Source organism: Neolamprologus brichardi, chromosome 9 (genome assembly GCF_056152115.1).
Source record: "Neolamprologus brichardi isolate AB-2024 chromosome 9, ASM5615211v1, whole genome shotgun sequence".
NCBI classification, from domain to species: domain Eukaryota; kingdom Metazoa; phylum Chordata; class Actinopteri; order Cichliformes; family Cichlidae; genus Neolamprologus; species Neolamprologus brichardi.
The window spans coordinates 17,565,401-17,637,081 of NC_142112.1; the positions used below are offsets into that span (position 1 = coordinate 17,565,401).

The window sequence follows — 71,681 nt, forward strand, 5'->3', positions numbered from 1 at the left end:
ATCATTACATGAAGGAACCTTTTAAGAAAACAAGCGCGTCCATGCTCACAGGTGTACACACGGGTGATCACACACACAAACTACACCCTTTTTGGCTCCTACCTCAAAGCACACTGTGCTGTCGATCTTACGTGCTGCACAATAATGTTTAATATTTAGTATTTACTGTCATATTCCCATATATTGTTGTGATGTTGTTTATTCTATTACTCTCGTTTTCTTCTGCTTGTTTTCTTTTTTCTTTCTCAACAGGTGATCCAGGTGATCGATATATGTATTTTTTTATTTTTTATTTTTTTTCTGCTTATTCTGTTGGTTTTTGTTTTATGCCCTTCTCCCCCGTCCCTCTTCTCAACTGTTTTTCTTTCCCTCTTTCTTTCTCCCTTTTCTTTCCCCCAGTCAAGTCTGTCCCGTATTCAGCAAGTGAAAATAAAATAAAGAATAAAAGGTGAATCAAATGGACCATTACGGCAAAGCTGGGATGGTCAATTTGGGAAAGAAAATCCGTTGGGCATCTTTCTTCGCCTTTAGACAATAATTCTGATGGCAAAAGAGCCAAACGGGACAGGTTGAAAAAAAAAAAAAAAAAAAAAAAAAAAAAAAGAAATCAAGATGGTAAGCCAATTTCTGTCTTAGCACATTTGTGGATGTCTTTTGCAGCTCCTTCAGTGAATTATGATCAGAGCGTAGCAAAACTTGGTGTGAGGAATCCGTGATAGCTAACTAGGCTTTCTTTAGCCAGCTACATTAAGTCTGGAGAATTTCTGGTTTGGTTTTGTTTGTTTAGTGGACTTTTGTGCATTTACGTAACTGCTCTTTTATATGGTTTATATGAGATTTTAGCTGAGGTTCAGAGGTTTCTGTGGATACCATAGATGTCAGGACTGTTTCTGACCCCATGTTATAACCGATTAAACATGATCTTCTCCCTTTTGCCCCCCGTACCAGGGGTGTGGGGCTGGTCCTGCCCACTTAAGATCAAAGAGGGCTATATGTGACCTGCGATGTAAAATAAGTTTGACACCATTCATGTAGAGACCTTCATGGAATGGGTTTCCATGCTTGAGCAGCTTCATCATTACATCACCAAGCACAATGCAAAGCATGGACTACAGTGGCATAAAGCAAACCACCACTGGACTCAATGCAATGGAGACGTGTTCACTGGAGTTATGACCTTTGACATATACCAGGATTTACTCATTAAGTCCATACTGGTCAGTGCTGTTTCCCTTGTATTGTAGCCTGTTGTTATCCAACTTTGATAGTTGCTTCCTGTTGTTGATGGCAGATCACTGAGGTAACAGGTGCTTTATAGTCATATAATTGAGAAGAAGACCAGCTTCCACCTTGTCTCACATGCATTACATGTCACGTTTTGCTACTATAGTACAGATACAGCAACTTAAAATGGACAGCAGATCTGTGATGGGCCCCCAGCTGGGCCTTAACCAGTCCTAGTATCTCCTATAGTAACATCACAAATGTGTTGTGACACTCACAGTGCAGCCCTTGTGCAGCTTACTTACATTTTGAACCTCACTGATCAGCCAGGAAGCCAAGGACCCTCGCATGCACTGGTTTATGACAAAAGAAGTACGCCAGATCTTTCAAGTTGTGCAAGAACAATAGAAGACCTGAATCTAATTTATCATCAAAGTGTTAAATTGGGGGGGGGGGTTGCCATCTTGGAGTTAGTATGATCTAGGTAATAGAGAATGACAGACCACGTGACTTTCGCGCATTGCATGCCGGTAACTCGTGGCAAAACAATCCAAGTACCACATCAAATTTACCCTTGAATGACGTCACATTTTCAATCTCTATTGGTGTGATCGACCCAGAATAACAGTTTATTCGAGTTCTAATTGTGTAATTAGTTTGTTTATTACGACATTTGTAATGTTATTCAACACAACATTGAAATTCTACTATTTTTAGTCATGCTCAAAAAAAAGGATCATCAGTGTATATAACCACCTCAGCTGGCAAATCATTAAAAAAAACAATTCACTTTTGGAACGCCACAAGATTTTTCCGTACTGCCAGAAAAGCTGCTATTTAGAAATGCTCACCATCACCCAGAAAGACAGTTGTTCATCTGAGATACAACAACACCTATGTTCAATTATTATTATTAATTGGTTTTATTTGAAAAGGAAAAATGCACAATATTAACATAAGTGTTGTGATTCAATGTTTTGTACCACAGTTAGCTTAAGATCATTTGCATCTGTAGGGCCTGGCAAATTACATGCAGAAGATCATAAAAGTATTACAAAAAAGTAAAACACAACACACGTGACAAATCCACACAACCATAAACACACACACACACACACACACACACACACACACACACACACACGCACACACACACACACACACACAAAACACATCATTATAGACATTTCATTTTGTTATTAAAACACTGTTGTCAGTGACCTTGAACACAGTAGCATCTAAAAACACAACCCTGTCTAGTTTCCTATCATCTATATTTATTAACCAGCGATCCCTTATATGTGCTGAGGCAGTTCTAGTATGATCTGGTCTAAAAGCACGCTTTCCTAATATGAATAATCTGAGTGAGACACGCAACCAGTTAAGCTCTGGTGGTATACATTTTGAGCCAGTATGGCCATTATTTTATTTAATAATTTGACTAAAAATATTTGAACACCACACTATAAAGAAATATACAAACATCCTAAATTCTTGTTAACCAATTCTTAAGCGTTAAAAAATAGTTTCATATTGTATTTTAAACTGGAGTTTTCCCTCCTCTTGCGACTTGCATAGACTTTAGTTGTTCAGTTGTTAAGTAAGTGTTCATTTGGCAAATTCCTATCTCTGATTTGTTGGAGAGTCTTGATCTGAAGCAGCTGAAATAAAAACAAACAAACAATAAAAAAAGCTTTAGTTTCTGTTTGGTTTGGCAGTGATGAACGATAAAGATCCATGAAATGTAGCCCACACACACTAAAAATGAGAATATCACAGAAAGATTTGTCTCACCACTCAAAGATGGCCAGTGTGATCACAAGCACTGTGATTCCTGCAGTCTGCAGTAGAGCAAAGAGACCAATACCACCTGAATGTTCAAACAAAAGATTTTAAAGTTTGCCTTCCTGAAGAATACTGTGTGAAGTAAAAAAAAGTCGAACAATCAGCAATCACAAAGATTCTTTAAGAGTGTGATAGACAAGACAACAATAATTCATAAACAGGAATGCAAAATGCCTCTTTGCATTCAGTTGAATGAATACTGGTTAACATTACCTTCAGTATTCACACGAATCTCTGGTGATGTCTGATTACCCAGATCATTAGTGGCCACACAGTAATAAACTCCTCCATCTGTTACACTGAAGCTGTAAATCTCTCCTTCAGATACTTTCACAGCTCCATCTCTGCTCTTCTTGAACCAGGTGAAGCTGCTGACTGGCGGTTTGGCTTTACTATAACAAGCTAGGTTCACCTGACTGCCTGCTGGCACTGAACCTGATGGGTTGATAAATGCTGTGGTTTCTTTGGGAAGCACTGGAAAAAAAAGGGGGGAAAATAGCTCTAACACGGATTCCTATTATCCATTATAAACATTCAATATTCCATTACTCATTGTTTACTCACAGGATCCATAAAAACACTATGATTGTCTTACATGAAACACTGAGAGTCTCTTCTGTCTCTGCTGTCTTGATGTCGTTTCCTTGGTTCACAGGATATCTGGCAGAGCAGCTGATCTTCTTTCCATCATGTGTGTCTGACAGAGTGATGGTCTGCTGGATTTTAGTTGTAAAGCTTCCATCTGTGTTTTCCTCTATTTTGTTGTGAGAGTCTTGTTGGAGATTCCAGGTGAGTTGAGGAGGGGAGTGTGGACAGGGAGTGAGAGCTGAGCAGGTTATAGTGACAGACTCCTTCTCCTTCAGATCACCTTGGATTGTAATATTGGGCCTCCAAGGAAAATCTGTGGTTTGAAATGATATATCTATATAAATAACACAGATCATCAAGTCACGAAGAGATAATTTAGCTCTTGTAAGACATGTGAACACTGAAGTCTGTGGGTATGAATATAACAGCAGCAGAAAAATCACAAACCTTTTTCCAAAAAAACAGAGAATGCTCTAGAGAATGCAAAGGAAAAACACCATGCAATGAATTGGAAGTAATCTTTACTTTAAATACTGAAGGTTTTCTAGTTTCTTCATTTCTCTAATAATCATCGTGCAATGGTATAGGCACAGGAACACTTCTGAAAACCACTTTATTTTGCTCCACCCACGCTGCCATGTTGGCTCTATCTTTTTCACCTATCTTGTGTGCTTCTTGGAAATTTGTACCACTGAAATGTTCTCCTTAGGCATCCTCTCAGTCTCCATGACAGTAATAAACAATCAGTTTAAAAATTCAGCTGTTTTTTCTCCTAGACATCTCCATACCTGCACAGGTATCTGAACCGGCCACATTTCCACTCTTCATATAGGTGCCCTACCAGTACAGACTATAATTCAGTGCTACACTCTAACCTGTTCACATGCTTAACTTTCTTTGGAGAAACATAGGTTGCACTAAATGGTCTTTTCAGCACAGTGTCTAAACAGTGCAATAACAGAATGTCTCTGTAGCAAAAAAGTGCTAAGCTGCTGCAGTTTTAGCACTTAAGCCTGTGTTGTTCTGAAACAAACCAAAAAAAAAATCCCAAGAATATTACTTTAAAGTAACTTTGTTTTCCTTTCGTCACATTAATTAAATAAAGGATGTAAATGTTTTGCAGATCATTTCATTCTATATGGAAATACAAATATATGTATATTCAGCTGTCAGTCTGGATACTCATTATGATAGTATTGTTGATTTTGGTCTCCACAGACATATATGCCAGTTCATGAAGAGCGATTATTAAAATATTGAACTATAAACTAATTAAAAAAAATCTTTACCTCTGACTGTTATTTGAAGAGGATCACAATGAGCTGTCGCCTTGAATGGTTCACTCTCTACTCTGAAGAAATATGTGTCTGTGTATGTGGTGGTTAAATTAGAAAACAGAGTGGTGCAGTCTCTCTGACTCAGGTTCCCAGTAATACTCATTGGATAGATGTTAACTGCTCCATTACTGTTGTAGATCACATTGTTTGGGTAAATGACAATTCTGGAATCCTTTTTTATCCACACTCCAACGATTTTTCTTGTGCTCTTAAACTTCTGTTCTTCTTTGAGTGTGAAGCTACATGGGATTTTCAAACAAGATCCACTCAGTGCTTCCAGCTTCTTTGGTGCAGTTATGAAGAGGTCTGCTTCATCAGGGCAGTCAGCCAAAGCATCTGTAAATACAGCATTATATTTAGCAGCAGACATTTTCCCCCTCCGTTTAACAGTGTGTGCTGATATTTTTCAATCAGGGAATGAGCAGACGGCTCCATCTATAATGGTCTTTTGGCATAATTCTAAATTAATGTAGAGTATAAATTACCCCTATAATATCTTTGAATAACTGAATAAACAGCTCACCTGGAACAAAGAAGACAATCAGTATCATGCCAACTTTCACCATGTTCATAGACAGAATCTTGTTCCCTGGGTTGGCAAAAAAAACTTGTTAATTTAATAATATAACTACACAAAAACTATAAATAAAAATACTATAATAATAAAATAATAATAAAAAACTATAATAACTCGTGTTTTCGTGACTACAAGTAAAGCACTAGTAAACACAATAATGTCTCTGTCAGTACGGTAAAAGAAAAACAACAGAATAAGTTTCAGTATCACAAAACTAAGAAATAAAAGCATAAAATATTTTCTTACCAATCGAGTTCATGTCAGGTCTTTTTTAGCAGAATTCTAATAACCCAAGTGAACTACTTTTTGTCATGTCAGAAATGAGGAAGTATAAAGATACTCACTGAGAACAAGTGTGAAACAGTCAATGTTATGCTTCCTGCTTAACATGCAAAAGAGGAAGTCAGAGTCTAAAATGACTTGTCCACCCTGCAAGACATTTTAGACTCCTTACATGCCCTTAAGTTAAACCTGGTGCAGCGGGAATTATAATTACTGCAGACCTGCTGGAGCGGCATTTGAAGATGCTGCAGCATAAAACCAAGGTGCAGAGCGCCCTGTTACAGGTTGTGACTGAATTAAAATGTATGTTGCTATCCTCTTTCGGGGCTGCCAGCAACATGCCTCCCCGCTGCTGCCTGCCCTCTTCCCCTCCTCTTCTGCCTCACGAGCACCCTGTACCTGCTCCAGACAAGTTTTCTGAAGAGCTGGACAGGAGCGGAGGATTTCTGACACAATGTGCTCTCATTTTCAGGCAGAGGCTCCGAGGAGCCTTTTTGAACAGCCTGAAATGTGAGTTGGCAATAAAGGACTTACCAAAAATAATTAGATGAATGAATTAATATGTGTATTAGGTTAGATGACCACATGCACAAGTATGGAGGAACGGAAGAAAGTCTGGGGGTTTTTGGGTGAAGTCTCCTCCCTGGAAGTGGAGACGGATGGAGAGCACGCAGGCAGACGAGGAGGAGCCCATGCAGCTGGAACAGGCCCGTCTCAGCCCATCAGCTTGTACTCATGCTGCCCCGACATCAGCCAGCGCATATTGGGAATGGCAAAGGCACCAATCGGTTTTCTATCGCCCATTTGCTGGGAGTAAGGGCGCCCTCGTTTGCGAGGTGCGCTTGCTTCTTGCGGCACAGGGAGGAGAGGGCGGGGCGGTGGGGGATTCTCTGGCTGGCTGGGGCGGCATCTAATAACCAACTCGCAAAATAAAACAAAATAAAAACAAAACAACAAACATGAAAACACGAGACATTATGATACAGACTTATAATTTGTACTGATGTTTTTTTGAAATTCTATACGCAAAAAGTGAGCTCGAAAGCCCTCGGTGCGCCTGCTTGCTGCTGTGCTGAAGTCAAAGTAAACTTTATTGTCATCTCCGCTACATACAGTCCAGTATATAGAGAGACGAGACAACGGGCCTCCAGTTACAGCAGTGCAAGTAAACAAACAACAAATATAAGAAGAGTAAGAAAATAAATATGCACTTGCGAACGAAACGACGCAAGTCGCTGGAGAACAAAAGTTTTTTCTTTCTCTCACCTTCTCTCTCGCACTTTTTTTCAGCTTCAATCCGCACGGCGAGCCTTGTGCTTAGCGCTGGGAAGAGGGGGGAGGGGCGGTAGTTACACTCACGGTAGCACAGGAACAGAGCAGGAGGGAGAGACAGAGAAGGAGCCAGGGACAACAACGTCACATTAGAAAGGTATAGTAATCATCCACAATTATTTTCAGTTGCGGATGATAAAGGATTCAGAAAGTTTTTTCATGCAGGTCCATATGACAGAGAATATGCATGTTCTTTTTGTTTTCATATTTTAATTTATATTTAATTGTGTTGTGGTTTGTAGTTTTTTGTGTTGTTTCACTTTAAATTTGTTTAAAAGGGAAAAGTTGAAAATTTAAATAGTTAAAAGTTGAAATGTAAATAGTTGTGTTTTGTATTATCTGATTTTTTGTATTACATTTTATGTGGAGTGAATAAATAAAAGTATATTTACGCTGGCCCCTAGAGACAAAGCACGTACAAACCCCGAATCACGTACAAAACACAACAGAAGTGCTCCGGGATGCTAGGCACAGTGTTGAGCTTTTGTTACCTAGTGGTAGAGTTGGATGTCTCGAGACCGGTCTTGGTCTCGAGACCGGTCTCGAGACCACTTTTACGTGGTCTTGGTCTCGTCTTGGTCTCGACGGACTTTTGTCTTGGTCTTGTCTTGGTCTCGACGGACTTTTGTCTTGGTCTCGGTCTTGGTCTCGACGGACTTTTGTCTTGGTCTTGGTCTCGCTGTCTCGGTCTTGCGCTCTCAAATCGACATAGTGTTCGGGAGATTTGGAGTCAACCATCAGCGGAGCGGGGGGTGTCTTACTGGGCTTAAGCCCGTGTCATTTTTTCAGAAGCATGGGGTTTTTTGGAGTGTAATTTGTTTGTTAGATGCCTGACTGACAACTGTATAAAACAAAAACAACACACGAAGCACAGAGCGCACCGTCGTAAATTCCCCCTGATTTTGGTATGATCCGAGCTTTGGCTCTAGGCGACTGAGCACAGCACCCATGTGAGCGAGGGGGGAGAAGCTGCTGCTTGCGAGTTTGCTGCAGAGGAGAGCTTAAGTTTGACCAGGTACCAACGGAAATCATTCGTACTGAACTAATAATGTAAATATGACGGTATATCACAAAAGATTGATATCAAACTGATCACTTGGTTGCGTTACTTACTCTTCGAGTGAATCAACAAATGGATAAATAAAAAGCCGAACGACAATGCTGATTTTTTTTTAGAGAGTCTTAGCTTACATCTCATATTTTCAGTTGTTACCCTCCACGGCTAAACAAACTCTCTAAATCGGTTTCAGTTGTGTACTGATGAACACAACAATGGACATAAGGAGCTTCTTTCAAAGAAAAAACTCAGGTAGATGTTATTTTATATATTATGCTTTGTATGTTGTTCAGTATATCTATGCAAAACAAGAGGAATTTCAATACACAGCAGTATATTCACAGTTGAAACCAGCATTTACATACACTTTAGGGAGAAAACATAAAACCTTTTTTTTACTGTTAAACATCAATTTAGAGTAAACTTTTGTTTTAGATAAATAAATGTTGTAATGTCTTTTGAATTAGTTAAATGTCAGAATAAAAAGAGGGAGCTGTCTATTTTAATCACTTTCATCAAATGTAGGAGTACATATACACTAAGTTTATTGTTAATTAAGATTAATTAAGAAAACTCCAGATGATTCCATTCTGAGCTTAAGAAGCTTCTGATTGGTTAGTAGAGTCCATGTGGGTAAATTGGTGGCACAGCTGTGGATGCATATAAGGCAAAACACAGAGCCTGTTTCTTTGAAATGGGAAAGTTTCTTTGAAAAATCAAGAGATGTCAACCAAAACACCTGGAAAAGAATTCTGGAAAAGAATTCTGGAAAAGAATTGTGGAGCTCCATAAGTGTGACTCAATTTTGAATACAATTTGGTGCCATTTACAATTAAGAAATACAGACAGTTTCTCTCTTTACTCTTAAAGTTAACAAATATGTTTTTTATATTTATCAATTTAAAAAAAGAAACATTTAGTCTGATTTGATGTTACAATTAAAAAGTGTTTGTGTTTTTACCTGAAGAGTATGTAAATATCTGGTTTCCACTGTATATTTGTGTTTGGCTTGATTGTCAGCACAAAGAGGGAGAGAGAGGAACAGAGAGGGAGAGAGACGACGAAAATGACGACAGAACAGAGATGGAACAAGAGCAGGTGAGACACACATGTTAGTCAAATGGTTGTTTGCCAAAAACTTATGAGAACATGTATCTCGTACCTATTGTATCTTTTTAGATAGCGTTTGTTACTTTTAAAATTCTATATTTATTAAGTTATGCAGGCTTGTTTGCTCAACAAGGCTAAATAATTATATAAACTTTTCAGAATCTAAATAGTGTACTTTGGTAGAATTAAAAAATAAGTGTAGTGCAGGTCTAAGATGATTTTTAGTGCTGCTATCATCTAGTTCTGATTCTGGTTCTGTCTTGGTTACTGTTGTAGTCCTGTTTTAATTCTGGATCAGTTCTGGGTCTGGTTGAATTGGGGTTTAGTCCCTGTGTCTTGATACAGGCCCGACTTTGTTCTGCCTTGCTGCTTAATTAAAAAACTTGTTTAAGGTGTCCTGCATATGTGTGTGTGTGTGTGTGTGTATATATGTATATATATATATATGTATATATATATATATATATATATATATATATATATATATATATGAAGTCATTCTTTTTTGAACAAAGCTCAAAACAGAGCCTAATAATCTTTCAGTCATTTCTACCCTCACTTAATTTCCTTTGGCTGCTCAGCTCTCACACAGTGGCTCAGCTACGCTCCAATCCCTCCATATTGTGGCCAATCACATGCAAGGATATAGGATAATATCATTATGTGAAAAACAGAGAGGGTGAGAGACGCAACAGTCAAGTGGAGCATGCGTCTGTCCTCTCAGTGAGTGAGTGAGACAGTAGACAGCGGTGAGGAGGGCTGTGCGAAAGCAAAAACGCATAAATATGCCCGAGACCCGTAAACGAAGCAGCATCTGGCTGCAGTTTAAAGACTTTTTTTGTCTCGGTCTTGGTCTTGGTCTTGGTCTCGTCTCGTCTTGGTCTCGTCTCGTCTTGGTCTCGTCTCAACTTGGTCTTGGTCTTGTCTTGGTCTCGATACCCTCTGGTCTTGGTCTTGTCTTGGTCTCGATACCCTCTGGTCTTGGTCTGGTCTTGGTCTTGTCTTGGTCTCGATACCCTCTGGTCTTGGTCTTGTCTTGGTCTCAGATTAGGCGGTCTTGACTACAAGTCTACCTAGTGGCTACACAAGCCAGGAAGTACCGACGACCGGATTTGGTGTGTGGTAGTAACAGGTAAATGAACATTTTTTTTTAAATTATTTGAATATATATAAGTGCTTGTGTATAAATACACAAACAATACACATATGCTTTCAATTGTGTAATTTAAGTGATCTAGGTAGCTCTGTTTTGGAAGTTCAGTTAACGCTAGAAATGTGTTTTGGAGTTTGTACGTGCTTTGTCTCTAGGGGCCACCGCATATATTTATATATAAACACATATAATTTTTTTTACATTAGTAATTCCTTTTGTGCATAATTTTATATTATTGTTAATAATAAATTAATTAAAGCAACAAAACAACCTGAAGAGTCGGTTGGGAGCCAAAAGAGCCGGCTCTCTAAAAAGAGACGGATATCCCATCACTATTGGATAGGTACTAATTGCTTTAAATTTCTGTTCTTCTTTGGGTGTGAAGCTACATGGGATTTGCAAACAAGATCCACTCCCTAAGAAAAAAAGGCACCAGTGAAACCATGGCAAAAAGTTAGCCCTGGTGTGTGTATTTAAGTCTTTGGTCTACATCTGCTTGTTTTCACATCCAGCTGTGTTTTGTCATGTGTGGTCCATGCTTTGAAAAACACTGAAACATACAAAGCATTATTGCCCTAATTGTACTGAAGCTTCGAAACAATCTGAAACCATCTCTACAGTGACATCAACATACCTTGATAATGCTTTTCTTTGAAACGGTGATGCAGAAAAGCCCTACACAAATCCAAACAAAACTACGTATTATACTAGACAGTCAATAAATATGATCAACATGTTTTGGAGAAATACCTGCACAAACAAGGCAAGAAAAATATTGAGGCCGTTAAAGATGGCGATGTAATGATCTTCAGTGTGCTTCAGCAAAATTTTCCCTCTGTTAATGTTTCTGTTTCTCACAGCCCTCAAACTTTGTAAAGGATAAAGGTAAAAAGGTCAAATTGATCCCATTTCATAGGATAATTCTGACCAATCGTATCAATCCATTTCATGTACACTTTTAAATTATCCTCTGCTGAGCAAATTCTGAACCATGGAGAAACTTTATACAGCTGTGTATGCTGTATCTTATAACACTGGTCTGAAGATTTACTGAGTGTGGAGTCTGGGTCATACTGAACTAGCATTACTCCTGCTGTTTATGAGATATGCGCAGCAGAAGCGTCAGTGGGAATAAAAAGGGAAAAGAAAAAAAAACTTAATTTGCCATTGTGGTGCAGGAAGCAGATAACCAGTAAAGGTGACTAAAGGGTATTGACAACACCACCTGGGGAGAGAGTTACACCCCAGGAAAGATTACTATGGCCAGTGCAAATGTTGTACTAGTTACAAAAGCCCACAGGTTCATTAATACCAAGCAGAGGTGAGGCAGGATTTGAGTGAACAAAATTCATTGCTGCGTGCAAAAAATGTATTTCAGTGTTTGCTGTTATCCCACACACACACAATAGCAGCCCCTCTCGCTCCGTTTTTGCATTTGCGCTCGCTCGCAATGTGTTGCTCGCGCTCTCAACATTTCTGCCGGTGCGCGCTCCACTCTTTCTGTACACAGTTATATTTGTGCCACAAAACCAGCCAATCGCAGACTTGGATGCAAAAAAATCTAATTGGCTGTTTTGGTCTCCAATCAGCTCGAAATGACGAAATGCAATATCCCAGAATCCATTTCGTCCAAAACTCAAACGAGGCTGTGGCGGAGGAACACAGAGTGGCAGAGTTTGAAATATTACTCTGTCTGGGTCACAAAATAAACTTTTAAGATATTTTCATGCGAGAATGATGCTGTGTAAACTTTAAATATCTGCTCGATTTAACAAGACATCACATATTTTCCTGTTACCCACCAGCTGATCACAGTGCTGGACTGGCCATCGCCCGGTGGGCCGATGGTGATTTTTTACTTTTATGTTTGTTTCTTTGTTTGTTTGTTTTGAAAGGTGGTCGATTAGCCAATTGGTCATGATCAACTTGATCAACAGGCATCTCCGTGGCTGTGACCTTGCCATACTCCCTTCTGGTAGATTTCCACTAGCAGGTGGTTCCCTGTTATCAACTCCTGCAAACAAAACGAGGGTGAGAGTCTCCTATATTTCTATCACTGAAGGACACGTAGTCCAAGGCCTTTAATATCAGGGCAGCATCTATTCAGTACTACACTATATAATTATCCACCATTTGACCTTAGAACTGAAGAAGCTTCTCAGATGAGAGGTGAAACATCTTTAAGCAACTTAAAGAAGTCCAGATGCTTTTCTTTCCAAGCTCTTAAGACTGTATTTCTGCCCTGCCAGCCACAGCAAAACCTGACATGTCTATTGTAATGCTTGTAAGTGCCAAGAAACACCATGTTTCCTCTGCTGTTATCATTTTGTACATAAAACATGTTAATTTAAAATCAGGATATTGTCGTGGTTCCGGGTCATTTGACCCAAAGTTTTGAGTTTACTTGTGTTTTGGTGACTGTTGTGTATTATGATTTCAGTTAAACTGGTTAGTTCTGAGTTAATTCTTATTAAGTCTCTGAGTTTAATTGTAATCAGTTTAGTTCCTTGTTTATTAGGTTCCCCTTGTGTCTTGTGCTCTGTGTCCCTCTCTGTGAGTTTGCGTTCCTTCATTTGCCCATATGTGTATTTATGTCAGCTTCTCCCTTTGTCCTGCGTCACGATCTCCCTCATTCGCTACTGTGTTTTCTGCCTGTACCTTAGTTTCTAGTTCTTTTTTCATCCAGATATAAAGCTGTGTTTTGAGTTTAGTTCTGCCTTTGAGTTTAGCATTTGGGTACAATCCTGCCTGCCGCACACAGTAACACATGTCAGATATGTTTCTAAATAAAGTTCATGTTGTAAAATAACTCCAATAATGACTTTGAAATACTGAAATACTCACCTGAAACAAACAGGAGAATCAGAAACATGCTGACTGCCTCCATGTTCACAGACAGGCTACTCTACTGCCTGGATTAAAAAAAAGAGAGATTATTTCACGTATGGAGCTGTAACACTGTGCTTAATATTTTTAAAGCAATTTCATAATAAAAATGTTCCTTGACCATTCATACATTCTTTTTTCTTGTAGTTCTTTCTTTTTAAAATATGGTGAAATATAAAAAAAAATAAAACAAACCAGTTTCTGCAAAACTTTAACATCAGTAAATAAGATTACTTTACATGTACAGTGGGGCAAAAAAGTATTTAGTCAGCCACTGATTGTGCAAGTTCCCCCACTTAAAATGATGACAGAGGTCAGTAATTTGCACCAGAGGTACACTTCAACTGTGAGAGACAGAATGTGAAAAAAAAATCCATGAATTCACATGGTAGGATTTGTAAAGAATTTATTTGTAAATCAGGGTGGAAAATAAGTATTTGGTCAATAACAAAAATACAACTCAATACTTTGTAACATAACCTTTGTTGGCAATAACAGAGGTCAAACGTTTACTATAGGTCTTTACCAGGTTTGCACACACAGTAGCTGGTATTTTGGCCCATTCCTCCATGCAGATCTTCTCAAGAGCAGTGATGTTTTGGGGCTGTCGCCGAGCAACACGGACTTTCAACTCCCGCCACAGATTTTCTATGGGGTTGAGGTCTGGAGACTGGCTAGGCCACTCCAGGACTTTCAAATGCTTCTTACGGAGCCACTCCTTTGTTGCCCGGGCGGTGTGTTTTGGATCATTGTCATGTTGGAAGACCCAGCCTCGTTTCATCTTCAAAGTTCTCACTGAAGGAAGGAGGTTTTGGCTCAAAATCTCACGATACTTGGCCCCATTCATTCTGTCCTTAACACGGATCAGTCGTCCTGTCCCCTTGGCAGAAAAACAGCCCCATAGCATGATGTTTCCACCCCCATGCTTCACAGTAGGTATGGTGTTCTTGGGATGCAACTCAGTATTCTTCTTCCTCCAAACACGACGAGTTGAGTTTATACCAAAAAGTTCTACTTTGGTTTCATCTGACCACATGACATTCTCCCAATCCTCTGCTGTATCATCCATGTGCTCTCTGGCAAACTTCAGACGGGCCTGGACATGCACTGGCTTCAGCAGCGGAACACGTCTGGCACTGCGGGATTTGATTCCCTGCCGTTGTAGTGTGTTACTGATGGTGACCTTTGTTACTTTGGTCCCAGCTCTCTGCAGGTCATTCACCAGGTCCCCCCGTGTGGTTCTGGGATCTTTGCTCACCGTTCTCATGATCATTTTGACCCCACGGGATGAGATCTTGCGTGGAGCCCCAGATCGAGGGAGATTATCAGTGGTCTTGTATGTCTTCCATTTTCTGATGATTGCTCCCACAGTTGATTTTTTCACACCAAGCTGCTTGCCTATTGTAGATTCACTCTTCCCAGTCTGGTGCAGGTCTACAATTCTTTTCCTGGTGTCCTTCGAAAGCTCTTTGGTCTTGGCCATGGCGGAGTTTGGAGTCTGACTGGTTGAGGCTGTGGACAGGTGTCTTTTATACAGATGATGAGGTCAAACAGGTGCCATTTATACAGGTAACGAGTCGGGGACAGAAAAGCTTCTTACAGAAGACGTTACAGGTCTGTGAGAGCCAGGGATTTTCCTTGTTTGAGGTGACCAAATACTTATTTTCCACCCTGATTTACGAATAAATTCTTTACAAATCCTACCATGTGAATTCATGGATTTTTTTTTCACATTCTGTCTCTCACAGTTGAAGTGTACCTCTGGTGCAAATTACTGACCTCTGTCATCATTTTAAGTGGGGGAACTTGCACAATCAGTGGCTGACTAAATACTTTTTTGCCCCACTGTACCTGTCAGCGCAGTAAAGAAAAGTTAATTCAGTAATAAGGACTATATGTTACAGTCCCTGATAATGCATTGCTTTAAATGGAGAAAATCTTGAGGGATGGCTGTTATGAGGAAAGGCAGCCCTGACACATCGTTAGTAGTGGACCTTCGATTCATCGGGTGTTTCGGACATTATCACTAGACACCCTCATCCAAGGAGGCCCTGCCAGGGTTGAGCAGGCCCTGGAGTGTGTCACTGGTTTATGTTAACTTGTTGTTTCTCTTCTTCTTTCTCCTGTTTAGTTTCCTATAGTTTATTTTTCTATTTACTGCAACTGAGAAATAACACTTACCTCTTTAGCATTTATGGAGCACTGACTGGTCCTCTCAGCAGTGTTGGCTAGTTCTCTTATAGCCTGCCGTTGCACTTGTCCTCTGATCCCAAACTCTCTAAGCAGCTTTGCTGTTGTGCTGGCAACAAAGCCCCTGCACCCCACTTCCACCGGGCACACCTTGATCTTCCAGCCTCTGTCCTCTGCCTCAGCTGCCAAGTTGGCATACCGAAGCTTCTTATGCTCAAACGCTTCCTCAATTGCTTTCTCCCATGGTACCGTCAGCTCAATGAGTTTTTGGGAGTTAGACCAAAGGACGAGGTCTGGTCGCAAAGTTGTTGTTACGATCTATGTGGGAAAAATTAGCCTCTGTTCCAAGTCTGCTTGCATCTGCCAATCTCTGGCAACCTTCAGCGGGCCCAGGTCTGAGGTTGAGGGGGTTGTCCTTGGCTTGTCTCCTTCCCGGACAAATGTTGATGAAAACTGATGCTCCTCATGGTTCTTGAAAGGTTGAACGTTGATGGATATTCTTTTGCACTCCACTTTCTCAGCTAGAGACCTGAGAACCTGGTTGTGTCTCCATGTGTATCTGCCCTGAGTAAGGCTAGTCCTACAACCAACCGAGATGTGCTTGAATGTTGCTGGGACTGTACACAGGGGGCAAGATGGGTCCTTTCAAAACCACAACTTCAGATTTATTGGGGAAGGTAGCACATCGTATGTCGCTCGGATGATGAAACTTAGTCTATTAGACTCCATGCCCCAGATTTCACTACATGAGAGTTTCCTCTTTCCCACACTCTCCCAATTCACCCAGCAACCTTGTTTGGCCAGTGCCATGGCTCTGGCATGTCTGGCTGTTACCTCCTGTCAACGCACCTCCTCCACCACCATTTTTCGACGTTCGGTTACAGATGCCTTTTGCCACCGAGGTGTTACTGCGCCAAGACCAAATCGTCCTCTGCCCTGTTGGACGTGACCCACCACGTCAAGATGCCGAAGAGCTGATTTCGCCTGTAGCACAGATGTGGCTGGGGTTCACTTCCTCCCCGTTGCTAGGGTGGGAGCAGTGCCTCTCACTATGGGGTCCCGGGAGTCCGTGAGTGACATCTCAAGCCTCACTTTTGCACATTTAAACTCTTCAACCAGGCTAGGGACAGGCAATGACAGTATACCGTTGCTGTAGAGTCCAACACTGCTGAGGCATTTGGGAAGTCCGAGCCACTTCTTAACGTAGGAGCTCACTAGCCTCTCTAGTCGATTGGCATGATTGAGTGAGATCTTGTACATTGTCAATGGCCACAGTAGTCTGGGTAATAACCCAAACTGGAAGCACCAGAGTTTCAGTTTCCCTGGGAGTGCAGTGTTGTTAATCCGCTTGAGGTCATCAGCCAAGTTCTGCCTTAGTGGTTCTAGTTACCATGTATCATTGAGGTCTGCATTATACCACCGTCCCAGGCTCTTTATGGGCTTCTCTAAGACTGTTGGAATTGGTTCTCCACTGATATAGAATTGCTCAGCTGTCAGCTTTCCTTTTACGATGGAGATGCTGCAAGATTTACTTGGCTTAAACTCCATTCTTGCCCATTCTATATTTTTTCTGGAGCTTCTGTAGCAATCGCCTAGTACATGGTTTTGTTGTTGTACTGATGTTCATGTCATTCATGTAGTCTCTAATGGGAGGAAGACGAAGGCCGCTCTTGAGTCTCTCACCTCCTACTACCCACTGGGATGCCCACATGACCAACTCCATTGCTGTGATAAATGCCAGAGGGGAAATCGTGCAGCCTGCCATAACTCAAATTTCCAGGTGCTGCCAGACTGTGGTGGTGTTCTCAGCTGTCACACAAAACTGTAAATCCTGAAAGTAGGTCTTGACCAGTCCTGTAATGTGGTTTGGTACGATGAAATAGTTGAAGGCCATCCACAAGGTCTCGTGCGGAACTGACCCAAAGGCGTTGGCAAAAAAAAAAGACCACATGAAGGTCTCTTCGTTCTTTCTTGGCAGTTTGAATCTGGTGCCAGATGATGCTGGCATGCTCCAGGCATCCCGAGAAGCCCTGGATGCCAGCCTTCTGCACTGATGTGTCAATATAGTTGTTTCTTTGCAGGAAAGTAGATAGCCTTTGGGCCAAGACACTCTACGTTCAGCAGGCTGATCTGGCGAAACTGGCTGATGGATGAGGAGTTCTTCTCCTTAGGGATCAGAATACCTCCTGCTCTTCACCAAGCCTTTGGAATCACTCCTTTCTGCCACGCTACCTTTATCAAAAAAAAAAAAAAAAGTTATTGAATATGTGCAATACAATGTTTCCTTACCAAACAAGCCCAGGTGTAGTCTTATCCTTTAACAGTTTTAGCAGAATTACAGTGAACCGTGTTGCCCAGCCAATGTTAGAAAGAAGGAAATACAAACTTGCTTTTTAAGAAGGTGCATTGAAGTCAGTTTATCACAAAGCTGCTGAAATAAACTCTTCAGTTCTGCTAATGTTCTGTGAAAGAGGAAGTCTGACACATATTTAAACATGCAAATTACCTACACACTATCAAATACCCTTTTACTCACTTGAGGTTTTTTTTCAAGCTATGCAAACACAAATGATGTTGAAATGAGTAAGATTCAGAGTTCCTGAAAACTAACATTTTATTTTCAATTTCATTTTCCTTATATCTTAAAAGTGCAGATATATATTATTAAATATATTTCATATACTTATTTGGTGGAAAGTTTGCTGGTCCTATCCCCTGCGGGTTAAATTTTTTATTTAAAAAAAAGAAAGAAAAAACACTCATCTTGTCATAGAAGCAGTCCCTGCTGGGTGACCATGTTTGTTTTTGTTGTTGTTTCTCTCCCTGTCTCTCGTTTCTGCTTGGATGAGTGGATGTAAGTGAAGTTGCCCCCCCCCAATTTCACTCACATGTGTTTATAAGGTTGGGGAAACCTGCAGTCAGCTGAGACTGAAGAAGTCACTTGGATGAGTGACGAAACATTTCTCCAAATGAAAATGTCCAGATGAACAGAATCAACCTTTTGGGATTTACTTACCTGGATGATTAAGCACGCATCAAGACGTTATTTTATTAAAAATTTTAAAATGTTAGCAGCACAAAAAAAAAATTTTGCAGCACAAACGTTTGACATCAATTTTGTTTGATTCCATTAATGTGGGGGGGCTGGTTGACCTCTGTTGACCTCTAGAAATTTTTGTTAATATCTTTAAAATGATAGCGGCACAAACAGAAAATTTTGCAGCACAAACCAGCACAAACGTTTAACATCAATTTTCTTTGATTTGGGTAGTGTGTGTGTGTGTGTGTGTGTGTGTGTGTGGGGGGGGGGGGGGGGGGGGGGGGGCTGGTTGACCTTTTGACCTTTACATTTTCATTAATATCTTTAAAACAGAAGCAGCACAAACAACAATTTTAGCAGCACAAACCAGCACAAACGTAGCACAGTTGATTGACACCCATTTTGTTTGATTTAATTAATGTGGGGGGGCTGGTTGACCTCTGATGACCTCTAGAAATTTTTATTAATATCTTTTAAATGATAGTAGCACAAACAAAAAATTTTGCAGCACAAACCAGCACAAATGTAGCACAAACGTTTGACACCACTTTTGTTGGATTTGAAGAAGGTGGGGGGGGGGGCAACTTCACTCACATGATGAGTGGACCGTGTTGGGGTTTCCCGGAGGTATCTGGCTCTGAGGGTTTCCTGCCATTAAACCAGCCGCACGTGGAAGACCATGACACTCATCTGTTGCTGATCAGCCTCTTTTGAGGAGCTCCTGAACAGAGGAGCTGAGCCTCAGTCGATGCTGGATCGTTAAGAGAAATCATTTAGTTCAGTTCCCAGCAAGTGAGTGACAGTGTTTTCGGAGTGAAATGTGGCGTGTACTTACCGGTTTCTTGTTGTTTTCCAGAGTGTGCCGACACAAGTAGAGGGAGTTAAGCACTTTGTACATAAACACCATGAGGAGGAAGGAAGCTCACCACTTACACTAAAGAGGTCAGAAGGGGGGAAAAGAAACTCACACATGGAGGATTGTTTTACTTATCGTCATTGTCATTCACTGTAAATAAATTCAGAGTCCTGTGTTTCGGTCCTGCATCCACACCGCCCTTGACACATCTGGCATAATTATTTTAAGGTTGCCAATACCAGGAGCCACACACTGAAAATAAAAATGATTCATAATTTGGGGCATAATCAAGAGCAAAAAACAATAACAAACAAAAAAAAAAATAGAATGTAGCAGGGAAACTGAAAAGTACCAAAGAGTGCCAAAGACAATGGGTCACGCCAGAACTTCCAGCAACACGCCCCCCAATCCAACAAGTACCCGAATCCCAGGAAAGGGCAGCAAGTAGTGGTATAGGGAGAGGCAACACCACTCTCCATGACCAGGTGGCACAGTATTTCTGTGTATCATGGTGACTTGTTAAGTCGATTAATAATAATAATACATTTCTGCTACATCCTGGTAGGATTTCTACTGTGCTTCAAATACTACAGAAATGCTGGGACTGCATTTTAAAGTTATCAGACTCAGTAAACAGTTAAAAAAATGTACCCTTTAAAATATGAACCCTTTAAAATAAGCATGTTTTAGAAAAAGAATAGAATACCCACTTTATTTTCCATTCAGAACACACACCAGTTAATGCACATGGGAGGGAAATATCAGTGCATTTACTCACCATCAGACTGCACAATATAAATAATAAATAAATCTTCTTTATGCATTCTCAATCATCCATGTAAATAAAATCCAAAAGATGATTATGTTCATCTGGACGTAGAGTTTTCAGTGGAAGAAACGTTTCGTCACTCATCCAAGTGACTTCTTCAGTCTCAGCTGACTGCAGGTTTCCCCAATCTTATAAACAGTACATTTGCATAATAACCGAAACTAGCACCACTGAGGAACAATGGGCTGGAGGTCAATTCCTTCATCATAATTATGCAAATTTTCATCACCATTGATCAACAACCACTGATCAAAGGCCATGAGTACCATTCACAGAGAGTTGGGGAATGGCTGCTATCACAGCGTTGAAAGATGGCGAAAGATGTACACTTAGGCCCCCTCCTCAATTCAGAGATGGTCTTTCCGTTTTCATGTATTGGCCTCCTTGACTGGAGACCATTACAGAGGCTGTTTGGTTTCCCCGACGTATAAATCCTGGCAATCCTCCTGGTGCTTCACAGCCTAAGCTATGTTACTCTGACTCAAAGCTTGTTGTTGAAATCTAAAATAAACTGAGGTTCACACAAACAGGTTGTCTTTATAAGTTTTATTTACCTTTGCAGAGAGATCAAACAAAAGCACAGACAGCAGTCTGCATGCGCTTTTTTTTTTTTAAAAGCAAGTGGAATATTTACAGAGAGACGGTATCTACCTCCCATGTTTACAGAATACATTCAGAAAATTGTGTATAAATGATCATTTATTCATCAATATGTGGTTTAAAGATGACAGCTAGAAAGGATAAATTACATATTACTATTACAGCTTTAAGAGAAAAGATGAACATAGACTATTAGAGAAAGAGTGGTCAGTGGTTTTCTACACCAACCCTCTTGCATATTAATTTCAGGGAATTCCTTACTGAAGGCATAAAATAGCAAGTACAATATTTGAATCAAGTACACAAATGGACTTATAAAATTGTTTGATTCATGATCTCCAGATAATTGTTATAATGTAGCTACATCTTAATTTCTCCCTGAAGGATTAATCCCCAGTCAGTTTATGAGCTTAAGCTAAGTTGCGTGACTCTTGGCAGATCAGACATGTCATACTGAAATGAACTGACTGTGCCTGTAAAACTAACCAGACCTATCAGAAACATTTGGGCATGCTATTTTGCTCTGTTTAATAAATCTCGCTCTAAAGATGCAAAACTGAACAGTTCAATTTTGGGAAGACAGCACCATCTCTGTACTCAGAGTATGATGGTCATGTACAGCTGTTGAACATCAAACTACAAAGAAATATCCAAACATGTAAAAGATTCTACTAATTCTACAACATTGCAGTAAATTAAGTGATATTTTACAGTGGAGTTTGTCCTGCAGACACTTTAGTTGATGTGTTGTGATGTGACTCTGCTCATCTGACAGCTTTCTGTCTCTGGATTGTTGGAGCGTCTTGATCTGAACCAGCTGAGGGATAAAAACAAAACAAATGAGAAGCAATAACTACTTAGTATATAGTTTGAAATCTCCCTGTACAACTCATGCACTTAACACACTGTTTACTGCAACAGTTACACCCTTCTTGCACATGTTCTTTTTCAGCTATTTATTAATAAGTGACTTTTATGTATAGATATGCCTGTATATATTGTGCTATTCTTAGTTAGTGTATTGTCTAATGTTTGTTTATAATGGAGCACTGTAACGAAAAATAATTTCCCCTAGGGATCAATAAAGTATTCTGATGATTCTGATTAAATGAGCAGAGGTGGGAAATAATGAAGTGCAACTATTTATGTATGTGCGTATTTTACTTAAGTAGTTTTTTAATTAAATCTTTTTACTTTTACTCCCTAAATTTTACAATAAATATCTGTACTTTCTACTACTATAAAACCACGTGGCATAGTCAGGGGTTAAAGTAGGCTGCAACTTAGTTGTTCTCCACGCCTCCTCCTCTCTTGCTCCTCCCACCCTTCTGTCTCTCTTTCACTCTGCCGTCTCTCCAGGACGCACCTGCTGTTCATTACCCTCGTTTGGCACCTGGACCCAGTCAGCAATCACCTCGGAGGTTGTCTCCCCGTGGTGAGGAGTGAAGTGGGAAGTGCCTCGTTTATTTGTTTGGTACTTTCGTCCTCCATAGCTGCGACTGCTTCCTTTGTTTTTTTTGGCATTATTGATAAAACGGTGTTGCCGGCTCTTTAGGTTAAGATTATTTGTAATAAAGCCATATTATGTACTGAACACCTCTGTCTGGTTCTTTTTCATTCTGTTCCGGACCCATTTGTTAACGGTCCCCACACTCACACCCCTAGACCTCCTTCGTGGGGACGTAACAATATTATACAAAACAAACTATGGCAGAATAACTCTTCAGTTCAGTGCAAGAGAACATGTACATCCACAAAAAGCAGTAAACCTCAGAGCAGCAGTTAAATCTACTGGAGCTCTCAATAGAGTTGATGATTCCCCCCCACGCTGAGCCACTCCTTTTTAGGGTTCCCCCAACCTCTGAATCCCACTTTAACCCCTGAATGTGCTCATTTTCCTGTTTAGAGGTAAACCCACTGGTTACAATGTGATCAACTGAAAATTGAGTTATTTTTAATTTTCCTTCTTTTTCTCTGCTCATGTTCTACTTAACTGACACTAGCAGAGATAGTTTATTTCAGTCTAATACTGAGACTGGAATAAAGTTTGTTTTGCTATTTACCAATATAATGTTATTATTACATTAATATAGCACATGGTTAATTTACCTTTGCATAAAAATAGGTAGTAAAAAGGTTCTTCTAGGAGTTCATTTTGCATTCTTCCTTTGAGTACATTTCAGAGCCAGTACCTTTTGACTTTCACTTTCACTTCCAAACAAGCTGAATTCGCATTTCAACTTTTACTCAAGTATGTTTTAGCACAAGAATCTCTACATCTACATAAGCAAAGAATCTCTGTGCTTTTGACACCTCTGCAAGTTAGAAAAACATTTTTCTTACCACTCAAACATGCCCAGTGTGCTCACAAGCATTATGATTCCCACAATCTTCACTATAGTGTAGATACCATCCAGTGTTTCAGCTGTAATGCAACAGGATTTTAGAGCAAAGAAAAACTGTAATTGACAGAATAACTGATTAACAGTAAATAAAAGTTTTTAAAGTGAATCAAAATCCATGAAAATCATAATTTTGAAACAAGGCTGAAAAAACCCATGTAGAAGGATCTTTAAAGTTCATTAAACTAAATTCAGTCTCACTTAAACACATTTCCTTCTCTCCACTGTGGTAAGGTATGATGCAAAGACAATTTAGCAAGAAGGGGGGAAAAAACAAACACTTTATACACTTTGATGATTGAATTAATTAAAAAAAATAAAGCTAAATAATTGCTGTGACTGACTTTTACCTTCACAGTAAGTAAGAGTTAGAGGAATCTCTGCTGATGTCTGATTACCCAGATCATTAGTGGCCACACAGTAATAAACTCCTCCATCTGTTACATTGAAGCTGTAAATCTCTCCTTCAGATACTTTCAGAGCTCCATCTCTGCTCTTCTTGAACCAGGTGAAGCTGCTGACTGGAGGTTTGGCTCTGCTGGAGCAGGTCAGGTTCACCCAGCTGCCTGCTGACACCAAACCTGATGGACTGATGGATGCTGAGGTATCTTTAGGAGCATCTGGAGAAAAGTGTGACACAGATTATCATTATTCATTATAAATAGCTGACTTTCACTGAATCATAATGAGCTGACAGGATCCAACAACAAACTCTGATTGTCCTACATGAAACACTGAGAGTCTCTTCTGTCTCTGCTGTCTTGGTGTCTTTTCCTTGGTTCACAGGATATCTGGCAGAGCAGCTGATCTTCTTTCCATCATGTGTGTCTGACAGAGTGATGTTCTGCTGGATTTTAGTTGTAAAGCTTCCATCTGTGTTTTCCTCTATTTTGTTGTGAGAGTCTTGTTGGAGATTCCAGATGAGTTGAGGAGGGGAGTGTGGACAGGGAGTGAGAGCTGAGCAGGTTATAGTGATAGACTCCTTCTCCTTCAGATCACCTGAGACTGTAATATCGGGCCTCCAAGGAGAATCTGTGGTTTCACAACACAAACATCAATACTACAGGGCAGACTGCACCTCATACCAGCTTTTAAAATCTTTAAAAAATCTGTGAAATGTTACTCTTAAATTCAGATGTTTAGAAATGTAATCAGGTACTCAGAATAATAACAGTGCACAAACTGAAATAAGAAAGTAGAAATTTCCACTCAGTGGACTCCGTATAAAAATCATTATAAGTGTAATATACAATTATCAAATCGAGTTTACTTTTCATTGATAATATTAATGAAAATTATACTATTAAAAGTAAGTTTTTAAATGAGTGTAACTATATTGTATAATTATCTTATAAAATAAACTTGAAAATTCTTTACCTCTGACTGTTATTTGAAGTGGATCACATTCTGCTGTTGCCTTGAATGGTTGTCTCTCTACTCTGAAGAAGTATGTGTCTGTGTATTGGGTGGTTAAATTAGAAAACAGAGTGGTGCAGTCTCTCTGACTCAGGTTCCCAGTAATACTCATTGGATAGATGCTAACTGCTCCACTACTGTTGAAGATCACATTGTTTGGATTATTGACAAATCTATCATTTTTAATCCACACTCCAAAGATTTTTCTTGTGCTGATAAATTTCTGTTCTTCTTTGGGTCTGAAGTTACATGGGATTTGCAAACAAGATCCACTCAGTGCTTCCAGCATCTTTGGTGCATTTATGAAGAGGCCTGCTCCATCAGGACAATCAGCCAAAGCACCTGTAAATACAACTGAATAATTATTACATTAACACCTTCATTATTCTTCTTTAAACATTATTAAATGTTCATCAAAGTACACTACACTTATACATCCTAGTAAGTCACTGAGATTTTCAAATGTAAAGTTTTAACAGATATTCCTGAGGTGACAGGCATTTATCCTCCACCATTTAAAACTTTGGATTCATTGTAAAAACTCAAAGACAAACATTAAAGACAGTGATCATACAGTGGGGCAAAAAAGTATTTAGTCAGCCACCGATTGTGCAAGTTCCCCCACTTAAAATGATGACAGAGGTCAGTAATTTGCACCAGAGGTACACTTCAACTGTGAGAGACAGAATGTGAAAAAAAAATCCATGAATTCACATGGTAGGATTTGTAAAGAATTTATTCGTAAATCAGGGTGGAAAATAAGTATTTGGTCAATAACAAAAATGCAACTCAATACTTTGTAACATAACCTTTGTTGGCAATAACAGAGGTCAAACGTTTACTATAGGTCTTTACCAGGTTTGCACACACAGTAGCTGGTATTTTGGCCCATTCCTCCATGCAGATCTTCTCAAGAGCAGTGATGTTTTGGGGCTGTCGCCGAGCAACACAGACTTTCAACTCCCGCCACAGATTTTCTATGGGGTTGAGGTCTGGAGACTGGCTAGGCCACTCCAGGACTTTCAAATGCTTCTTACGGAGCCACTCCTTTGTTGCCCGGGCGGTGTGTTTTGGATCATTGTCATGTTGGAAGACCCAGCCTCGTTTCATCTTCAAAGTTCTCACTGATGGAAGGAGGTTTTGGCTCAAAATCTCACGATACTTGGCCCCATTCATTCTGTCCTTAACACGGATCAGTCGTCCTGTCCCCTTGGCAGAAAAACAGCCCCATAGCATGATGTTTCCACCCCCATGCTTCACAGTAGGTATGGTGTTCTTGGGATGCAACTCAGTATTCTTCTTCCTCCAAACACGACGAGTTGAGTTTATACCAAAAAGTTCTACTTTGGTTTCATCTGACCACATGACATTCTCCCAATCCTCTGCTGAATCATCCATGTGCTCTCTGGCAAACTTCAGACGGGCCTGGACATGCACTGGCTTCAGCAGCGGAACACGTCTGGCACTGCGGGATTTGATTCCCTGCCGTTGTAGTGTGTTACTGATGGTGACCTTTGTTACTTTGGTCCCAGCTCTCTGCAGGTCATTCACCAGGTCCCCCCGTGTGGTTCTGGGATCTTTGTTCACCGTTCTCATGATCATTTTGACCCCACGGGATGAGATCTTGCGTGGAGCCCCAGATCGAGGGAGATTATCAGTGGTCTTGTATGTCTTCCATTTTCTGATGATTGCTCCCACAGTTGATTTTTTCACACCAAGCTGCTTGCCTATTGTAGATTCACTCTTCCCAGTCTGGTGCAGGTCTACAATTCTTTTCCTGGTGTCCTTCGAAAGCTCTTTGGTCTTGGCCATGGCGAAGTTTGGAGTCTGACTGGTTGAGGCTGTGGACAGGTGTCTTTTATACAGATGATGAGGTCAAACAGGTGCCATTCATACAGGTAACGAGTGGGGGACAGAAAAGCTTCTTACAGAAGACGTTACAGGTCTGTGAGAGCCAGGGATTTTCCTTGTTTGAGGTGACCAAATACTTATTTTCCACCCTGATTTACGAATAAATTCTTTACAAATCCTACCATGTGAATTCATGGATTTTTTTTTCACATTCTGTCTCTCACAGTTGAAGTGTACCTCTGGTGCAAATTACTGACCTCTGTCATCATTTTAAGTGGGGGAACTTGCACAATCGGTGGCTGACTAAATACTTTTTTGCCCCACTGTATATAAAATAGCTCACCTGAAAGAAAGAGGACAATCAGTAACATGCCAACTGTCATCATGTTCAGATTGAAGTTCAGTGGAGCTGTGTGCGTTGAAAAACAATAACAAAACACAGAAAACTGAATTCATACAGATAACAAAACACCAATAAATACCCACTAAACATGTTGATGCTGAATAGCCATCAGCTGACCCTCTTTTGTTTCTTGTCTTGGTTGAAAAACAGTTTCAAAATCAAACTTTTGCGACACCAAAATAGCACAGCAGTAAGTTTAATGTCTGCTGAACATGTTTTTGTAACTTTGCTTGGATGTTACTGAAAGTAAATCTTTATGCTGAGAGACAGGTGGTGTTTGTGACAGTGGCTGCATTAAGGTGCATGAAACTGAATAAAAAAAGTTTTCTACATACATGTAAAGTTCACCATTAAACAAAAGGCCCAATTAATAAGGCCGAGAATCTGCATGTAGATAATCAATAATGATTTTAAAGTGTTTATCTTTAGACAAACAACCATTTAGTAACCAAATCAGTTGTGAATCAAATGCATTTAAAAAAAAGACATGTGTTTCCCTGCTTTCAATATATACTGCAGTCATAAATGTCTCTCTTATTTCCTCTGAAATAATACAACTGTTTTAAACATGATTTCTGGCTAACGATACTGTGTATCTGTATTAGATGAATTACAAATTTAAAATTTAATTTAAGAAGTAAAAAAACTAACACAAAAGGATCTCTTACCTAAGGAGTTCAAGTGAAGTCTTGTAACTGTAGAATAAAATGAAGCAGAATTACAATAAAACATGAACTAGTTGCTGCCAATGTCAAAATAAGAACTAATGACAAACCCAAAGACTAAAACAATGTAAAAAGTTTCTTGTCCTTCCTGATTATGTTCAGCAAAAGAGGAAGTCACTGTAGCAGTCTTTTTTTTGCCACTCACTTGTCAGTTTAACCTTTTAACAGAGTGAAGAAATTTCAGCACAACTACACAAAAAGTAACAGACAGCGTACATGCTGTTTAGAAAAGTTCAGTTTTCTAGCATGCAAAGTGAAATATGTTCTTATAAATTAAGAACATAAGAACAAGAAATTTAGTGGCCCTGTGATAGAGTGAGACAGAGGCTGTGAATCTATCTCCCCCTATTCTATCAGTGATAGACTACACCACCCAGCTGGCTGCATTCAACAATTAAACTTGCAGTGCTAGAGCTGAAGAGACGGACTTCATCTTTGTGTGTACATCAGCTTCAGTACAACCCAGTATCACGGCACTGTGGTGTTATGTGGTTGGTTTGAACTACCATTATACAGTGTTGGGAGTAACAGAATACATGTACTCTAATTGAGGCACAGGCATTAGAGCCTGTGCCTCAATCTCAAAAAAATATTTAATATGAAAGTAATAGGCAGAGTGGTACAGGCATAGCCCTAAAAATTATGGGCAGTGTAGTCGAGTTGTAAGTAAGCTATTAAGACTCGACTGTACACTGTGTTCAAGTTTTCCTCCGAAACAATAAGTTCCATTGGAGCAGCATTTCAACGCCTCTCTCTGTCTCTCGCTAGCAAAGCTGACCCAGACAACAAAGTGAAGCTAGTTTTCGATTACAAGCCCAACATGGAACCCGATGTATTAGCCAGAGGTCCCTTTACTACGGTTTGGAGCCGTGGACCTGTTTTATATACGCGCAGAATAGTTTTCTATACGAAATCGCTGCAAAAAGTGCAGCCTTACCTAATGTCCACCCTACTGTTACTCATTTTATATTATGATTTAAAAATCTACTTGCTATTGGTATGGCGGTATAGAGTATCCTTCAGTAATAGTAACACATCACACAGCAATTTGATATTTATGTAGTTGTAAAAAGCTTGACAATATATTAAGTATTGTTGTCAAAATTAATGCATTAACGCAAATTAGCCCGCCATCACGATCAACCCAATTAATTTTTTTAATGCAATTAATGCATCTGGAGTGCAGAGTGACACAAAATCCCTGAAATGTTTCCATCAATGCATTTCGGCAGTTTGTCCAAGTAGAGTTATCTTTGTACATGCACAAACGGGCAGTTGATCTGGTAGTGATAGGCAGCTGAACCAATCAACTCAATGTGTATTTATCATATGGAAGATGATAAATGCACATTGGCCCTCTCGATGGGAAAATTGAGTATTAAAAAAAACAAAACAAAAAAAACAAGATAGACCAGTCGGCCAACAACGACACATTGTGCAAGAAGGAATTTTGTTTTCACCGAAACACTTCCAGCTTAAAATATCACATTGACGTGAAGCATACGTTAGCCGGGGATGCTGCTAGGACTTTGGCTAACACGTCACCCAGCTTGCGACAAATCACTCAAGGAGCATCAGGAACTCAGTAAGTCTACTGATATAAATATAAATATTGACTGACCCAATTGCCAAGTCGATTGCAACAAACTGCAGACCTATTAATATCATTGAGAACATGCTCTTTAACTAGCTTTGGTTCCTTGTTTCAAGGCCTTGAAGGGCCTCCCCAATAGTGACAGAGAGAGAGAGAGTAAATAAATGTTTAGAGTTTTTTGTTAACATGAATGTTAAGAGTGCTGATTCGTGGGTAGCTACTGGTACGCAAGCCAGCGCCTGATCACCCCCGTCTGGGTCACTTGGGCGAGGGTGTATGATGTTGCGAGACCCGAAACACCTGACGACCCCAGGATACTGAAGATGTGTTAAAAGAAAGATGTGTTCGCCTTGGGTGAACCAGCTTGCCACACTCTCTCTAGCATCAAAATCTTCCAGACTTGGCCCCTCCACACTGATTCTTATCAGGTCATCCACTGTCTCTGAATGAAGGGATGCTCTTGTGTCTGATTTAATTCTCTTCTGTGCAGAGAACCCTCTTTCACATACTGCAGCTGAGACAGGTAGGACCAGCATAATGTGTACAAGATGCAGGATGTTCTGAGAGACAAATACTTTCAAGAGATTTGTTGAACCAATTTGTGTTAGATAGCAAAACTCACACAATCTTAGGAAAGAACATCAACCAAAACTGACCTTGTACTCTGAGCAGTACGGCTCTCTGGTCAACATGAGATCCCAAAGGCTGAGGTAGGTCTTGTGGGATTATGATATTATTTTATGCCATGTTAGACCCCCAATTAAAGATTGTGAATTATTATGTAGTTTTAGTTTGCATTATGCTCCTGAATTAGAAGAAGGTGATAATTATTATATTTGGTAAACTGATTTGCATTACATTAGACTGTTGATTTATTGTGAATGAATGATATTGTTTTATGATGCATTATACTGCTGAGTTATAAGAAATACTGTTCACAGAAAGTCATCGCCTTATTTGTCTGATTAGAAGAGAACAGAGCATACTGCCCCATTTCATCAGGAGCAGATAAACAGGGAGCCAAGGTCGTAGCTTAGGCGCTGTGTGAGAAAGAATGTGAATGTTTAGGCTTTTATGACTAGGTGGGGGCCACTAGAGGCTATAAGAGTTTGATCAAGGCTCCACCATTTTGAGATCTGATGCTGTCTGCTGTATGGTGTCCATCTCCCACGCGTGTGTTCATTAAATCATCGTTTGACTTGACCCGGCCGGACCAGTGTGGTTATTTGGGTTTTCCTCCTGTATCCATCCCCAATATTTGAATCCGTAACAGTTTTGGGGGCTCGTCCTGTGGTATTGGGATGGAAGTTTTGGAGGCTTGGACGGTCCGAGGTGGTCAGACGGGCAGACATTATCCGGCAATCGAACTGAGTGGACAGGCGCCTTTATAAAAGAGGTAGGCACAGGCCTGTTGATTTTATCCGAAGTGTGCTGAATTGGACGATAAAATTAAATGTCTATTCAGTAAAAGTTGCCGGTGAGTGTCTGTTTTGATTTTGATGAAAAATCTCATGAGTTTTGAAACTTGAAATAAGCTTATAAGTAAAAATACTGAGTTAGAGTCTCAGGTAAAGGTAAAAATACTGAGTTAGAGTCTCAGGTAAAGGTAAAAATACTGAGTTAGAGTCTCAGGTAAAGGTAAAAATACTGAGTTAGAGTCTCAGGTAAAGGTAAGAATACTGAGTTAGAGTCTCAGGTAAAGGTAATAATACTGAGTTAGAGTCTCAGGTAGTTTGATAGGGAATTGGTCAGTTTGTGAGTTAGAGTCTCCATTGGTCTAAAGATTGCATCTGTGTTGGTCATGTTGCGCGTTAGAGTCTCCATTGTCCATAACGTTGCATCTGCCTCAGTCATACTCTTGTCTTTGGGTGTTGTCTGTTGTTTAAAAGTATTATAAATTTTGTTAGAACGGTGGTTGGAGTCCACTAGGAGGCGCAGTGCTCAGAGGTAACGCTTGCCAAGGCCAGGGACGCCTAGGCCTTGTCCTCTTTGAGGGATAGTCAGTTGGTCACTGTGGAGCTTGGGGCACTCCAGAATAACTAGGAGTTAGAGTCTCCTTACCGTTTGGAACGGTATCTGCGCTTTTTTGGGCACTGTAAATTGACTTAGGGATTTTAGAGATGAGGCCAGATACAGTTAAAGTCTGATACTGGTTAATTGATTACAAAAAAGTTGGACTTTCTTCGGTTGGACCCGTTATCTTAAATTTGTCAAAATTGTGTAGGCGCTAAAACTTTCAGGCCTGAGAGTGATTGTAAATATAAGACGTCTTTGTAATATAATAGAAAGTTGAGTGTGAAACGAGGCTGTGTGTGACGACAGTGCGCTGCGAGCTATTTTTTAGATAGTGTGTGAACATGCAAATGAGGTGGCTGCTGTGAAGCCCACAGAGGACTTCCTGTTTAGCGTGTTATTGAGTTTTATATACGTATGATTTGCAAACAATGATACATGCCTGTAATTAAAACGCTGATTTTGCTGATTATAATATTACAAATAAAGTTTTGAATGACTACGGTGAATGTTTAATGTTTGGCTGAGTTTTGATATGGGAGAGACGGCTTCGCAGCTGTTGGGGGTAAGTGACCGGAAACTTGCATGCCCATAAAAGGCAACTGCCTGACTGTGTGAACTATGCACCAAGAGAGAGAGTAAAATCTAGGCAGATGAACCAAATGGATGTTTTAAGAAAAATAGTAAATGAATGTTTTAGTCTCTTAATACAGGTGGATTTCTCTCAACCTGGAAACCTGAGTACAGCAGCAAAAGGATAGATTAACAAAATTGGGACGACAGACAGGCCAAGCTCTGGCTCAAAATTTTACAGCTTGACCTCTCATTTTGTCCCCACCCGAGAAAGAGGCTTAAAGGACATCTTCTCCTCCAGTTATCGGTTACCATCACTGGAAATTTTCAGGCAAGTTTTTCACTGAATTGTTTTTGGCACCATGTGTCCCTGAATCTCACAAGCAAGCTCTAATTCCTGGTTGAAGACATGGAATGCTGTTATTTAAGGTGGGAAATCAAAATTTGGGAAACAAAATAAAAACACACACAATTAGAGAAATGCCTTGTTTGAGAAAAAAGTTAAAATAACCCACCCACAAACGCACATACACGCAACGAAGAAACAGCTTACACTCATGAACACGTGAAGATTTCCAGCAAGGTTAAAGCAGCGAAACTTAACATACACCTGATGTTAAATGATAAAGTCTATCCACTACTAACAATTAAACTCTCTGGGTTGCAGGACAACAACTTAACTTCAAAAAAATAGACACTGGTATCACAAACCAGTGATGAAACAACAAATTTAGTGGTTAAAAGAGTCGAATTGTGACATGTTTTTTTCTGATTGATTAATATAAGTGATTACTGAATGAAATAAAATTCCTTTTTTGAATTATTAAACATGATCTTGAGAATTTTAACGTGTACCTGTGTTGTCCTGTCAACTTGGTGGGTTAGGAGTTGATTATATAGTGAGAAAAAACAAAAAAAGGGGGGGGGAGAAGGCTGACACAGGGCCTGGCCCCTCTATGAATAACACAGCCAAAACAACATCATTTTCCTGTTCGTCTGTTTTTGTTTTGTTTTTGTTTTTTCTCTTTATGCTTAATTACAGGCTGCTTTGTCGGCCCGGAAAGCCGAGGCTGACCTGGACTCCTGCTCTCCCCTCTATCATCTTTGCTCTCCCTTCTACCATCTTTGATGTGACCCTGACCAAATGCTACAGCAGCTGGACCCACAACAACAGCCTGAGAATGTCAACAGTGCTGCAGGAAAGCGATCTCATGAAGCGGAGACGGAGAACGTTAAATCCAAGGCCCGTTTCACTACACGGGGGAGATTTCCAGACGGCTTCAGCTGACAGAGCTGTGACGAGACGCCTATTAAGCCCGGATGAAAAGTGAGGCCAAGCAAAAGAATGCTGACCTTAACAACTCTGCATTAAAACTGTGCAGGACAGTGACGGACCAACACGGAGGATCGGGCAGCAAAAAGGGCGTGCCAGAGACACGAGGAGTAACTGAGGTCAGAAGGCACCTCAGATTGGACAAAAGCAGCAGAAGAACATAAGCTGAAGGCACAGGTGTCGGGGCTCAGCCAGGAGTTGACCTCTGAGAAGAGCTGGACAGCAGGGCTGCAGAAGGCCGTGGAGCAAAGCAAGGAAAACATCAATAAACTTCAATCTGACCTGTACGGAAAAGACTCTGAGGTTTCTGCCCTCAGTGAGAGCTCAAGACATCAGAGCAGAAACTGAGCATGGCTCAGGAGGAGCTGGCTGCTAATCGAACCCATCAGTCAGGCTTAGAGTCCCAGATACAGGACTTGAAATCAGGCCGGAGCTTGCTGGAGCAGGAGGTTGCCAAACCTGACGAGAAGCAGGAGCAAACCCTGAAGGAGCTACAGAAGCAAAAAGGGTCAAGTTAAGGAGGAGTTGGACAAGGAGAAGATGCAGGACACTGGAGAAAAGGACTGCCTCAATTGGGGCCAGAACCAGTATGGAGAGAACTTTGGGCAGCAGCACCAATGGACCCAAACGGACTGAAAAGGAGGAGAGCAGGACCCCAGGGCACGCTTCAGGCCATGGTTTACCCAGAACACCAGAACAGGAAAGTGATGAACACAAACACACACACACAAACACACACATCTACATACACTGACTCAGAATCAAGAGAAACACACATATGAACACATATGCACTCGTTGATTGACTGAGAAATGACACACACACACGCACACAAATCAAAATGCTGATTCAATTCACGGAGAAGTGATCCACACACACATACACATGTTTGTGCAATGAAGAGTGATACACACACGCTGATGCAATGAAGAATGCTTTACTAACAAATGCTATGCTGATACGCAAAATGCTGCACACAAACGTTCAAATACAGAATTTGTTACAACAACAAGAAGCCATTGATTGTTTATTGGTTAAATGCATTTCATGTCACCCAGAGGGCATTTGTGTAGATTTAGGGGACAGGGTCTAGAGCAGTTTGGTTATGAAAACAATGTCTGTGAGTGATGTCTGTTTATGGCTCAAGACCTCGACTGAATTGTTTACTGTGCTTCACACAGCCTGATAAGGAGCAGTGGTACAGAGTGAAAATTATGAATTAACGGTGTGAGCCTTATTTCAGAGCACCACATTTTTGTGATTGAGATTTAATTGAAGGAGGAACACACTGAAGAAAAAAAAAAATAAATAAATAAATAAAAGAAAAAAAAAGAAAAGGGGGCCAGCCCTTGGATTTATGTAAGCATCCCACATGTATTTAACACAATTGCCTCAGGCTTTAAAGATTTGTATAAAATTCAACAGGAAATCATAGCTTCCCTGTATTTCCTACATTGTTGGCATGCTGGTGAGTGCTGTTGCTCCACAGTAAGAAGGTCCTGGGTGCAAGTCCACAGTCTGGCTAGTTTGCAGTGGTTTCTCTCTGGGTATTCTGGTTTCCTGCCACAGTGAAAAGTCATGCAGCTGTTAGAGTTAGGTTAATTGATGATTCTAAATTATCCGTGAATGTAAGTGTAAATGGTTGTTTGTTTCTAGGTGATAGACTGGTGACCTGTTCGGGGTGCACCCTGCCTCGTAACCTATCACTTTAGAGTTATTTCCCAGCCCTCGTGCAATTAGGATAAAGATAGGAGGATGGTAGTTGTTGTAGACCCATTCAATTTTTATGGTAATCAGAATTTAGACTTTGTTGAACCGTAGGCAATATGAAGACAACATGTAGTATTTAAGGGACCAAGTAGAATTTGGATAAAAGTTATTGAATAGTGTTGAAATAAAATGACAGAATTGTGAAGGATTAAAATATTCCAGGAGCTCAACTTACTCCATCTGAACATGTCTTAATCGTGTAATATGAACCCAAAATGCACAGGTCAACTGAAAATGAAAAGGTTGTGTTGATTTAACTCAGTTGTTTAAGTTTCTACCAAAGCAAAACATTTGTGTGCAACTAGTGTCCACTATTGAATCAAATAAGTCCAACACGTTTTTGTCAGTGTAAAAAGAAGTTACGGTACCTGTATGCTTACACAATATTGTCCCGGGACGGAGAAAAACTTTCTGGTGAAGTTTTGGTTGATTTTGGGTTTTGCTTAACACTAGGTTGATTTTATCAGTGAGGTTTGGATTGTTTTCTTTCTCTAAGAGAGAGAAAGATGGTTTTATGCTTGGACATGTTTCCAACGGGCCCCAGTGTTTGTTATTATATGAGTATTTTATTGGTTACGTTTGTCTTTGCTTTTGTTACAGTGCACTGAAATAAGAACATCTGAGAGGAGTGATCCACCGGTGGTGATATTTTGGTATTTTGTGAGTTCCTGATTTAACAAATCAGCTCTTTAATCCAGGCCTGAGAGATTGAACTTTAAAGCGCTATAAAACATGATTACTAGAAACAGTCGCAAAGTATTTTTCTCCATAATTATAATGGGCTCTGGAGAAATTCACTTATATGGGACATTGATCACATGAGAAGTCCTGAGCCTAAAAGGATTGCAGCGAGTCAATCCAGTCAAAAAAAAACAAGGAACTGTTTTCCTTTAAAATGATGACGTCATCTTGCTGGTGATGGAGGCTTGATTAGGTTGCGCGTGAGACTCCATTATCAGCAATATCTGGTATGAATGTGTGTGAATGTATGCATGTGACTGGACTGTGATGGACTGACGACTAAAAGTTTTAACTGACTTGATACTGAGACAAAAACGGTACCGACTTTAGGATTAGTACATGTCCACAAACAATTCACCCAGCTTGTAAAAGAAGGGTGGATGTTTTGTCTCGCTTTGTTTTGTTTTTGCAGGAGTAGGAGGACAGAGACTAGGGGGGGAGACTGTAGCTTCACATGAGTGTGAACTGCAGACTTAACCCTTTGGTTGCTAATTTTGAGCTACTGATGTTTCCATTAAGAAAATTGGGTTTTATTAGCTGTGTTTCGATTAATGTATCACATTATATTGTGGGGAATGTTAAAATGCTAAAGTGGAGAGAAGCTTTGATTTCACTCCTGACTGAACATGTTATTATTAACCATAGCAGGCCACTGTAAAGAGTCAATTAACTTTGATAGAAAAAAACAAAACAAAAAAACTCTATTGATGTCTATGAATAACAGGGGAATGATAGACTTGTCACATTCAAAATAGAGATATGTAATGACAAACACTGGTCCACGTCATTTAGGTTCTCCATTGAAATAGTCAATAATTTAGAAAAGTAAGATAGAACTGACAGGGGCATGTGCTGAGATGTGGTGCTGCACAAGAACAAGAGCAAAATAAAGAAAAATTATTGTGTTTAGCTTTGATAAATTAAAATTAAAATGTACCATTACACTCAGAGGATCAATATGAAATTCAATATATGCTAATTTTGTATGAAGTACATGACTGATAACTGTTCTGTCCTGAGCTTTTGTTTTTACAGCGCCCACTTGACCACACCAACAGTTTCTCGCCACCAAAAGCGGGTACTTGCAAAGAATAGGGAGGAATATCATCAGAAGTGGGAAAGGTAAGCCCCGATGGGGGTGATAATGTAACACACCCAAAGAAAGATTTTAGGTCTGACCAACCGTCTCAGTCGTGGGCAAAACGATGACAGTCAATAAAATTCTAAAAGATAATTTAGTGACAAAAAATATCAAGAGATAAAAGATAAAACAGTCCAGTGTCCCATTCATGAATCAAATAAAAACACACAGTCCCAAGGCCAGAGCCAGCTATGCCACACGGCCAGTTGCACTCCACATGTTGCCTTTAACAGGGGTAGAAGTTGTCCTTGGAGACCCACTACCCTGCAAGCATATAGCCAGTGATCACTCCAACCTGTGCAACTCTGCTGCCTTTAGGCTGTGGCATATAATAGGCCCTGGCCTGCACAGAGAGACAAAATGACACCTTCAGTATAAAATTCATAGCGCAAAACCCATCCATCCCAAACATATCAGATTATCACATTACATACATGCACAGAGAGACAAAATGACACAGCAGTGTTTGTAGTGTGGGCTATAAGTAGACCAGTGTATCAGTGCAATCAAGTACACCTGCCTCTAATTAGTCCAACCCCATTCCAGCCATTGGCTAACCAAAAATGTGACACACGCACAAAAAACCACTCCCAACCCAGTGCAACTTCACACAATAATATGGAGCTGAATTAACACAGGCACACTAGTCTACCATGTTACAATAACACCATTAATTTCACGTATGGTCAAATTCTTAAAACTTGACCCCAAACATGAAAAATTCTTCAAACATTTAGAGACAGAGTGGAGTTCTAGATAAACATAATGCAACAAATCACATAAGGATGGAGCGTTGGAATCAATAAGATGGGGAAATAACACGCAGGAAAAATGTTGATCATGTTGAATATGTTTATTCCAGTGTGCAGGGATTGGCTAATCTGACCAGGAAATGTTATAAATGGATTGTCGGAACAATCAGCGTTAAAATCACCTTTGACAGTCCAGACTAAGATGGCGTTGGACATCTTCAGGGCGGAAAAGGGTTGGTGTGACCAAGGTGTGGTTTGGCTTGTTGTATGTATATTTCATAATGATACAGCTCTGGATGGACCAGTTACCAGGGCACGGAAGGAGGACAGACTTATTAAATGAGGAGAAGGAATTTTCTGGGATTGGAGATCCTCTGGGTGAGTGGTTGACTAAAAGCATGCATAAAATAAAAGCTATTTTTTGTTGTTGATTGGTAATAGATTGATAATTGGCCACATTCACAGTTGTATTGACTTGTAGTGGACGTAGTCTACTTCATGTTTAAGCACTCTAATTAACAGATTGAAAATAGTGACATTAAAGGAAGAATATGCAGCGCCACCCTGTCAAATGCCAGTGCCGATGGGGCTCAGTGATGAATCAGGTGAGCTTCATGGCTGAATTAAAACATAGAGGCCCCTGCTGTGGTTAGTAAGGAAAAAAAAAAAGGGTGTGTTTTACTGTTATTTTAGCATCAGCATTATTGTTACATCAAAATCATATAACAAGCATTGCATTGAACATTTATTGAAGCTATTGACATATTAACATTTGTATTACAGTGATTGTTATAACCCCATGTTAATCTTCTATCTACAGGTGTCAAAAGTAGTCAACAAGTTCATGTTGAAGTGAAGTTCATAATAATACAGGTTTTGTTTGTAGACGATTGTGAAGACGCAGGCTCTGGGCGGAGCCAGGAGTTGAACAGATCTAACATGACAATTAAATTGATTTCATTCCCTAACACAGAATAACAAGACTGGAGCAACGACACTGGATAGGAGAAAGTCTGATACTTTCTAAGATATGAGGTCACTAACCTTTTCTTTTAATTTTCTAGCTTAATTGAATGGACACATGTTAGAATTAGAAATGGCTAATTTGTTTTTGATGTCTTTTATTAGAATGAGTGGTTTTAATCATTTTCATACATATCTTGCAAATGTGCTTATAATGAGTTGGCACTCGGTCTTTTGAAGGTCATAAGCTTCGTTCGGCGATAGTCCGGACTGATAAAGTGTAAGAAATGCCTTGAGTGCAGCGGGCTAAATGCAAACACGCTTACACACACATACACTAAATTAGGATAAGTCCTTGGGACATTCTGAATGTTCTAAACCAATTCTGAATCACCAAAAGATCAGTAGACAGCAACATTAGATTGTTAGAGCTAGGAAGAGAGGTGTTTTGGTTTTCTGTCTCTTACAGAGAAAGGAACAGACACCAGACGAGGTCACAGATATACGAGGATCCTTCGCAGCAGAGACAGTTACGGTGACTGCGGAAACATCAACTGAGTTCAAGTGTCATGGCATTTTGGGCTCCAGTTAGTCACCTCAAAAGGATGGATCCCATAAACACAACAATAACCATGAAGGGGTTGACGGAAATCCAGGAACACCACACCAACGACGTTCGAGAGGCTGTTGGTCATAAGGAGAACACCTTTCTGTTCCTTTTCTTGGGGAACACAGCTGTGATCCCAGAATACACAGATCATTGTTTGAAATCGGGGCAGAATAATCCCCTGATCTGTGCAACGACTGAAGGGTTGTCTAACCCCTGATGTTGAAGGAAACAAGAGCAGAGGATCACCCGACTGGAAGACACTGGTGCCTACAGCAATAAAATAAAGGTTAAAAGCTCCTCGGACAGAGGTTCTAGTCTGAGTACATTTGAAGGGTATAAGGTAGCACCGAAATAAAGCTGTGGGAGAACTGGGGAGTGATGGGAGTATCATCTGTACCTACTGTTGTTGTTGTAAGAAAAGTTTTTCTTGCATCTGAACTGCGTAAACACAGAGGTCATCTCACATATGGTTCACCCAACAGGGGGACAAAAGGCCTCAGGAGTAAGGAGGAATGAACCCGGCAACACTGGATTGCAGGGTGTAAGTGAGCTCTTTATGTCTAAAGAGCTCATCAGGGGGAATTGTGGGATTATGATATTATTTTATGCCATGTTAGACCCCCAATTAAAGATTGTGAATTATTATGTAGTTTTAGTTTGCATTATGCTCCTGAATTAGAAGAAGGTGATAATTATTATATTTGGTAAACTGATTTGCATTACATTAGACTGTTGATTTATTGTGAATGAATGATATTGTTTTATGATGCATTATACTGCTGAGTTATAAGAAATACTGTTCACAGAAAGTCATCGCCTTATTTGTCTGATTAGAAGAGAACAGAGCATACTGCCCCATCTTAGCAGGAGCAGATAAACAGGGAGCCAAGGTCGTAGCTTAGGCGCTGTGTGAGAAAGAATGTGAATGTTTAGGCTTTTATGATTAGGTGGGGGCCACTAGAGGCTATAAGAGTTTGATCAAGGCTCCACCATTTTGAGATCTGATGCTGTCTGCTGTATGGTGTCCATCTCCCACGCGTGTGTTCATTAAATCATCGTTTGACTTGACCCGGCCGGACCAGTGTGGTTATTTGGGTTTTCCTCCTGTATCCATCCCCAATATTTGAATCCGTAACAGTCTTATCTTTGAACGTCCTGGGAATTAACGGCTTCAAACTTACAAACTCTTCTTTTGCAAGCTCTGCGTTTACACCATTTCTGAAAATGATGTGGTTTACACAGCTAATCAGTGTTCACATAAACAACATATCTTCGACCAGCACACATGATATTGTAGCAATCCACCAGCTACCTTCTCAGGACTGTGGAGAAGTGATCCAAGAGAAAAGCAAGGTCATCAGCACCATGGTCCACTAAATCCTCTTTGTTCTCTGGCCAGCTATCATGATTGAAAATGTTGAAGCATTTGACAGCTTTGGTTGTTGCTGACTCAGAAGCACTATCCTCTGTTGTAAGAACAAATACATTTTAATAAATGAAAATAAAAATATAACAATGCTGTTAACAATAATAAAAATATTTCTTATCTACATGTATTTAATACACTTGCCTAGGAGACTGCTGAATCTTGCTTTCAGATTTTTCACAGTGGATTTGATTGTTGCATCCATTACTTTTTTAAGTTTAGTTGCAGCAACACCATCTTCAGCCAGAGTTGATGCATCTCCTTTGAGTGTTATTGTCTGTGTATTGCATAAACGATAAATAGAGATTGTGATATTGATATTAGAAATATTTGTGCAAATATAAATAAAAAATAATAATAAAATAATAAATAGTGTTCTCTGTTTAAATATAAGACACAGCTATATGTAGGCCTACCTGGAATTTGTAGACTGCCTCTGCAGCCTCATATCATTCAGGAACTCTGACAGTCTTCCATGAGGCTTGGGTCTTGCAACCATTATCTCTGTGGTCACCAGCATTTGTTCCAGGCTGCAAACGACCTGTTTGGGTATAACAGTGCTGCATTTTTTTAAAAAGTTGAAGATGACCACAAACACAGTTCATATTTACACATCCCACTTTATCTCACTTACCTGTGGTAAGATGACATCATTCCTTTGAAGTAGGAGGCTAAACTTAACTAAACTAATGCCACAGAACACATCTGTAATAAAATGGCAAAAGGCCACAAAAGTGGCATCTTCCATTGATTTCCTAACCTGTATGATACAACAATAAAAATTAGTTACCTAGAACATTGATGAACTACATTCTTAAAAAATATAAAGTCAATAACAATTGCGTAATTCGCTAAAATAAAAAGAATATTCAGAAATAATGCACTGACCTTCGTAGCTCGGCCTGCAATGTCTGCATTAGAAGAAGAACCTGCCAAATAGTCCATGTGGCGGTACACAGTAGTGAACTACCCTGGTTTCAGAAAGGTCTCCAGGGCCCTTGAAACATGTGGGAGCCACCTTGTTCCCTTCACCCCACTGGGCACCAGCACATTTACTCCCAAGTCAGCCCCAATGACCCTAAGCTCTCTCATTGATTTTGGGCTGAAATGATACATCTTCCAAATTAAATGGAGAAGGTCATACAACTGCCTGATCATTGGAATGTCCCTCTGAACTGACAACATTGCCAATTCCAATCTGAAAAGATAGTAAACTTTTAAATGTAGACATATCTGCTCTATAAAAGAAATTAACCCACACAGTGACTTTAGAGTGTCAGTCATTTCTTGTCTTCTAGTCTTCCACTGTATGCCTTACAGGCATACAGTGGAATGTGGTCACCTGCCTCCTGCTGCAGAAGGGCTATGACACCCCCTTTGCTGCCCAAATTAACAGCAGCTCCATCAGCCCCCATAGCAATGATTTTATCCAACCAGTTACTGCACTGGTCCCCAAGAGCAGCAAATGCTTTCTTTGAGGCAGCATAAATTCCTAAACAAATAAAAAAAAAATACCATTTACTTATAAGATCAAGAGTTTACAATGCAGTCTGTTTCAGTTTGAGTTTCTATATTCGTGTATTATTGCCAGTGTTGGTCAAGTTACTTGAAAAAAGTAATCAGTAATTAATTACTGATTACTTCCCCAAAAAAGTAATCCTGTTACTTTACTGATTACTTATTTTCAAAAGTAATTAATTACTTAGTTACTTAGTTACTTAGTTACTTTTTAAAAACATGATTTACAACCTGAATAGGTGATAAAGCGATAGATCTTTCAGCCCAATTCTACTTTTTCTACATAATCCATCATACAAAATGTAATCAAATGGAAAAGTCTCTTTTTAATACTTGTTTTGTTAGTTTTAATCTTTTAACTTTATGCATGAAGCAAAATTTTAATTATATGCACCCTTCTCTGACTGGAAGAAATTAGTTTAACATTTAAACCTATTTTCTGCACATTCCAGCACATAATAAATATATATATATATATATATATAATTATTATTATTATTATTTTTTGTGTGTGTTTACACTCACTCTTTCAGATGCAAGTAAAACACAGCAGAAAATAAATAAAGTCAAAGACTAGCGGTCCTTTTGCTCTATTTTCACCTGTAAAGCAGGAGTGGGGTAGGCGGAGGTTTATCCTGGTGCAGGTGTGCCGCAGCGGTCAGTGGAAGGATACCGCAGTTTCTCTGTGAGTTTCTCATTACGTCGTAGCTACTTGTCCTTGCTTGGAAGTTTAGGGGGTTTTTTTCGCTGTAAAAAGAAGTTTTCTTCTCACGCACAGCGGACACTGATGTTTTTGTCACTTTTTACGGAATCAAACTCAAAATAAGGTCAGTACTTCCACGCTTTAAACGCTGCACGCTCATACTCTCTCCCGCACTCGATATATTATCCATTGTTGATCTGCACACAGCTGTTGTCACGAACATCACACTCGCTTACCTCACTGTCATGAGACATTCTCGCAAGAAAATCACGGTTTTAGTAACGCAGTGTTCCTACGGGAAAGTAACGGTAATCTAATTACCGTTTTTGCAATAGTAATCCCTTACTTTACTCGTTACTTGAAAAAAGTAATCGGATTACAGTAACGCGTTACAAGTAACGCGTTACTGCCCATCTCTGATTATTGCTATGTTTAATTTTCAATGATAAGAATATGCTAGATATGGTTAATGCAGTAACACGACGTAATATTATTAATCATATACATAGGCTACGTGACATGACATGGCTTGGGCATGGGCATGCTCGACCTCAATGTGTCCAATCAGTATATTCGCTGGTCTTCCTTTTTGCAAGATACGAGCGTACACAATGACACATTCTTTTGTGGCGATGTCTGTGTCTCCATCGATCAGGAAGGCCATGTATGTACTGTTCGCAATTTCCACTGACGTCTTTTTTTCAGTGTGTCAGCGATTACGCCTATAAACTGGGCGCACGCAACATCATTGCTGTATGTAGGGTTTATGTCCAAGCCATTTTTCTTGTGAAGAGTTATTTCTGACTTGAACTTAGTAAACGGAACTTCTTCTTTTGCAATATTGTAGGCAATGTTAAATTTAATGATCATCTCGGCCTCCTCCGATGACCTGTTTACTCCTGCCTGCCGCTGATAGGCAGTGGGGAGCGGGGACATTTTGGCAGTGCATTTATCGCGGCATGTAATGTGTCTTCTCGATGCTGTATGCTTTTTCAGCGTTTCAATTTGAAACATATTAGCACCAGTGACAAATGCAGTGTTGCCGGCCATGGTCTTTCCACACTTGCGGCAATAAATGCAGTGCATCGTATTGTCAGCTTGGCTGTATCTTAGCCAGGGAAACTGGTCAAGCCACTCGATTCGAAATGTATACATTCTCTCACTTTTACTTTCAGTGGACTCCGGCTGGGAGTCGATCGTATGTGGCTCATTTTCTGATGCCGTCTCCGGACCAGTGTTTGACAAAAACAGAGAGGTTGATGGCTCCGTGTCAGAGCGCTGGCTCAGAATTTTGGACTGATCAGGCCTTAACTTAACGAAAAAGTTATCAATTATTCTTTTCATATTTTCTCAATACCAACTTCATACACTTCTAACCTGGGCTACTCACCCTTCTCTATCTGCCCGCACTTTCAAACGTAAACACAAGTAGGTCTGAGGAATATCGCTGCCTCTGAGTATCTCTGATTGGTTTAGAACACGACATGGGCATAATGTGTGTCTGTTGTTGAACACACGGAGACTTTCAGGGTTGCTGAAACTTTTTTTTTCCGAGAAAATACTTGGTTGCACCGGTGCAACCAAGTATTTTTTATTAGTCGCACCATGGAGAAATTTGGTCGCATTTGCGACCAAATTGGTCGCACTCTAGAGCCCTGTATATGTAGCAACCAATTACTTTACATGTGTCTGCAAACCAAGCCTCCTCGTTTTCACTCCCAGCACTGGACAGTCTTGCGTCAGTTGTTCTCAATAGGTCACATGATAGGGTGAGGCAGGGTCTCTTTGACTGTTATAAGTAATTATCTAGCAGTCTCCAACATTTGAAACATGGAGAGTTTGAAGACAAAATAAATTTCTTATCCACTTATTTAGATAAGAAAAAGACATCCAGCACTTAACATCACAAAATACAGAGTAAACCTTCAGCACAAATTATATTAATTATCACACAAAAACACTTTAAATTAAGTAAACATATTTTATTTAACACAAGTTTACATGTTTTGATGCCAGCTTGCCTGCAGCCATTTAAACAAATTACCTGTGACAAACCTTTTCATTTCAACATATCTACAATGTAAATAATAAATCATTCAAGAGCACACACAACATGCAAATACTGTTTGAGCACAATGATAGCTAAAATAATTTTGTATGTGGAGGTTTCTAGTCATCTGCAGAAATGTCTCAACTGTCATGTAAAGTAGTTCCTTATTGGAGTGCTGCAACATCTATTTACATGCATTTAAGAAAAATCTAAACAAAAAAGTCAACTGAAAACAGCCGTGTGAGATTAAAGCTGAACATAAAAAGCTGCAGGATTTTGTTTAAGTAACTACTTAAGAACAACACTAAACTGAAAAAATGACATTTGTATGTGCAGGTTCTGTGTGTATGTTTCTTTAATACACTGTGTTAATGTAATGTTACTTTTTTCTTCACCTGAGCGTAGAGTTCCTCTTGGCCGTGAGCGCACTCTGTGTTTTCGTGCTTTTTGACTTTCACCTGTGTGTACACCGTATCCTGCTGCTGTCCTCTGTACTGCACTGAGTCAGTTGATGCTTCATATCTCAGCACAGAGAAGTTGATCTCTCCATAATGGATGTTTTCTTCTTCTCCTTCCGATATACTTGCTGGCTCTTCACTCACTTTTCTGAGGTTCCTGCTTGAAAATCAAATAGCCAAAATGAATAGAGTATCTTTCTGCTATTACAAACTCTGTGTAAACAATCTTGGGATCAAAATATAGCTAAACCTTGTAAACCTTGTTCATGAGCTGTTTAAGTATCAGAGTCAAAGACACTTTATTTATCCCCAAGGGGCAGTTAAGATAGATGATACCTTGCCGACCGTACATACAATACACAAACATCACACTGGCAAGACAGGTCAGGCTAGGTAGCACTGGCCACATGAGCAGCGACCCGGAACCAAAACAATGGAAAATGCACAACATGAGGAAAGACGAGGAGAAAAAAAGAACTCTGCCCAGACTGAGCTCCAACAGGGAGATCAGTTTGAGAACAGAAAAAAAGCCTACCTCAGCACATAGCACATGAATCATCACATCTCACAACATAAAAGACATAAGCTTCGAAGGAATTTGGAGGGGGTGGGGGGGTGAGTGTAAGTCTGTGTCAGAGTACATGCATATGTGTGCGTGTGTGTCTGTTCCGTGTTCAGCCGAGAGAAAGTGTCCCTTCACTGGGTTGGGAAAAAGTCAGCAATCTTCGGTCGACGCAGGTAGCCTTGAAGGAGGAGGGAGAGAGTCACAACATAGTCTTGTTATCTAAGGAAGAATTTTGTTATTCCCGTCAGCTTTTGCCTTGAGCATTCAGCTGGCGCCAGGGGAGCCGCATGAGATGGAGATGGTAGTTGTTTTGGTTAGTGCAAAGAAACTGCTTCCAATTTTACAGTTGGTCTAATGTCTGTCACTGGTCACCAGGTCTCTCAAATGCTGTTGTTCTTCTCCAAGATCTTATCCATATTGCAAAGCTGTGCACTTCTTGAAGATCTTCCCATATGGTGTTCAATAAACAGTCTGAGTACTCACAGCTTGCACATCGTCAATCATGTCGGCCAGCCTAATGCGGGTTTTGAATAGCTGTAACCGCTTTCTTTGTTCTTCGATAAGCCAGGTCCGAGCCAGCTCTGATCAGCCAGAACTCTGTTATCATTGTTCCGAATGGTAGATGTCATTCAGTGTCCTCCATCGCGGGTGTCGCCAGGCACACGACACAATCGGGTATCCGGCAGCAAACGTCTCTGAAGAACAATCGGGCTCTCCTGAGTAGGGATGGGTATCGTTTAGGTTTTATCCGATACTGGTGCCAAACTGGTACTTTTGAAACGGTGCCGGTGCTTAACCCTTTAAGACCTACCATAGAACCAAGTCCGCCAGAGCTTACTTTATATTTTTACATGATGTAGTGCCATTTTTGGGAGCATTTCAAGTTGCTATACATCAATACAACTGTTATAGCCCATATTTTAATTATATGTATGCATTAAGTCCATTCAGAAAAGTATAGAGTCAAACATGACTTATAAAAACACCAGTATAGGCTTTTAAGGCCTACAAGTAAAAAACTAAATTTTCCGCAAAATGACGTCACTTCCGGTTTCGGGCAGGAAATGGCGGACATGCGATTGTTCGCGTTGACGTCTTTTTCAATGTAGGAATTGTTATGAACAGCTGATCGGATCGGCAAAGCGTGTTTCTGGAATATTATGGTTTTGTTGCTGCAAGTGCTTTTTATGCAATTTTTGCAAAGCTATATGTGGAAGGAAACCGTGACCTAGGACAAGCTGATGGCATAAGATGTAAGTACAACTCCTCCGGTTTCATATGCAAAAAAAATTATTGCTCTAGCTTAGGCGGTTCCGGTTCTACAGGGATTTAAAAATAGTTATGCAAAGCGGAGTATGCCTGCTCTGACCGGCTTTAAAGGGTTAAACAGTGCTCAAACCTGTGCTTAAACAATGGAAAACACAAACTTTGTCCTAAAGCCTCTCATGTTTAGTTGTTTTTCTGTAAAAAGATAACAATGTTAGTCTTCTCTGCAGCTATAGGGCATATATGGTATCACTCTTGGCTGGAAGCAGTGCTTAAACATTGGAAAAACACCAACTTTGTCCAAAAACCTCTCATGTTTAGCTGTTTTCCACTTTTTCTTTGGTCATTTTAGCCTTTTTGGCCAGGGTGAAGGGAGGATCTGCCATCAAACAAGAAGTCAGCCGCATGTAACTACGACGGTGTTTGCTAGTTCACCTCACATGCATTAATGTAATAACGTGGTTAGCCTACTCAACGTAAATTACACACAAACAACATTAAGCTACTGACCCAGAGAAGAATGGCTGCTGCTGCCATCATCATCCTCATCATTTCTGCTACACTGGCAGGGCTAGGGGCCAGGTCTCTCCTCTTTGGGTTCTTGGGGGATGTTGCTAACTCTGGGTCCGATAACAGGCACCACACCCGCAGTAGATGTGCTCGGTGCTCGGTCTTGCAGCAAGCTATCAAATACGATGCATTTCTCTGCTTTTAAAAAAACGCTATGCGTTGCCAGGTGTTTCATCAGATTCGAGATGTTACCTCCTTTGACAGTATCACAGTATCACCTTAAAGCACTTGTTGCAGGCTGCTGAGTTTGCATCTTTTGCTGTGAAGTACAGCCAGACTTCTGACCGCTTTGCCTTGGGCGTTTTTAATCTGTAGCTCTGCTCTAAAAGAACGTACGTACCTGGACCTGCCTACTATTCTCGGAAAGGTAAAATGATTGGTTAGAATCCAAAGTGTATGACATCTCAAGGGAAAAAAAGCACCGAAATAAAGCACCAAAATGTGCGCAGCTTTTCGGTCTAGTTACTACCGTTTATGTCATGGCACCGGATACCGGTATCCATCCCTACTCCTGAGCCCAGGTTTTTCGTCTAGAGTAGAGTGCCAATATCCGTTGAGGAACCAGTTGATCAGATCCACAATTCTTTGGGTTTTAGAGAGTAAGACTGAGAAACTTTGAGGGTTAGAGTTAGACGAGATTAGACAAGTATATAGAAGCCAAGCAGGAAAGATAAGGGAGGGAGAGGGTGAGAGATCATATTTTCTGCTGTGATGTAATATTTACCAAACAAAGATAATCAGGCAGACGAGTAAAATGAATCCAAGGATTCCTCCAAGAATTAGCCATGTTGGGAAGGAGCTACCATTCTGCTCTCCTGAAAAACAAGATCAATATGAAAAAACATTTCAGTTAAAGAGTTAAACAGGAGCCATATACGGATTAATTTTACATTTTGTATAGCTCTGTTAAGAAAAAAGAAATAAACAAAGAGAAGACAACAGTAGATGAAATGAAGAAAAATTGGATAAGAACATGCAACACATTAGTGGTTTCAACCTAACTTTACCTCCTACAGTCATGTTAATCTCTGCTGATGTCTGATTACCCAGATCATTAGTGGCAATACAGTAATAAACTCCTCCATCTGTTACATTGAAGCTGTAAATCTCTCCTTCAGATACTTTCACAGCTCCATCTATGCTCTTCTTGAACCAGGTGAAGTTGCTGACTGGAGGTTTGGCTCTGCTGGAGCAGGTCAGGTTCACCCAGCTGCCTGCTGACACCAAACCTGATGGACTGATGGATGCTGAGGTGTCTTTAGGAGCATCTGGAGAAATAAAAGAGAGAAAGTGATATCCCATGGTGTCCTGGAGGATTCAGTTCAACAACAAACTCTGATTGTCTTACATGAAACACTGAGAGTTTCTTCTGTCTCTGCTGTCTTGGTGTTGTTTCCTTGGTTCACAGGATATCTGGCAGAGCAGCTGATCTTCTTTCCATCATGTGTGTCTGACAGAGTGATGGTCTGCTGGATTTTAGTTGTAAAGCTTCCATCTGTGTTTTCCTCTATTTTGTTGTGAGAGTCTTGTTGGAGATTCCAGGTGAGTTGAGGAGGGGAGTGTGGACAGGGAGTGAGAGCTGAGCAGGTTATAGTGACAGACTCCTTCTCCTTCAGATCACCTGGGATTGTAATATTGGGCCTCCAAGGAGAATCTGTGGTTTGATATCACAAACGTATTAACACTAAAGTATACATGCAGTTTGAACTACTATGGATTCTCAGTTTTGTCAATATAAACAACAACTGACAGTCAAATCGATTAAACCTGAAACATCACTGGTTAAAAGTGAGACATTTGATGTTTTTTGTTAATATGGACACATTTTGAAGACCATTTCTGCACCAAGAATTTCAAATTGTTCGTCTATAATGAAAAGAAAAAAACACATCTACAAGAGGAGCCACACACACAGCTGCTTTCTCTGGGCATGTTTGAAAAAAATTGAAATTTGGGTTGTTGTTACATTTACAAGAGTCTAAAGTGAAATTTGAACAAAAGGCTTTTATGTTTCCACGGTGAACTGAATTAAATCATCTACGATCTGCATGAAATTCAACAACTTAAAACTAGTTAAATGTATTCTTGTTGAGATGACATGATACAATCTAGTAGGAGTGGTTAGTTGCCTGAACTTGTGATGTTACAAGATCACGTGAGATCTCCAACCACAGGAAAATCACTGGGGTTATAAGAGGCAGAAAAGCATACACACTCCACATGTCTGCTGTTGCTATTGGTAAATGGACTGATTCTTATGTAGCATTTTTCTACTCTCCTAGACCATAAAGCGCTTTATACAACATGCCACACAAGCACTTTTTCAATGCTTTTAAGTGCTTTCAAACTAACATTCACACCTATTCATACTACGATGGATACATCAGACAGCAATTTAGTATTTTACCCAAGGATTTTTAGCATGCAGACTGGTGGAGCCAAAGGTTGAACCACCAACCTTCCAATCAGCAGACGACCTGCTCTACCTCCTGAACTACAGCCACCCATATTGTGGCTTAAAGCTCAATAACTGGCAGAGCAGCCAGTCTGAGCGGCCTGTCATAGACCTGTCGAGGACAAAAACATAAAGAAAATTCTGTGTCAAACCTTGTTGGGTTTAAGTAAATGATTCTAAATTGCCCATAGGTGTGAGTGTGAGTAGGAATGGTTATCTGTCTCCTTGCAACAGACTGGTGACCTGTGCAGGATGTGCTCCACCTCTCGCCCGATGACAACTGAAATAAATCCCTGCCCCCTTGGATATCTGATAAGGAAAGGAGGAAAAGGACGGATGGAGTGACAGGTATGTTCTAAATCCATTAAATTGGAGGAAATCTGGGTATGTATTATTGGGCCTCCAAGAAGAATCGGTGGTTTCGTATCACAAACATATTAACACTAAAGAACGGTATATTACATACATGCAGTTTGAACTGCTGTGCATTCTCAGTTTGCTGAAGTAAACTAAAACTGACGTAGAAATGAATTAAATCTGAAAAAAAGATCTTCTTAAAAAAATTACAATAAATTTTCTCTTCTTTATCTCATATTATGTTCTTTAATTTGTAAATGTCTGCATTCATTAAAGAGAGCGAGTATCAGAACAAAGGTTTGTATAATTTTATGATATAAATGAATTAAAAACTTCAGTCTTTACCTCTGACTGTTATTTGAAGAGGATCATAATGAGCTGTTGCCTTGAATGGTTCACTCTCTACTCTGAAGACGTATTTGTCTGTGTAGTTTGTGGTTAAATTAGAAAACAGAGTGGTGCAGTTCCTCTGACTCAGGTTCCCAGTAATACTCATTGGATAGATGCTAACTGCTCCACTACTGTTGAAGATCACATTGTTTGGATATTTGCCATTATTTTTAATCCACACTCCAAAGATTTTTCTTTTGCTGTTAAATTTCTGTTCTTCTTTGGGTCTGAAGTTACATGGGATTTGCAAACAAGATCCACTGAGTGCTTCCATCTGCTTTGGTGCAGTCATGTAGAGTTTTATCCAGTCAGGATAATCAGCCAAAGCACCTGTAAATACAGTTTCATTATTAACAAGCTGCTGTTCTTTCCTCTGCTGTTCATTGTTTGTAAGCTGTTTACATTTTCAATCACAACACAAAGCGCTGGCTCTGTCTTTCAGGTTGTTTTAAAATGGGTGAAAGTTAAATTACAAATGAATCCAAAAAAGTTTTTGAATAACTGAACAATCAGCTCACCTGAAACAAAGAGAACAGCCAGTAAAATGCTGACTGTCACCATCTTCATCTGGATTCACAAAAAACAAACAAACAATAAAATCAACAAAAAGTGAATGAGAATGATTTAGTTATTATTATTTACATCTGTGGTGCTGTGTGCTTTGAAAATAGCTGAAATATTAAAACAATAAGGTAAAATCACATGATGTGTCAGTCAGTTGACTGAAGGAAAAATAAGAAAAAGGTTAGTTTATAAAGTTAATGAATACAATGAGTAAAATGTGTTTTACTGTAACATTAGGCAGTTTGTAAAGAAGTTTATAAAGACGACATGCTCTTTAAGAAAGACAAGTCCAAAATAATAAATGTCTTTCAGTTTAGAAAGTTAAGAAATAAAAGCAGTAAAATGTTTCTTTACCCCACATTACATCTGATGATTGTCTTATGAGTGAAACAAAGCCTTCAGCAGAACTACTATAAACTGTAAAATACAGATTATCATTTGATGAAGTACATGTAGAGACACCCACTGACTGTAGCGCTGCATAATGAAGTCAGTTTTGTGTTGCCTGCTTATTTCCTGTGAAAGAAGTCAGATGTTGCCCTTAAAGACATTTTTAACTTTTGGTCTGTCGAAGCCTCTGACCTTAACCTTACACAACTGATTTAATCATTCTCAGTATGATATATATGTACAACCTGTGCTAACACAAATCATGCTGATGGACTATGACTGACTGTATCTCTCTCGCTCTACACACACACGTTATCTGGACATCCACCATAAAGTGTTGTTTGCCTTTGACTGCTGGGCCCTGAGAGGCCATGCGTGTGCTGCTGGAGTGGTGATACTGGAAGATAGAAGTGGCAAAGCTGTGGGACCTGTTTATTCTGTTATTTGGTAAAGTGATTAATTTATTAGTAGAAGCTTGGTAAAGGTTTTGAATTACATTTTCTCCTTCAAGCAATGGAAACTCCAAATTGAATTCAAAGTAATTGCTCTGTGAGGTATTTGGCTACAGAGGATCCTTGTGGTGAATCACCAATCGTGTAGCACAGAGGTTCCCTGATGTTCCAACTTCTGGCTCGCTGATGTCATAAAATGTATGTTTTAGATCATTTATATCAGGGAGGGTAAGAAATGTTGGTGAGATCAGTAACAGCATGCTGAGGCTGAACTCTTCCAACCTACAAGTGCCGCTCTGTCTCCAGCTCCTGGTTGAACCTTTCCAATGGACCTTTTAATTGGGACGTATTCAGAGGGAACATTTCTCTGTCACAACATTTGTTCAACTGCACACTCATTTCCTCTGCACTTCTCTTCTGTTCTCAGTCTTGCACACTTACTTGCACACACAGTAGATACAATGAGAGTTCATACTCTCTGGGCCTTCACGTCTCGGCGTTACGCTGTTGCACACGTTGATCTGTGAATACACTAAATCCTGCTTCTGTGTGCTGTCCTGCACTGAGACTAAAGAAGGTCTCTGCTTGGAGGAGTCAGTTTCATCATAATGAACATCTTCATTTTCTGCTGTTCTGACTGCTTCTTAAAAAAGACACACTCTGTGAAATCAAACAGACCAAACACATCAAACAAGCCCTGTGCTGCAGCCAGAGATCAGGCTGACAGTGATTATCACAATATACAATGAGGAGCTGGAGGAAAACTGTATTCCACCTTATTTTGTTTGTTAATAATTATGCAACGAGTTGATACCATCAGAATAACCACTACAATGTGTGGCAGTCGGCATATATCAGTAACGTGGTCAAACACAGAAACTAGCTCCCTGCGGTTGCAAACAAAAAAGGAAGTACAGGCAGAGAACCTGCTACTTAAGAAGGTGCAATCTTGCTTTAGTTGCAAAGCTGTTATAGGAGAGTTTAAGACATTTGTACGAAAAAATATGTTTCATTGGGGAAAGACATATTTCAATCTATCATTTTTCTGGTGTTTTTATTTGTCATATTTAGTTTTTGACATTAAAGGTTCCAAAATATAACTTGAGTATATCTTAGTTTTAAACTCATCAGTTAGTCGACAAAGACATTAGTCGCCAGCAACATCCCTACAGAAAAACTAGTTAAAAGAATTGATAATGATTTATATAAAATGATTAATTTATTTGGGATTTAGACTCTGATGACCCATCATGTTAGAATGGAATCACAGAGATTTTGGACACGACCCCTGAAGGCTAGAAGCTGGCGGTGATGAATTTGAAGGCTGAAGCTTGGATGGAGCTCTGAGGTGTCTGTGAAGTGAAGATGGGGAGGTGGTGTGTTGCACAAAGGGAGAATGACAGAGAGCACAAATGTAGAGCACACAAAGTGGTGGCTGATTGGCTCAAATAAGGTTGGCAAGAATATGCTTGGACTAGAGTATAACTGTGTCAGTATAACAAAGAGGTAGTGATGTAAAGAGAAAAGCAGCCTAACACCCATGAAAGAGGGCAGATGAGTGATCTTGTTGGACTTCTCTGCCCTCAGCTGTGGGCTACTATTCATCAAGCTAAACATTTATGGCTTCATTGAGCACTCAGGAGACTGTTTCATTCTTCAGAGCTTTTACTAATGTACCTTTTGTAGTACTTTCATTCTTGTAAAATGATTGCTTGGAGTAAAAGCTCAACTCCAGCCATTACTCGGTGTTTTTGCCATTCAACCACTAGATGGCGGGCCTTGAAATGACCAGACCAGGAATACAAATATTTGTTGATACAGAGATTCAATTACTTAAAAGAAATGACTATGACTGGTGTTATAGCTACATATGACATTTGCAGGGAGTTTATAGATTAGCTGAACAGACCAAAGGAGGTGCTGCTGCCATTGTCATAAGTAATGGACTGGTTAGACTAAGAACGCAGACTCAGAGGATTAAGTTCAGTGTGTTTATTTACAGTGAAGCAACAACAGAATGTGACAACAGAAGGATTTCCAATCAGTGATTCCAGGGCTCCAGTTCAGACAGGACCACAGGAAGTCTCTTTCTCAGTAACTCACTCGGAAGTGTTGACAGAAAAGTCCAGACAGGAGAGATAAAGAGAAAATGGTCAAGTCAGCATGGGACGACTGCAGGATCACAAGGAGACCATTCACATGCAAGTGACTTTGCACTGTTAATAGATTCTGAGGTTGTACAGTTAGATCATCAGTGTGTTAATTAAAATCACCTACCAAAGGGATGTGGTTTAATTTTGCAACAATGTATTAAGACAGATCAAAGAATTCATTTAGAAAGTCATCACAGGTGGATAATACTACAGCAAACTGGACTTTCATGGTTAACTTTGAAGGAATGAAATGAGCTCAGAGTAAATGGATCATAACTGAAGTTGTACTTGTAAATCACTGCTATTCCCCCAACACACCCTGAACACTTCAGGGCATTACAAATGTTCTTTTGTGTAGTCCACAAAGGGGGCAGCAGAAGCTGTTGAAAGGTTATTCAATAGTAATAGCAAGAACACAGCTGTACCTGTAATAGAGTGTAAAATTGCATGGATCTCCACACATTATGCTGGATCAGTCTTACAGAAGTGTGGTGTTAGATCAATATTCATGGATACACTATAAAAAGATAAATATAAGATGTAAGATATAAATAAGATGGTCAGGCTGAAGCAGCCCCTGTTTAACAGACTTGGGGCAGTGAAGGAATGATATGAAATTATCCACAAAGTAAATGTTTCGATTCCTGCAACATCGCTACACTCAAAGTAAAATAGTCATGTACAACTGTTGAAAGTCACTGCTGTGAATTTAGTTTTTTTTTTTCAAGGTGGAGTTTTTCCTCCTGTGGAAACTTTAGTTGATGTGTTGCGATGTGACTCTGCTCATCTGACAGCGTTCAGTATCTGGATTGTTGGAGTTTCGTAATCTGAACCAGCTAAAGGAACAAAAAAAATAAATAAACCACAAAGAATGAATTATTTTATTTTACTACAGATGAGTTAGTTGGTTTCAAATGAGTGTATCACAGAAACATTTGTCTCACCACTCAAATACGATCAGTGTGCTCATGAGCATTATGATTCCAACAGTCTTCACTATAGTGTAGACACCAACCAGGTTTCCACCTGTAATGGAACAAAATTTTAGAGTAATTCAGACAGTATGTGACAAAATGAACATTTACCAGTAAATAAGACCATTCAAGGTGAAAAATTATTTTCAAGCCTAACACATAAACAGCCACATACTGTAGGACAAAGTACAAGATTTGAACTTAACATAAAGCTAATTTTCATTCCTTTTCAACTCAATTTTAAGGAATATGAAAAAAAAAAATTAAAAAAAAGATTTTGAAACTTAGTGCTGAGTAACTTTACCTCCAACAGTCACGTGAATCTGTGCTGATGTCTGATTACCCAGATCATTAGTGGCCACACAGTAATAAACTCCTCCATCTGTTACATTGAAGCTGTAAATCTCTCCTTCGGATACTTTCACAGCTCCATCTATGCTCTTCTTGAACCAGGTGAAGTTGCTGACAGGTTTGGCTCTGCTGGAGCAGGTCAGGTTCACCCAGCTGCCTGCTGACACCAAACCTGATGGACTGATGGATGCTGAGGTGTTTTTAGGAGCATCTGGAGAGAAAAACATAAATCATGTTGTCCGATGGGATTCAGTTCAACAACAAACTCTGATTGTCTTACATGAAACACTGAGAGTCTCTTCTGTCTCTGCTGTCTTGGTGTCTTTTCCTTGGTTCACAGGATATCTGGCAGAGCAGCTGATCTTCTTTCCATCATGTGTGTCTGAGAGAGTGATGTTCTGCTGGACTTTAGTTGTAAAGCTTCCATCTGTGTTTTCCTCTATTTTGTTGTGAGAGTCTTGTTGGAGATTCCAGGTGAGTTGAGGAGGGGAGTGTGGACAGGGAGTGAGAGCTGAGCAGGTTATAGTGACAGACTCCTTCTCCTTCAGATCACCTGAGACTGTAATATCAGGCCTCCAAGGAGAATCTGTGGTTTCACATCACAGACATATTAACACTAAAGAACAGTATATTACATACATGCAGTTTGAACCGCTGTAGATTCTCAGTTTTGGTAACATAAACTAAGACTGATCACACTGATATACACATGGATTAAAACTAAAAAGAAAATCTGAGTCTCAAAGTGTTACATTTGTTAGTTGTTTTTTAAATATGGACACATCAATCAATTTCTAAGAGTCCAGAAGCTAAACTGGACTTAAAAATATTAAAATCCAGTCATGAAACAGGGCGGCACAGTAATTAGCACTGTTGCCTACATGTTTTCCCAGTGTATTCCCAATGTACAGCTTCTTTCCACAGTCCAAAGACATGCAGTTAGTGGGCTTAGTTGTGAATGTATGTGCAAATATTTTGCTGTGTCTATGTGTTAGCCCTGCAACAGAGTGGTGATCTGTCCATGGTGTACCCTGCCTCTCGTAGTAAGGTAGCTTGAATAGGTTCCAGCCCCCACTTGACCCTAACAATTATAAGTGAAAGAGAACTGATGGATAATGAAAGAATGACAATATAAGAAAGGAGGAGCTGTTGTACATGGAAGGAAGGCACTTAAGAATAATCCTTTCTGAAGCAAAAATGTAGAAATATTTGACTTTAAAAATGTTACCAAGTCTCACATAGTTGTGTTTTTCTTTTTTCCTATTTAATAAAATAACAATAAAATCTGTCAGTTTTACCCCATTGTATGTTCCTTTGTAAATGATTTGTAAATGTCTGTATTAATTTACAAAATAATGTCAGGACAATGATTTTGAGTGTGTTGTAGGCAGGGATGGGTATCGTTTAGGTTTTATCCGATACCGGTGCCAAACCGGTACTTTTGAAACGGTGCCGGTGCTCAAACCGGTGCTTAAAGAATGGAGAACACAAAATTGGTCCAAAAACCTCTCATGTTCAGCTGTTTTTTTGTAAAAAGATAACAATGTTAGCCTTTTCTGCAGCTATGGGGCATATATGGTATCACTCTTGGCTGGAAGCAGTGCTTAAACAATGGAAAAAACACAAACTTTGTCCAAAAACCTCTCATGTTTAACTGTTTTCCACTTTTTCTTTGGTCATTTTAGCCTTTTTGGCCAGGGTGAAGGGAGTATCTGCCATCAAACAAGAAGACAGCCGCATGTAACTACGACGGTGTTTGCTAGTTCACCTTACATGTATTAATTTAATAACGTGGTTAGCGTACTCAACGTAAATTACAAACGAACAACATTAAGCTACTCGCCCAGAGAAGAACGGCTGCTGCTGCCATCATCATCCGTCATCATTTCTGCTACACTGGCAGGGCTAGGGGCCAGGACTCTCCTCTTCGGGTTTTTGGGGGATGTTGCTAACTCCGGGTCCAATAACAGGCACCACACCCACAGTAGATGTGCTCGGTGTGAGGTCTTGCAGCAAGCTATCAAATACGGCGCATTTTTCGGCTTTTAAAAAAACACGCTATGCGTCGCCAGGTGTTTCATCGGATTTGAGGTGTTACCTCCTTTGACAGTATCACAGTATCAGCTTAAAGCACTTGTTGCAGGGTGCTGAGTTTGCATATTTTGCTGTGAAGTACAGCCAGACTTTTGACCGCTTCGCCTTGGGCATTTTTAATCTGTAGCTCTGCTCTAAAAGAATGTATGTACCTGGACCTGCCTACTATCCTCGGAAACGTAAAATGATTGGCTAGAATCCAAAGTGTATGACATCTCAGAAAAAAAAAGCACCGAAATAAAGCACCAAAATGTGCGCAGCTTTTCAGTCTGGTTACTACCGTTTATGTCAGAACCGGTGCCATCATGGCACCGGATACCGGTACCCATCCCTAGTTGTAGGTCAATCAGTATCGTTGACAATGGATCAAACAATGGACAGCGAATATCACAACAAAGGTTTGTATAATTCAATGCTATAGATTCAATGCTATGGATTAAAAACTTCAGTCTTTACCTCTGACTGTTATTTGAACAGGATCCTTTTGAGCTGTTGCCTTGAATGGTTCATTCTCTACTCTGAAGAAGTATTTGTCTGTGTAGTTTGTGGTTAAATTAGAAAACAGAGTGGTGCAGTCTCTCTGACTCTGGTTCCCAGTAATACTCATTGGATAGATGCTAACTGCTCCACTACTGTTGAAGATCACGTTGTTTGGATATTTGTCAAAGTATACATAATTTTTAATCCACACTCCAAAGATTTTTATTGTGCTGTTAAATTTCTGTTTGTCTTTGGGTCTGAAGCTACATGGGATTTGCAAACAAGATCCACTCAGTGCTTCCAGCTTCTTTGGTGCAGTGATGAAGAGTGCTGCAGAGTCAGCATAACCATTTAAAGCACCTGTAAATAAAGTGCCATGATTAACAAACGTCTGTTCTTTCCTCTGCTGTTCACTATTTGTAAAGTGTTTACATTTTCAATCACAACATATAACGCTGGCTCTGTCTTTCAGTTTGTTTTAAAAAAAGTTAAATTACAAATGAATCCAATAATGCCTTTGAATAAATGAACAATCAGCTCACCTGAAACAAAGAAAACAGTCAGTAAAATGCTGACTGTCACCATCTTCATACAATAAAACTCATTCCTGGAATCATAAAAAAATAAAATCAAATAAAATCAACAAAAAATTAATGATTATGATTTAGTGACTATCATTTACATCTGTGGAGCTGTGTGCTTTGAAAATAGCTCAAACATAACAACAATAATGTAACAGAGTTTAAGTCTAAGATTAAAGCACAAGTTTTAAAAAAATGACATCATGTCTCAGTCAGTTCACTGAAGGAAAAATAAGAAAAAGTTTAGTTTATAAAGTTAAGAAATAAAAGGAATAAAATCTTTCTTTCATAATAAGCACATGTGTTTTACTGTAACATTAGGCAGTTTCTAAGAAAGTTTATAAAGACGACATGCACTTTAAGAACAACACAAGCCAGAAATAATAAATGTGTTTTAGTTTAGAAAGTTAAGAAGTAAAAGCAGTAAAATGTTTCTTTACCCCACATTACATCTGATGATTGTCTTATGAGTGAAACAAAGCCTTCAGCAGAACTACTATAAACTGTAAAATACAAATTATCATCTGAGGAAGTACATGTAGAGATATCCACTGACTGTAGCGCTGCATAATGAAGTCAGTTTTGTGTCGCCTGCTTATTTCCTGTGAAAGAAGTCAGATGTTGCCCTTAAAGACATTTTTAACTTTTGGTCTGTCGAAGCCTCTGACCTTAACCTTACACAACTGTTTTAATCATTCTCAGTATGATATATATGTACAACCTGTGCTAACACACATCAAGACTATGAAACACTAACCTTCTCTCATAGGAGCATGGGTTACTCCACACATTTGTGGAACTTCATATAAAACTCCAGCATCAGTTGCTGCTTGTCATTTTACCACTGGGCCCTGAGAAGTGTGTGTGTGCTACTGGAGTGGAGATACTGGAAGATAGAAGTGGCAAAGCTGTGGGACTTGTCAGGGGCTTGTTGGTATCACATGTCACATGTTCCAAAAGTAATGCATTAGACTAATATTTTCAGTAACACTGTACACATTACTGTACAATGATGCCGTTACTTGCGTAGACACAGCCCAGCAGACAGAGCCGGAACCTCTACAGATAACAAAGACAGTAATTAGCAGTCAGCCTCCATTTCTGCTTGTACACATTTCTACCTGATCATTTTAAAGTTTCTTTCAGCTGTTTTTCAAATTTGTTTTGAGCTTTTTTGTGTTTTGAAAAGGAAAAAAAAACCCCAAACTTACCTGAAGCTGTGTGAAGATGTTTTCCCCCTTCAATCAATATCTGTGATTAAACACTTATTTTAAAAAACTCAGCTTAGTTTCATTAGTCACACTCAGGCCTGATTGCTGCCAGACCCATTGAATCAGGAAATCACTTAAACAGAGTGTCTGACAAAGTAAAGAAGTTTAAAAGACCTCAAAAAGCATCACAACATGTCTCAACCTAAAGAAACAACCAGGAAACAAAGTCAGTGACATCTATCAGACTGGAAATTGTTAAAAAATAAATAAATTCAGAAGCTTTGAGATTCCAGTGAAGCACAGTGAGGACGATTATCCACAAATGGAGAAAACCAGAACCTGTTGAACCTTCCCAGGCTTCCAAGAGAAAAACATCTGAAGAACTGCAGGCCTCACATGCCTCAGTTAAATTCAGAGTATGTGATGCAAAAATAAGAAAGGGAAGCGTTACTTCCTTTTCTTTATCATATATTTATGGTGTATGTCTGATAAATATGTTCCATAAGAAAAATTACAGAAGGAAAAAAAATCAAACAAAAAGCAAATATTTCACTGGAAACTTTTAATGATACATCACAAGGTTTATGAGAGCACTGGTCACCAACTTCAACAAACTACAAACTACATATGTTCTACATATGTTTCCGAAAACACTGATCAGGTTCCCTGTGATGACCTACAAAGGAACATTTCTCTGTAACAACATTTGTTCAACTGCACACTCATTCACGCACTTTTCTTCTGTTCTCAGTCTTGCACACTTACTTGCACACTCAGTAGATACAATGAGAGTTCATACTCTCTGGGCCTTCACGTCTCAGCATTACGCTGTTGCACACGTTGATCTGTGAATACACTAAATCCTGCTTCTGTGTGCTGTCCTGCACTGAGACTAAAGAAGGTCTCTGCTTGGAGGAGTCAGTTTCATCATAATGAACATCTTCATTTTCTGCTGTTCTGACTGCTTCTTAAAAAAGACACACTCTGTGAAATCAAACGGACCAAACACATCAAACAAGCCCTGTGCTGCAGCCAGAGATCAGGCTGACAGTTATTATCACAATATACAATGAGGAGCTGGAGGAAAACTGTATTCCACCTTATTTTGTTTGTTAATAATTATGCAACGAGTTGATACCATCAGAATAACCACTACAATGTGTGGCAGTCGGCATATATCAGTAACGTGGTCGAATACACAGAAACTAGCTCCCTGCGGTTGCAAACAAAAAAGGAAGTACAGACAGAGAACCCGCTACTTAAGAAGGTGCAATCTTGCTTTAGTTGCAAAGCTGTTATAGGCCTGACATGATGATACCAAATACAACACTGCAACAACAGTTTTGTCCTTTCTGCAAATATCCTGTAATAGACAAAACTAATATTTTTACTAACTTAAGTTAATTCCAAACCTGCATTGCAGCTTACAGAATACATATAACTCTCAGTATGAATGTCACATTATATCTGTAGACATCAAATATGCAGGTATTGTTAAGCTATGAACAGTCACAGCATCACCACAGGAGCGATGCGGTAAATGGCCTGTATTTGTAAAGCGCTTTTCTAGTCCCTAAGGACCCCAAAGCACTTTACACAACCTGTCATCCACCCATTCACACACACGTGATGGCAGCTATATTGTAGCCACAGCCACCCTGGGGTGCACTGACAGAGGCGAGGCTGCCGGACACTGGCGCCAACGGGCCCTCTGACCACCACCAGAAGGCAACGGGTGAAGTGTGACTGAGACTGTCAAGCCGGTGCTCGAACCGGCAACCTTCCCATTACAAGGCGAACTCCCAACTCTTGAGCCACGATCGCCTCGGGACACTCAGAGATGTTACAAAGGAATCCAGTGTTACTGCACAACCCAACACACAACATTTGAGGTCAATAAAAACAAAAAGGCATTTTATATTTTAGTTGCATGCCAAGAGCAGTAAATAAATAAATATCTGAAAAAATAATAAATGTGCTTCATCTTCATTCTAGGAGAGTTTAAGACACTTGTACCAAAAATATGTTTCATTAGGGAAAGACATATTTCAGTGTAAATAAACTGCTTTTGTGACTTCAATTGAATGCCTCCTTTTTAAAAGAGTTTATTTTCAAGTTGTGTGGAAGCACTGCTGACACTAACTTGTATATACATCACACATGAACATGTCAGGGCTAACAGATGGATTCAAGTGCAGACTGTGTTGTGGTAAGCAAAGGGTTGACAATTTATTAACACAGAAGGGAAACCACAGTGATGTGTATATAGAGTGAATGGGGCAGGAAGGAATCCACACTTGCTCTCCACTCAATCCAAACTCCGCCACTCCTCTTCTCACACACACTCACTTCTCCACAGCCACTCTCACTCCAAATTCTACTTATGTCGACACACACAGGGATCAGGGTCCACCACCAGTTCCGGGGAGATCTAAACACAAAGAGTCCGATTAGATCAATACAACAAAAATATAACAAAAATCTTCTGTTATCATTTAAATTCTTGTTTTGTAAACAAACCAAAGAGAAATGACCAATTGAAGCATTACAATTTCAAGTTAGGACAATAACAGTTGGAAAAAGTAGCTGTAGGTTCACTTTTTCTTCCAAATAAAATTCACATTTTAAATGATTTCAATATAAGTGAACAAACGGCTCACCTGAAACAAAGAGGAGAACCGATAACATGCCAACTGTCACCATGTTCACAAACTGCATTTTAACACACAAACACAAAGAAATCTGTTCCACACATGAAGTTTTAAAACAGCGCCAACAGTCTGTTAAAGTTTTTTCACAAGAGAACTTCCCCTATTTAACATTTTTTTTCTTAGTAGTGTAAAACAACAACACAACTAAGTAAAATTTAATACATATTTTCATTTTGTCACTTCATACATACATTTAACACTAAAATCTGGTTTGATTTCAACTGGCATACTGGTTGGTGTCTACACTATAGTGAAGATTGTGGGAATCATAATGCTTGATAGGGACATCTCAGGACCTCCAAGGTATGGAGGCCTATCTCCCCCCACCACTTCCCCTGCCAGTGGCAGACGCCCTCAGACATCGGTGCGTTGGTGGTTCTTTGTGTCCGGGCATGGGCGTCCAGGTACACACCGGACACTTGTCGGGGCCTGGAGCCTGGGGCTCACTCGGGCCACTTCGGGGGTGGAGTGCCCTCGGCCTCTCGGCCTGGGGCTCGGTCACTCTGGCACAGCTGGCTGCCGGCTGAGCTCACGGGCACGTCATTGCAACCTCCCCTGGCTTATGCACCGCGGCTGCTGAGTGACCCCTCATCTGGGGCTCTCCTCAGCTTTTTCTGGGATAGTGGCGCGGCTGCCCCTCTGTTGGTCTTCCTTGGTCTCTTGTGTTCTGGGGGCCTCTGGATGTCTGGAGTCTTGATCTCCTCCATACCTGCTTCATGCCCTGGAGGACGGGGCAGTGGCTCCCCACACCCTCCAGCAGATCATTACATGAAGGAACCTTTTAAATACAAGCGCGTTCATGCTCACAGGTGTACACACGGGTGCTCACACACACAAACTACACCCTTTTTGGCTCCTACCTCAAAGCACACTGTGCGCTGTCGATCTTACGTGCTGCACAATAATATTTAGTATTTACTGTGATATTCCCATAGATCATCGTGATGTTGTTTATTATGTTGCTCTTTTTTTTTCTTCTGCTTGTTTTCTCTTTTTTCTTTCTCAACAGGTGATCCAGGTGATTGATATATGTATTTTTTGTCTGCTTATTTAGTTGTTTTTTGTTTTTTGCCCTTTATCCCCGTCCCTCTTCCCCGCTGTTTTTCTTTCCCTCTTTCTTTCTCCCCTTTCTTTTCCCCAGTCAAGTCTGTCCCGTATTTAGCAAGTGAAAATAAAATAAACAATAAAAGGTGAATCAAATAGACCATTACGGCAAGGCTGGGATGGTCCATTTGGTAAAGTAAATCCGTTGGGCATCTTTCTTTGCCTTTAGACAATAATTTTGATGGCAAAAGAACCAAATGGGACAGGCAAAAAAAAAAAAGGGAAAAAAAAAGGAACGGAGTAAACAGACGAGCGATCTTAGTAGGAGTAGCTCTGCAGAGGGATGACGAGAAGACGAAGATTACAGCCATTACCACAGAGCTGAAGCACAGCTGGCACACCGCTGTTCTTCACCAGCTTGACGATGCCAAACACCACAAGCTGAACACCCGAGAGCTGCGACCACGTATAAAATGTATAAAATAAATATTAAAAAGTTGAATATTACGGTAAAATACTGGCAGCTGTGGTTGCCAGAATTTCACCGTGGAAAATATAGTGATAATGCAGAATACATAACGGTATACTTGTTGATAAATGTAAACTTCACAGTGAACTTTGGTTTTTGTACAATTATTACATTGAAATAAAAAATTAATATAAAGTAAACCAGTTAAAATACATTTTTAATAGGCTTGTTTACCGTGTCCTACTGACAAAGCACAGAAGAGCTGTATAATACAAAACATGCCTTTTTATTCAAAAGTTCATATTTACATGAAATTATTGGCAGCTGTTGGAGCCAGAATGTCGTCTAAAAAAATTAAGGTCCAACAAATGAGGCAATAAACATAATAGGGCTGACTGCCATAAAACTTACATTCTTTGACTTTTTGTCATAATTTGCTAGAAACATTAATAAAAACCAGTAGAGACAATGATTAAGAAGTGATAATTATAGGGAAGAAACTTCTCTTTTTAATCAAACATTTGATGCCTCAGCTGTCTCAGTCCTATAGCGTTCTGCAACTACAACTAACCTGAGGCTCGGATTTGGCTGCAGGTGCCCCTGTACATCCTTCTCAGCAGCACACATGTTGGTACCATTTAATCACACTTCTTCCTGAGCTTTGCTTCATCACAAGACCAAAGGTGGCATCCCGTGTCACGGTCTTATCATCATCCAGAAGAAACATTTGAAGAAACATCATGGAGAAGAAACATTTACGCGCCTGCTGGTTTTGTTTTCTGATCCTGCAAAAAGACTGAGGACAACAAAGCCCAGAGGACACGAGATACACAACATCCAACATCCAGACTCAACAGCCTCCATCAATGAAGAGCACCACGTTTGTTCAGTTATAGTAGATATAAGCATACTTCACATTACTGGGTATGAATAATAATGAGGAGGTAAACTTTGAAGATGCAGAGCATGATGTCCCATCATCAGACTGTAAACAAACATTCACCAGGCTTCTTTGTTGGCAAAATTGATGATTCTCCTATCAGGGATCAGTAGAGCGTATTAACCTGTGGTATAACCAGCAGTCACTGAAATATTACTGTTTCAGATAAGAAATCTAGCACATAAAAGCCAGGGTGGGAGGGATCTCAGCAAACTGACTTACCTCTGCAAGTGTGAAGCTCAACAAAAATCTGACTCTCCAGTCACAGACAAACAAAAACCTCCAGTTGGGAGATAGAAAATGCTGCCTGGGTCTTGCTGGATGTTGCTGGTCAGAGTCCACACATTAGCAGAGTGCTTCTTGGTCCCACTGGCCCATGTGGACAGTGACGGTGGAGAACTGTTCTGGAAAACAGAAAAGAGAATTAAAATAACAAAAAGCCAAACAGGATTTCCACAAAGACTCTCTTGGAATCAGCAATAAAAAAAACACTGGTTTATATTTCAATTAAATATGAACAGGTTCCTTAAATGTACGCAGTTCAGATCTGATTTAATTTAATTTCCTTCACACAGCACATTTGTCCAGGCTGACAGGTAAACATAGAATTAATCTCAGGTAACATGACTCATAGTAGAGATTCAGTAAGAAAGATTGTCAGCTCTAATATTATTACCACACAATCCAAGGACACACCAACAGCTCAGATTTCTAGAACTATTTAAACAAATGTCTTCTGAATATTCAATTCAGGTTCACAGTGGGAGGGTGGGGGGTGTCGTGGAATTTTTAAAATAAAGTCTGCAACACAGAAAGAGCTGTGATCAAGCTATTTATTACTGCGCGCAGGAGAGCCAACACACATCAAACATCACAGTTCAGTCATGTCAGCTCTGCCACAGAAGTGGTGCTCCTGCTCCTTTATGCATTCCAAGGAAGAGGGAGGAAGTTACAAACTGATCCTACCACACTTCACGTGTCTCGCTATGAAACCTAACGGATCAATGGTTATGCTGTTTTGTGCACCTTGGCCTTATCAACACCTGTAAAGGGATTTGTTTTCTCAAACTGCTGAAGTAAGTTCATCTAGTTTTAGAAACTTTCACTGAACAGTCTATAACAGTGTCACAACTAAGCATATGCATAAGCACTTAAATACTTTAAATGAGAATAACAGAAAATTTCTATTACAGAGGCTAGAGCCTGTCCCAGTAGTCATAGGTAGAGCACACCTGGACAGGTCACCAGTCTGTCAGAGGACTAACAGAGAGACAGACATCAGAGTAACAAATCTATTTAAAATTAATGTAAGTTTGCTGCAGCTGTATGTATGAACATGTGTTTCTGTGCTCACAGTCCAGCTCTCAGGAACCTGGAGTTCATTTTAAGTCTACTTTAAACAGACCTCACAAAAGGCTGATGTGGCTAGATCAGTAGTCTGATTTAAGTACGATACCTTTGGCCAAGGATTAATCTGGTACATCACTTCACTGCAGTCTTACGTATTTTCCCCACACCTGAATTAAAAAATACTGATATATACAAATAACAGCTTCAGCTGATGCAGCCTGACTCAATCCTAAATGTTCAGCACACAGAGACACAGAGGTACTGTTTAAAGTTTAGTGTTAACCTGAGTCACTGATCATTTACAGTATTACAGAGTCTGGCAGTCTTTGCATGATGTCCACGTCACTGTAAGTTTCTAGCTGACTCTCAGGTGTGACAGGTGTGCCAGCAGGAAAGAGTAATAATAACCTGCATCCTGAGGTTTGTCATGCAGGATTAAAGGAGCCAGGCTTTGTTCACCCAGCTAGGATTGTATTTTACACTGACCCTGGGTCAGTATAAGTATCATACAGTTTAAATGAAGCACTGAAACTTGCACATATTTATTACAGATGCACTGAAGCTAATATTTACTCGATTGTGGCTGCGATTAAACACTTTAACCTCTTAAGCCCCAAGCCTAACTGATCTCCTGCTTTTTGCCCCTGTATCAGGGGGCGTTGGAGCTTAAGAGGTTAATGGAAACTTTATTAACTAGTAACTTCATCAGTCATGACAGGAGCTAATATTTCTGTGCTAACATCGTTTAAACAGTAACAGCTTTACTCCAATATAAGCTAACGTTTACACCGTAACTTTAAGCTAGCACCATAAAGACGGTAAAACACGTAATAATATCTACAAATGCATCTTAAAGCTGTTATATTAGCACTCGGTGTATTACTAACATAACCACATTAACATTATTGACACTCGCTGACTTTTAATAGTCATTCTATAACTAATAATAATAATAATAATAATAATAATAATAATAATAATAATAATACATTTTATTTGAAAGCGCCTTTCAAAACACTCAAGGTCGCTGTACACTTAAAAGCAACATAAAAGCAAGAAGTTTACAGAATCATAAAAGCATAAGACATAAACAAATAAAATAGGAGAGTGGAAAGGTTATGTGGGATAAGCTATTTTGAACAAGTGGGTTTTGAGTTTGGACTTAAAGAGAGAGAAGGAAGAGATGTTTCTTAAATCAGGAGGTAGGGAGTTCCAGAGTCGTGGAGCAGAGCAGCTGAAAGCCCGGCTCCCCATGGTTGCAAGACGGGGGGAAGGGACGGAGAGTGAAAGGGAAGAAGAAGATCTGAGACAACGAGATGGGGCGGTGATCTTAACCAGGTCAGAGAGATATGGAGGAGAGAGATGATGAATAGCCTTAAATGTGAACAAGAGTATTTTGAAATTGATGCGATATTTGACAGGGAGCCAATGAAGCTGCTGCAGGACAGGAGTGATGTGGTGGGCAGAAGGGGTCCTGGTGATGATACGGGCAGCGGAGTTCTGGACGCGTTGGAGCTTGTGGGTGGATTTTTGAGTAAGACCAAAAAGAAGTGAATTACAATAATCAATCTGGGAAGTAACAAGGCTATGGACAAGAATGGCAGTGGCATGTGGGGTGAGAAAAGGACAGAGACGATTAATGTTGCGTAATTGAAAATATGCAGACCGAGTAATATTATTAATGTGTGAATTGAAAGATAGAGTACTGTCAAGGATGACACCCAAACTTTTCACAGAGGAAGAAACGAAGACCAGTGAGTTATCGATAGCAATAGAGAAACTGTTGGTTCTGGATAATGTTGATTTAGTGCCTACCAAGAGGAGCTCGGATTTATTACTATTGAGTTTGAGAAAATTAGAAGAGAACCATGAATTTAGTTCAGCTAAGCAGAGGGTGAGGGAGGATGGGGGAAGAACAGAATCAGGTTTAGTGGACAGGTAAAGCTGGGTGTCATTGGCATAACAGTGGAAATGGATATTGTATTTACGGAAAATGTGTTCAAGCGCAAGAAGGTAGATAATGAAAAGAAGGGGGCCCAGGACAGATCCCTGGGGCACGCCAGTGGTCAGAGGAAAGGGCTGAGAAGTAAAGGATTTGAGTTGAATGAACTGAGTGCGATCAGACAGGTATGAATTAAACCAGGCCAGTGGAATATGGGAGAGACCGATGGAGGCTAGCCTACTGAGAAGAATGGAGTGAGAAATAGTGTCGAAAGCAGCGCTCAGATCGAGGAGAATAAGAATGGAAAGTAAACCGGAGTCAGCTGCCACAAGAAGATCATTGGTTATTTTTATAAGTGCTGTTTCAGTGCTATGGGAGGGGCGAAAACCAGACTGGAACTGTTCATACAGATTATTATTAGTTAAATGTGAGTGGAGTTGTGTGGCAACTATTTTCTCAAGAATTTTTGAAAGTAATGGTAGATTGGAAATAGGCCGAAAATTCTCAAAATTATTGGGATCTAGACCAGTTTTTTTTTCAATATTGGGGTGATGGCAGCAATTTTGAGGGAAGAAGGAACAGTTCCAGTGGTAAGTGAAGAGCAGATGATGGCAGATATGAGGGGAAGCAAAGAAGGTAGACATGCCTTAACCCAGACGTTCCCAAAGTGTGGGGCCCGCCCCCTAGGGGGGGCGCAGAGCCATTGCAGGGGGGGCGCGGCATGAAAAGGGAAAAAAACAAAAAAACAACGCTTGGACACTGCTAGCACGGGCGCCCACACGAACGCAAAGCAGGAGATGAAGCATAGCTGAATATGTTTCCAAACCAACTTCATTCTATGGTGAAGCATATCTTCCCTTTGGTTTCACCTGCACAAGTGCCGAGGTAGGTCTCCCTGCAGGATTGGTTTTCCCTTTGTCGGGAGCAGCGCTGGGCTGTTTAAATCATGGACAAACAGTATCCCACATTCTTGATTTGTAGTTCACAAACACTTGTTGTAATGACTAACTACTCCTGACATTTTGGAGATGTTAGCTCTTTATACAGTAAAGTTACAGTGGGATACAAATAACATCAGGCTGATCCTGCCACAATTTGTTCCCCGGTTCAAATCACGGACAAACAGCATCCAACAGTTGTTTATGTTTTTGAACCCATTTTGCAGAGGGATTTTTTGAAAAATGTATTGATAGCAATGTTGAATATTATTACACAGGAAAAAAAAAACAACTACATGTAAAATAATTACACCATGACACCTCTGCCTTTCTAAATGGAGGGACAGTAACTGCGTGTATATGTAAGCGTGTAAAACCTGCAGATAGTCAGATTAACAGTATTTCGTCTCTATCTGCCATTCTGCAATTCATCTCATGTAAACAATAATGTGCACACAGCGTGTGAAAATAGGCACATACCTTTGACATTGCGTGAAGAACTCTGTATTCCTCGTCCACACATAAACGCAAAAAAGGAGTTTTAAAAAATCTCCGTTCTCGGTGATTCGAAACGCCGTTTACGTGTGGACGAAACAGCTGCGTTTTCAAAAATACCCGTGTAGGTGTGGAAGTAGCGTAAAAGACTTAGTAGTTTATTTTCTTACTACCTGTCATTTATTGCAGATTACTTGTATTTGCTTAATTGTTTACTAAATGTTTGAGGTGTGAAATAAACCGCAATGGAGCAAAATAAAGGTGTGTGTGGTTGGAGGATGTGTTCGTGCGTGCATGCGCGCGCGAGGGGGGGCGCAAACATTTTTCTTGTAAAACAAGGGGGGCCCAGCAAAAAAAGTTTGGGAACCACTGCCTTAACCAAAACTGTAGGAATGGGGTCTACTTGACAAGTAGAAGGTTTTGACTTACAGATGAAATCTGAAATATCAGTAACTGAGGGGAGCTGGAAAGCAGAAAAACAGTGTGATGGGAGAGGAATTACACAGGAAGAGCTAGATGGAACCTCGGAAAACAGATCTTGGTGTATTTTGTGAATTTTCTCAATGAAAAATAACATTAAAGAATCACAAAAGGAGGACGAGTAAAGGTGAGCAGGTACAAAATCTGGTGACCTGAAAGAAGAGTTGAACAGTGAAAACAGTATCTTGGTTGAGTCATCATTTGAACAGATAATGGTGGAGTAGTAAGCCAATTTTGTTTGATTAATACACTCCTTATAATACATAATATGATTATTAAACATTTCCTTGTGGATATTCAGACCAGTTTTCTTATAAAGGCGTTCAAGTCGTCGTCCTTTTGCTTTCAGGAGCCTGAGTTCAGCTGTAAACCAGGGTGCTGACTGAGAGAATGATACAGATTTGGTTTTGAGTGGGGCAACAGAGTTTAAAATACTATTGAGACTAGAGTTATAATAGGAAACTAAGTCCTCTTGGGTAAGCAGGTTATGAAAATGCATAAATGCTGTCCATTTAAATGGCCTTACCTGTAAACACTGCTGTATCCACCGGATTCCAGCCAGAGTGGATTCTGGAGTATGTCACGCTCCTGTTAGTGATCCTCCATCTGGATGGATGATAACAACCTTCTGAACAATCTAGCAGGAGATGGCCCATATCTATGGGACTGATTTCTGCTAATAACGCCCATTGTATGGACTGATAACAGCCGAAGCGGGTGAATAAAGTCACCCAGTCGCTAGCTGTGCCATTACCCAGCATACACCACTCCCTCCATAAATGCAATAAACGATACAAAAGTAATAGCCTATAATTAATTTATCTGCTGTTTCTCAGGTACTTGTTTACATTATATAATTAATTGTGTTCTGTATACATCACTACAATGTGATTTTGGAAATATATAAATATACGGACAACAGGCTCTTCCGCGGCAATCTCTTGCCGTTAATAAGCCAGGGTATATATATTTATATATTTCCAAAATCACATTGTAGTGATGTATACAGAACACAATAAATTATATAATGTAAACAACTACCTGAGAAACAGCAGATACAGCAGATAAATTAATTATAGTTATTACTTTTGTATAGTTTATTGCATTTATG

At 39.9% G+C, this 71,681-nt stretch overlaps 4 protein-coding genes across 5 annotated transcripts; all 4 read right to left on the reverse strand.

The window, feature by feature from the left end:
- Positions 1-2,750: 2,750 nt before the first annotated feature.
- Positions 2,751-5,830, reverse strand: LOC148101400 (myelin-associated glycoprotein-like). Its single transcript, XM_087846050.1, has 7 exons — positions 5,818-5,830; positions 5,518-5,583; positions 4,947-5,330; positions 3,665-3,970; positions 3,283-3,543; positions 3,019-3,094; positions 2,751-2,885 (listed from the first exon to the last, which is right to left on the reverse strand). Exons 1-7 carry the CDS (start codon positions 5,828-5,830, stop codon positions 2,765-2,767), a joined length of 1,227 nt encoding a protein of 408 aa, XP_087702176.1. The 3' UTR covers positions 2,751-2,764.
- A 15,811-nt stretch (positions 5,831-21,641) lies between these two features.
- Positions 21,642-27,710, reverse strand: LOC148101401 (myelin-associated glycoprotein-like). Of its 2 annotated transcripts, XM_087846048.1 has the most exons (7): positions 27,647-27,710; positions 26,919-26,984; positions 24,686-25,066; positions 24,035-24,340; positions 23,659-23,928; positions 23,250-23,331; positions 21,642-21,723 (listed from the first exon to the last, which is right to left on the reverse strand). In XM_087846048.1, the coding sequence occupies exons 1-7, from the start codon at positions 27,708-27,710 to the stop codon at positions 21,642-21,644; spliced, it is 1,251 nt and encodes a 416-aa protein (XP_087702174.1). The 2 variants fall into 2 exon arrangements, with proteins under 2 accessions (XP_087702174.1, XP_087702175.1); XM_087846049.1 differs by lacking the exon at positions 27,647-27,710 and having other exon boundaries at positions 23,653-23,928; positions 26,919-26,961.
- Positions 27,711-45,258: 17,548 nt separating this feature from the next.
- Positions 45,259-51,512, reverse strand: LOC148101402 (B-cell receptor CD22-like). The gene is made up of 6 exons (XM_087845499.1): positions 51,470-51,512; positions 50,907-51,281; positions 49,098-49,403; positions 48,757-49,017; positions 48,474-48,564; positions 45,259-45,505 (listed from the first exon to the last, which is right to left on the reverse strand). Exons 1-6 carry the CDS (start codon positions 51,510-51,512, stop codon positions 45,259-45,261), a joined length of 1,323 nt encoding a protein of 440 aa, XP_087701625.1.
- Positions 51,513-55,264: 3,752 nt separating this feature from the next.
- Positions 55,265-62,907, reverse strand: LOC148101403 (myelin-associated glycoprotein-like). Its single transcript, XM_087846055.1, has 6 exons — positions 62,862-62,907; positions 58,386-58,769; positions 56,116-56,421; positions 55,789-56,046; positions 55,455-55,536; positions 55,265-55,346 (listed from the first exon to the last, which is right to left on the reverse strand). Exons 1-6 carry the CDS (start codon positions 62,902-62,904, stop codon positions 55,265-55,267), a joined length of 1,155 nt encoding a protein of 384 aa, XP_087702181.1. The 5' UTR covers positions 62,905-62,907.
- Between the last annotated feature and the right edge of the window lie 8,774 nt (positions 62,908-71,681).

Bases quoted from the DNA above. Each gene is read 5' to 3' on its own strand.
- LOC148101403 (XM_087846055.1), bottom strand. From the start codon at position 62,904: ATGGTGACAGTTGGCATGTTATCGGTTCTCCTCTTTGTTTCAG. The intron at 58,770-62,861 runs GTGAGCCGTTTG...CTTTATTTACAG, and splicing joins GGTTCTCCTCTTTGTTTCAG to GTGCTTTAAATGGTTATGCT. The intron at 56,047-56,115 runs GTAAGACAATCA...TTTTCTCTCCAG, and splicing joins AGAGACTCTCAGTGTTTCAT to ATGCTCCTAAAAACACCTCA.
- LOC148101400 (XM_087846050.1), bottom strand. The intron at 5,331-5,517 runs GTGAGCTGTTTA...CTGTATTTACAG, and splicing joins GATTGTCTTCTTTGTTCCAG to ATGCTTTGGCTGACTGCCCT. The intron at 3,095-3,282 runs GTAATGTTAACC...TTGAACATTCAG, and splicing joins GATTCGTGTGAATACTGAAG to GTGGTATTGGTCTCTTTGCT.
- LOC148101401 (XM_087846048.1), bottom strand. From the start codon at position 27,710: ATGTTTTATTGTAATTCTGCTTCATTTTATTCTACAGTTACAAGACTT. The intron at 23,332-23,658 runs GTAAAAGTCAGT...GTTGCATTACAG, and splicing joins AACTCTTACTTACTGTGAAG to CTGAAACACTGGATGGTATC. The intron at 21,724-23,249 runs GTAAGAAAAATG...TTTATCCCTCAG, and splicing joins ACACTGGGCATGTTTGAGTG to CTGGTTCAGATCAAGACGCT.
- LOC148101402 (XM_087845499.1), bottom strand. From the start codon at position 51,512: ATGGTGACAGTCAGCATTTTACTGGCTGTTCTCTTTGTTTCAG. The intron at 51,282-51,469 runs GTGAGCTGATTG...CTGTATTTACAG, and splicing joins GGCTGTTCTCTTTGTTTCAG to GTGCTTTGGCTGATTATCCT. The intron at 48,565-48,756 runs GTAAAGTTAGGT...CTTGTTTTTCAG, and splicing joins GATTAACATGACTGTAGGAG to GAGAGCAGAATGGTAGCTCC.